We start from the raw sequence: 72,089 nt of genomic DNA on the forward strand, positions 1-72,089 counted from the left end.
GCAGTGGACACCCCAGGAGGAAAGGAGATGGGGTGCCTCTGTGCCAACACCTATGGATGTCCCTTGATAAAGGAACAGCTTCATTAATACAGTTTTTTCCTATAATACCACCTTAGAAGAATTAATGTTGATTTTTGCTATCAACAACTGGCTCTTTGTATTGATGCAGAAGAAACCACTCTGATCTCCAATGTGCACTGAACAGTCCACCTGGGAGGCACAGAGTTTTGCTCTCAGCATCACCCCCAGCAGGTGCTTCCTGGTCCTTACTGTTCCACGAAATCACATGGGGACCTTAGTACAACATGGAATCCAAGCCAGCAGCCTGGGTGCAGCCTGGGACTGTGTGTTTCTCACAAGCTGGCAGGCGATGCTGACACTGTGGTCCTCGGACCCCACGTTGAGTAGCCCGTAGGGCACTTCCTTCTCACTCTGGGTTTGAAGAGTCCTGCCCTAAGGAAGCATTTCAGGTAGTCTAGCCCAAATCTATAGCACTCTAGCACAATTAATCCCCCAAGCCAAGCCCTCTCTAAATCATCACCATGCTGGAGAGCCACTCCTAGGCGGTGTCCCACTTAGGTGCCAGGCAAAGTCATCAGAGGAGAGTCCAGCATCAATTCTTTCCTTCCCCCTTTCTTTCACAGGGACGTAGATTCACCTTTCTCTTTCCCCCGTCACTCCCCAGACATTCCTGGCAAATAGCAAGTGTGTGGATCAAGTCACCGCTTTGAGAGAAGGGTGTGTGAGAAGGCAAGGCCAGGCCACAGCAGAATTCCGCAGGCGGTCCTTGCCCTTGTGGGGGCCAGTGAGAGGGGATCCCAAACAGCAAGACTTCACTGGACCTCCACCGTCAGAAGACTCAAGTCAACTGTTCAAGAGGCGAGGAAGAGAGAGACGAGGAATCCAGTAATGTTCCTCCGAATAATTTTGAGTTGCATAAACTTTTATTTTCACCAAACCAAGTAACTATAAATGCTTTTCATAAATAATTGCTGTTTTAATAAGATATGCACTCCAGTGTTTTCTTTAGTCACACTATGCGTTCCCTTTACATACTTAAATAAATCTATGTGAAAAATGAGTGTGACTTTCGGAGGGCTTAACACAAAAGATTTCCCACTGAACTAAATGGGAGCAGTTTCTTCACGTGATACTTTTTCTCTCATAACTGGAGCAAATTAAGTTGGAGATGGGTATATGTGCATACATAGTGTTTTGCCCAGTAATGAAGTTGCTTGAAGCCAGGGCAGTGAGCTACAGCTGATCCTCATTATTCATGCATTCTCTATTGGTGAATTTGCCTACTCATTACATTTAATTTGTAACCCCCCAAATCAACACTCACAGCATCTCGACAGTCATCTGCACACACGTGCAGGGCAGTGAAAAAATGTGAGTCATCAGAGGGCATGTTCATAGCTGAGATGCAGCAAAAGGAGACCCTCAGAGAGCCGACCAGAGGATGGAGATCGGAGCGGGCGGTGCGGACAAGTTCAGGAGGCTCCAGCTCTGGGACCAGCTGGTCGGGATTCAAATCCTGATTCTGGCACTTATTAGTGGGGCAGCCTCAGGCAAGTCACTTAAGACTTCTGAACTTTGTTCCTCTTTTACAAGTAAAGAAAACAGAATGTAGCAGGATGAATTGTTTTTAAGATTTAAGATGATAAATATAACATAGAGAGGTAGAATATTCTATCTATATATAATCCCCTAGTAGCAATAGTTCGGTATTCACTACTTCAGTGTTTGCAGGGAATTTATAGAAACCTACTACTATTTTATTATTATTATTTTTTTTTTTTTTTTTTTTGCGGTATGCGGGCCTCTCACTGTTGTGGCCTCCCCCGTTGCGGAGCACAGGCTCCGGACGCGCAGGCTCCGGACGCGCAGGCTCAGCGGCCATGGCTCACGGGCCCAGCCGCTCCGCGGCATATGGGATCCTCCCAGACCGGGGCACGAACCCGTATCCCCTGCATCGGCAGGCGGACTCTCAACCACTTGCGCCACCAGGGAGGCCCAGAAACCTACTACTATTAATAATTAAAACCAACTACTAGGTATATTGTTTTTCTGCAGCAGCAATTTTTCAAAGCGTAACCTCCTCTAGCTCTATAAGTTGCCTCAGAAACAAACAGTCCAAGTGAAACACTCTTGGCAAATTCTGAACATATATCTCCTTCTTGAAGATTCACACCCACATTGGCATGTTAAAGGCTCTGAGAAGTCCTACATGGGATATTCATCTAACTTTGTTTAATTTGGTGTTGTTCAAATACATTTGACTCCTTAATAGATGTTTTTATAGGAACCTGTATTAATATCCCAAAGAATCTGTAGCGGTCCAAGAAACACAATGTGAGAGTGATGAAAACTTTACTCATGAAGTGATGAGAGCTTCAGGAAATGATGAATTTCCCACCATTACAATTGTTTCAGTAGAGGCATGATGACCCTTTGACAGGAATATTGTAAGGAGTATTTGAGCATCAGGCCTGAGGTTATCCTGGGGAAACTTATGGGACACTGTTTTGTATCGTGATAAAAAGGATGGGATGTAAGTCAGATCGTCCTGGGCTTTGATCCCAGCTCCCTCTCTTACTAACCGAGAGTGACGAGGTGTATGATTTAACCCCCTCAAGGTTCAGTTCTCTGATCTTCGGGTTGAGTGTAATAACAAACCCACCTCATCAGGTTATAATGAAGCCTGTAAGAGGAAACGAAGGTACGGGGCCGTTACTGGCACCTGTACAGGAAGTGGAAGCCATGATTGTTTTTATTTAGAAGGCGCCTTTGCTCCCCAGGAACTTATAATTCTGGACAACGTTCTCCTTAGTCACAGAGGTTCAAGGAGAAGAAGTCTGAGTTGTCGACAGGGAAGATCACTTCACCAACCGTGAATGAAATCGGTCTGAAATTATAGGAAAAGTTGTGGTCCCTGGACGTTGAGAAATCCAAGTTAGTCCTTGATGGTGGTTGTTATTTACGTGGGTGAAGGAGGACTGGCTGCTCTGTGCAGCTGAGGCATCAAGGCTGGTTTGTGCAGTTCAGTGATTAACATCAAGGTGCAGCAAAAAGATCAACAGTTGAAGATGGAGAGGAAATGACTTGGAGATGCCTACATTGTTGTACATCTGGGAGTGGGCGACTCCACCGCAGAGGAAATGGCTTTAGACAGCCCTCCTGGGCAGCAGAATAAAATGGCACGGTCCTTATTAAGCAATAAGCAATAGCGTAGGGACATGTAATTCGAGCATGAACACAGCCCTCGGTGAAAGTGGATAAAGGGATTAACATATATGTCATCCCCAAGTGGAGGTGGCAGCCATGCTACCCAAATTAGACTGGCTGGAGACAGGAGATGAGGGTTTATTTTACGACCATTCTCCAGGGAGCAAATAAGCCTTCCAGCTGCAATGTTTGGGACAAACTCCCACCTTGCTTGGCCACAGAGTATAAAAGAAGAGGGTAACATGCCAATATGGCACCAGTAAAACAAGAGGAATCTAAGCTGGTCTACATTGGTGATGTTCTGTGGGCAAAGCCCAAACTGGCCTTCAATGAACGGTCACAAGCTGAGCTGTGTGTTCTTGCCGCATGAGATGAGATGCACCCCAGCGCAGACCAAGCATCAGGAACGAGCAGGTGAGGGCTCTGCCTGGGGCCCATTTTCTGTGTCACTCCCATGGCCCTGATAAATGCACCTCATATTGATGTCTGACATGCACTTCTCCAACCAGACAGGACACTTTTGAGGACAAGAACTTGGATTCAAGTCTCCATATCCCTTAAACTGGCAGGGATTGTATTCCAGAAATCAGCATCAGGAAATACGCCCTTGTATGTATAAGTTTACTTACATGGTCAATGAGACAGAATGTCTGAAATGAAAACTGTTTCAGAAAATCCCAAGAGCAACACAGGTCCATACGTAATAAATATTTCTTCAGTGGCCCTCAAAACTTTATGAATTCATCCCTCACATCACAGCTGTTTGAGAATGTTTTTACTCTTCTGGTTAATACGCCTTTTCAAATCCTGTTTACAATTTAGGACAGAAAGAGAAAGAGGCACGTTTTCAGAGCTGCTTAAGGACCAATTCCAACCCAGGAGAAAGCTCGTGATCCCACAGATCTAATTTAGAAGAGGTAAGAGTGGCTTCTAGGGTTCCCAGACATACACCTTTATCCTGAGGAGCACTCTTTATTCGACAGAGCTGTTTGTCAGCCTGCCTTCCAAGTAGGGTCCAAAAGCAGGTTAAGGTTTTGCTGCTCCTCCAGTGGTGGGAGAAGGCCTTGTAAAGACTGGCTGGGTTGGGGATCAAAATCCCCAGGGGCCTATGTATAGCACAGAAATTGACTTCTCAGTAGCTCCAGTCAGTGGAAAGCCATTTTCTCCGCCCAACTCTTGCTGTCCTTCTGAGCAGCATTGATGGGATAATATTGCTTTTGGAGGCACAAAAGTGAACCACGAGCTCTTGCCCCTCCATCCACCCTGAGCCAGACTGTCTCCTCCCGCAAGGCTCCTTTCCCAACCAGCATCTGGTCAGCAAACCAAACCTTTCACGAGCTAGAGGCTTTCCTCCAGTTCCTCTTCCAATTTCTAGACAAGGCAACTCTGATCGTTGCTAATTACTCGGACTCCTGCCTCACCACGTGGATGGTTCCTTGTTTACAAACCTAATGTCTTCAAACATGATGCATCCCACCAGGGCCAGGGAAGTGCCACAGTGGACTTGGAAAGCAAACATGTTGTTTGTACAGGTGGGACCGCTTGTCCCAGCTGTCTCTTGGGACACTCCGTGCTTCGTACAAAACAATAAGGAACACTGTGTAGATGTGAATAAAACTCCGGAGGTCATGGGAGGGACCCAGGTACCAGGGGCGGGAACGTCTGGGCTGCTCTGCATCGGGCAGGTGGCTTTCCACCAGCTGTCCTCCTCAGCTGGCGTTTCTGAGCAGGGGCTGTTTCTCTGCATGAAATCCCAGTCCTAACAGAATACTACAGCCTTGTATCAGGAAGGCAACTTAAAGGAGCCTAGACCTGCTCTCCGCACATCACTAGAGTGTTGTCTAGAATGTCCTGGATGGGCAGTGGGATGGTTCATTTTATGTATCAACTTGACTGGGCGGAGGGATGTCCAGGGAGCTGGTAAAACACTAATTCTGGGTATGTTTGTGAGGGTGTCTCCAGAGGAGATGAGCATCTGAATCACTAGACCAGTCAAAGAAGATGGCACTCACCAGTGCAGGTGGGCACCATCCAATCCTTTGAGGGCCTGAATAGAACAAAAAGGCAAAGGACAAATTTGCTCCCTTGGCTTGAGCTGAGATACCCACTTCTCCTGCCCTTGAGCATCAGAACCCCTGGTTCTCGGACCTTTGGATTTGGACCAATACTTACATCATTGCCTGCCTCTCCCCCCCACCCCCCAACCTAACTCATGGGCCTTTGGACTTGGACTGAATTACACCATCAGCCTTCCTGGTTCTCCAGCTTGCGGATGGCAAACTGTGGGACTTCTCAACCTCCACAATTATGTGAGCCATTCTTATAAAAATACATATCCTCATATCTACCTCTCCTGTCTGTCTGTCTGTCTATCTATCTATCTATCTATCTATCTATCATCTATCTATCTATCTATCTATCTCCTATTGGTTCTGTTCCTCTAGAGAACCCTGACTAATACAAGGAGTCAACCTGAATTTCCTAGAATATTGGCAATTGTTAACTTCACCACGCAACCAGCTAATGCTCAATTTGCTCTATTAACTCAAAATGAATGATGATGAAAGGTGACTATGGTAACTTCTCACTTGCACCAGCAATTACATGGAACAAATGCACTCATCTCCACATGACACCATTCAGAAATTTGATGACAGTTTTCGAATTAGCTTGTGCATCTCCTTTCAGAGACAAATAAGGCTATTTTTCTAATTTCTTATCTACATGATACAATCACCTCTAGCACTGGCAACTGGATCAATAGGAGATCTAGTAACTATCTGGCTTAAGTCCAAAGCTGCTTGGGCAGGTGTGTTCCTTCATTATCTTCTTTATAAATATAAGAGCCTGTCCTTGGATGGACTCCTCAGGCCAAGGTCCTCACAGAGTGCTGTGCTTTCCTTCCCAGGAGTGGACTCTGCTGAGTGGTCCCTAGTCTGATGGAGCAGCAGGGGTGGAAAATCACTGGCCCCAGGGTTGGCAGGTCCAGAAGTGGATCAGTTTTGAATGACAGAGCACTGTGTCATTTATGTCAACACATAAACGTCCACCTCCATTGGATTTGGGAAAGACTCATTTAGCATGAGCTGAGGACCAAGCAAGCTGTGGGGGACAGAAATGTAAGGGAACCACTGTGCCATCCATAGCCCACTCCCTGTAAGCACCATGACTAACCACAGTAACCTAGAGACCAGTTTTCACTGCCAAATATGATGAATGATGCTCACATGCAAGGTTCCCAGGAGATCAAGTGAGAGAATGCACACAAACTGGGCCACTCAGGACCTGGCACGTAGTCAGAACTCAACAAACCACATTTTATAGTGAAATTAGGTTTATGTCTGTCTGAACTCATTTTCACTAAATTTCAGATGGCTATTTGGAACATCTGGGCTAAAATAGAAGCCACAAGATACATAAAGACAAATATGGGGTCTCTGAGATAGCACCTAAAGGAGGTGGGCAGTAATCCTACAGAGCAGGGACCTGAAAACTGCAGCCTGTGGACCACATCTGGCCTAACGTTTTTGTGAATAAAGTTTTATTGGAACACAGCCATACCCATTTGTTTGCACATTGTCTACAAAGTCATAACTCTTCTTAAACCCCTCAGAGAACTGAGATTGCAGGGCACCGACTGGCCTGAATTCCAGGGGATGAAAAGGCAAATCCAGGGGAGGTGGAACACGAACACTGGCTTAACAGGAGTCAGAGGGATTGCCACACAAGCAGGCACGTAGAATTGAGTCCAAAATGTTTAGTGAATTGCTAAAGACTGAGTGTGGAAGAGTCTAAGGGTTCAGAGCCCCCAGTGGCTGCAGACACAGGGGCATACTCCCACTAGCAGACTCTTTTCCACTGACCTCCACCAGGAACTCAGGAGAAAGTTGAGGGTGGGATCCTTCCTCAGTGGTGCAGGTCTGTAGAGGTGAAGTCGACACCATGGGATGGCACAAAGTCCTGTCTGAGCTCTCCTCCCCTAAAGAATAAAGATCTTAAGATATTGGGGGAAGGGTAGCAGACCCTGGTGCCTCTTGAGTACAGATGGAGACTTGTGGCTAGAAGGAAGAAAAAGAAGACTTTGTCCCTGGGGAAGCCTCAGGAATCCATCCCAGGCGCAGGCCATACATAACAGGTCTCCTGATCCTAAGAGAGGGGCAGGCTCTCTGAGGAAGTCCCAACCTCCAAACCCAGGTTTCTGCCTTTCTAAGACTGTTGCTGAATCAGAACAGCAGAGCAATACCCTCCACCCCCAGGCTAGCAAGCACAGAGGAATAAGCAACAGCAATTCAAGACAGGGCAGGGGGAAATGAATGGAGGGGACACTTTCCAAGGCACAGGCACCCAGGGGAGGTCCTAAAGCTGCAGGTAGAGCAGGAGCACTAAGAAAAGCCCTCTGGCAAACCAGTCCCCACTTGAAGCACAAGGTAATGCTCAAAGAATGTGAAGCCAGTAAGCATAGTAATAACAAAGCCCCAGACAAGCTCAACTCCTGGCTGGACTGGTTCAGTACCCCAACATGAACAGCCCAGCAGGAGAAGGGTCTTGCTGTGTCCAAACATGAGTATAAACCAAAAGTTATGAGATAAAAAGACTGCCAAGAGACAAAACAATCAACTGAAATAGGCTCAGGAATGACTCAGATGTTGTAAATATCATAAAGGTGACTTAAAATAACCATGACTGGTAAGTCAAAGGCTTTGATGGAAAAAGAGGACAGTGTGCCGGGACAGATGGGTAATTTCAGCAGGGAGGTTATAGATGTAAATAAAAATCATGTTAAAAGAGATGAAGAGTTTCTTGGATGAATTTATCAGTAGACTCAAAACACATGAAGGGGAAAGTGAGTAAATTTGAAGACAGATCAAGAGAAACTGCCTAAACTGAAACACAAAGAGAAAAAAGGGTAGGAAAAGAAAAGTACAGAACACCTCAGAGCTGAGGGGCAAGATCAAAGAAGTACTTGAAGAGATAATGCCTGTGATTTTCAAAAACATAATGAAATACATAAAACTACAGATTCAAGAAGCTCAGAGAATGCCAACCATAAAAAAAAATAATCACAAAAAAGGAAGCCCTGGACACATCATACTCAAACTGTTGGAAAACCAAAGAAACAAAGAAAATCTTGAAGGAATCCAAAGAAAAAGAGCACATTATATAGAGAGGAAAAAAAAAAAAAGGAATTCAGATGACTTCTCTTAAGAAACTATGCAAGCTGGAAAATAATAGAATGAAATCTTTAAATTAGAGCTGGAAAAAAACTGTCAACCCAGAATTCTATACCAATTATAGATAGCTTTTTGTAATGAAAGAAAAAACCCTTTTTCTTCCAAATGAACAAACAAACAAAACTTAGAAAATTTATTATCAGCTATCTTGCAGTAAAATATTACAGGAAGTTCTTCAGATGAAAGGAATATGGCACAGATACTTGGCTTTACAGAAAGGAATGAAGAACTCCAGAAATCGTTAAAATGAAAGTAAATATGAAAGGCTATTTTTAATCACTTTAAAAGATAATAGACTACCAAAAATAAAAAGAGTATCAATTTATCATGGGTTTATAGCATATGTACAAGTAAAATGTACAACAAATATTATGTAGTTGTAAGTTTCTTACATAATGTGTGAAGCAATTCAATATTATTAGAAGGTAGACTAATTAATCAAAGGTGTATATTGTAGCCCTTAGGGCAGCCAGTAGGACTTTTATAAAAAGAGTTATAACATAAAGACTATGTGATACAGCCCTGGTGTCTTTGGTATTCATACCCCAGGTGAATTGGTCTTCTAGAAAGAATTCCTGTAAACACCACCATTAAGTAACTCGTAACTCAGGTGTTTTCAAATTCTCTTCCTTTCCCTGGAGCAAACTTTATTGCTTCTTCACATGCCTGGTTACTTCTCATAACTCAGGCATGCTATCACATGTCATCTCATTAGAAAGGACGTCCCAAGCAACACCATCTAAATAGACCCCATCTAGTCATTTCTATCCCACTACTTTGTTTTACTTTCTTCCAAACAACAACTTTCTGAAATGATCTTGTGTATTTATTTCAGCTCTGCTTCCCACCAATAGGACGTAAGCTCCAAAGGGATCAGACTCAACTGATCTTTTAGCTTGTGCCCCTAGTGCCTGGAACAGTGCCTGCCATAGCAAACACAATCAATCAATACTCAATGAAAGGATGAATGAGCTCTGTGCAGGGAGAATGATAAATGAGGGTGACTAAATAGACTAGGTTCTACTCAGGACTGTAACAGGAAAACATATGATTAATTTTGCAAGAATGGATGGAAACCACGGATCAAATTTGTGTTGGATCTTAGAGAACAGACAAAAGTTTGCTATAACTGAAATGAAAAAGGGGTATATTTCAGGCAAATGGGGACACCATAAATAAAGACAGGGAGACATGAAATTAAACAGTATGAAAGGGGGTTATAAGGACCCCTGGTTACAGAAATTTGCAACAAACAAGGGAGCAGCTGGTGTTTAGTCTGGACTGAGGCAGGTAAGAAGATGGCTTGGCTGTCTTGCTTAGGGAATTTAACATTGTCCTGGAGGCACTGGGGGATCATAAAGGTCTTTGATCTTGGATATGACATGTGTCTAAAAGAATAATGTATGGCCATTGTAGAGGAAAGACTAAATGAACAGGAGACCATTTAGGAGCCTCTGACAATAGCCAGGGTGGAAGAGGCTGAGTCAATGGGTAAAGAAGTAGGGAGGTGACATGGAATCAACATCCTTCAGGGTCATAAACTACAAGGCTTGATGATTCATAACATGTGGGCTGAGAAAAGGGATTGTCAAAGTTTTCTCAGAGGACTCAAGCTAAAAAGACTGGTGATGTTGCAATCCCAGGTAGGAAATTTGAAGAGAAACGTTTTTGGAGGGGGAGGGTGGATGATGAGTTTGGGTTTTCACAGAGGCTTCTGAAGTTCCTGTGGGAGACCCAGACAAATGTGACCAGTGGCTGGTTAGAAAGAAGTGTTAGTAGTTTTAAAAAACCCTGCTATCTCGCAAGATATAAATGTGGGAACCAACAAAATTGAGGTTTCTATCATTGTTGTAAGATTACAGGAGATGACCCAGAGAGAGGTGGGTAGGTAAAGAATAGAGAATAGTATTTGCTCCTTTGAATTTTTCCCTAAACTGGAAACAACTAGATTTCTTACTTTCCCTCCAGCCTGTGATGCTTTAATATATCTCTCCTTGCTTTTCAATAAGTATGTCACAAAGAAAACATGCAAATATGTCCACGTGTAATTAAATATTTCCCAAGGAAAGTTGAGTTACTTTTTTATATCAATAATTCCTTTTCTGCAGGCTGCGGTGGTTGCCTCTTTCTTTTAAATATTGTTCATACTGTATCTGGTGCAACGTCTGTTCCTCAGTGGGTGCTCAGTAATGTTAGATGATGATAATTGTGTGCCTCACCAAAACAACACTGCTGTAATAGCAGCAGCTATTCAATTCCATAATGTCAAAGTTTTAGAATACAAAAAAGAACTTGTTCTTCCTTTATATTATAGCACTATGTCAGAATCACATGTTCCAAACTGAATAATAAAAGTAATTTCCTATGATGAAGGTAAGGAGGAAAATAGCATGTACTGAACACCTCTTATATGCCTTGCATTATGTTGACATAGATAAAATATCCTGACATAATACAGAGATATAAATATATACCGTGTCGTTAGGTGCCTATCTAAATGGTGGGATTATAAGTGTTTATCCCTTTCATTTGATAAACATTTGATAAACTGTATTTCCTTTTTAATTTTTTTAAACGGAAATATATTGCTTTTCAAATAAATTTAAAATCTCTCTGTCTCTCTGTCTCTCCCTCTCTCATTACAAGAGGATCTAATAGGATTCCACATCAGCATCTTCCAGCACATTCCACAACCTGAATTTGTCCTGGAAACATGATGGAAACTGACCTAAGATACTTGTGCTCTGCTCTGCCTTCTTGTGATGCACACTTGACTTGCTTGGTCTTATCTAAGACCTGTTCTTGACGGAGCTATTTGCCTAAAAGGATATTTAAGTCAAATACTAGGTTGTTTTTCCATCTCTTTCATTTTTAAAACATTTTTGCTATTATGAATATGACACATACAGAAAAGAGTAAAATTTTAAGATATACATCTTAATGGTTGGTCACAAAATGCACACCCAGGACACCACCATCCAGACCAAAGAATGGAATATTGCTTCACTGCAGAAGCCCCTTCCTGCCCCACCAAATCGCTTTCTCCCCACTCGCAGGAAGTAATTGGATTTCCCATCTTTTATGATAATCCCTTTCTTCCTTTTCTTTATAGTTTAAGCACACAAATATACAACTGTATCTATTACAGTTTCATTTTTAAAATATTAGATACAACCAGTAGCATAGTTCATATTCTTTTGAGTGTGGCTTCTACTTGATGAACAACTTCAGAACTTCCCTTAGTGCTGGCTTGGTGACAATGGGATTGCACAGTTTACGTTTGCTTGAAGATGCCTTTATTGCATCAGTATCACTACAGGTTATTATTTTGCTGGGTATAGAATTCTAGCTTGGCAGTTATTTTCTGTTAGTTCTTTAACACTTTTTATCTCACTGTCTTCTAACTTCTGTTTCTACTGTTGAGAAGAGAGTTGTCAGTTTCAGTTAACTTGGGTTTTTTTGAAGGAAACTTGCCTCTTTTTTTCTGACTTTAAGAATTTAAAAAATTCCCTTCACATTTAGTTTTCGGAAGCTATACTATAACTATACTATAAGGTACTATAGAGTACCTTAGTGTGTAATTTTGAAAAATTTACTATATTGGGGTTAGTAAAGCTTCTTAGATCTGTCAGTTTTGTGTTTTATTAGCTTTGAAAAGTTCCCACCAATGTAATGTTACTTCGGTCCAGTTTTCTCTCTCCACTCTTCTGGGGTTCCAGTTACACATGTGCTAGTCCTCCTCTCAGCATCCTCAGTGTCTCTTCCACCCTATTCTGTTTGTCCCATAATTTGTCAGTTGATGATTAACTATTGACATTGACATCTGATCTCTTACTTCACTATTCTTTCTTCATCCAACCTATGTTAAATTCATTGACTTGTTCTAAAATTCTTATGCATTTTTCTATAATTTCCAAATGATTCTTCTTTTAATAGTTTGCAGATTCTCTGTAGAAATTCTCAATGGCTTCTACCTCCTTGAACATGATAATCATAGTTTTTTGCAAGTCCAACAACTCTCATTTCTGGATCCCCTGTGAATCTGTTTCTATTACCTGTATTTTCTACTGCTTTTTGTACATGTTGCCTTGCCATCTCAACGTGCCTGGTTATTTTATACAGTGTGCCAGTCATTGTACATTTACAATTGTTTGTAAATGACTCAGGTCTTATTTGATTCAATTTATGTTTGGCATCACCTCAATCTAATTTCAAATGATTGAGACAATTATATCTGGAGAGGCTGTAATGGCCTGTTGGTTTCTAGTTTAATTCAGTGATCTTAGATGAAAAGCATCTCTTAATTTTAGCTGAATTTCCTTTATCTTATCCCACTAATTCTTCACTACCTTGTTAGCTTTCTGCTGTCCTCTTGGAGAATTTTTAATATGTTGTATGCTTTTTCTAGCTGTCCTCATTTTGAGGGTTGGCCTTTATTTAATCTTCCATTTCAAAACTATTCCTTTATTCATCAAATAAATATCTGTTGAGTCCTACTATGTGCCAGGCACTACATCAGATTCTGGCTACCCAGTGGTGAGCCAGAGAGAGAAAGAGAAGTCTTGCCATGTGAAATTAGTTGTCCAGTGTCCAAGGTTAATTACTGACCTTTGTCCCCATAGCACCTCATAAGAGGAGATTTGAAATGAATCCAGAAAATATCATTGTGCCCCGCTGATCTGTCACCACGAGCAGAGTCTTAGAAGGGTGCTGGGGTATCTTGCTGCAAGTGCACAGATGAGAGTCCTGTTCATCTGATCTCAGGTGTTCGGCAGGGAAAGTGGAATACATCTTCTTATCCCCTCCTCTGGCAACACTGCACCCCAACCACAATAACCACAGTTTGTCCAATCCCGACTAGCCCTACTTATGGTCTAATTGTGGGGAGAGGAGAGAAAGGGAGAAGTTGAAAGAACTTATTGAAGAACTATTTAAAATTTAAACACTGCTGATAGTCATAAAAGCCCCATAGCGTTCTACAGCAACACTGCTCCCTTAGAACTTTATTCCCACGTGTTTACACTATCTCTTCAAAGGCCCATTAGATCTAAACTCTTTGATGTAGACCTGCTACTTCAGTGGTAACTTTTTGTTAACTCAAATCTATATCCAGTGGGGAAAAGGACAAATGGGCTCTTTTATCACTTTCCGTATCAACTCACAATGACTGGGGACATTTCCCTCCGCTTAAAAGCTACATGATGAGTTTACGAGCAGGACAAAGTGCATAAATTCAGCCCAGGAGCTTGATTAGAAAACAAAGTCAGTGCTGCAGGAGCCAGAGCTGTCCACACAAGTCTCTTCAAGCTGAGTTTTTCTGACGTGCTCCCTCCCTGGGATCTGCACGCATGGCCTGGTGAGAAGCCACTAAGCATCCACTGCTCCTCGGCCAGTGGGGAGGGGGTCTGGTGCAGGGCCCATGGTGCAGACATGCTGCCGGACAGAGTTCGAAAAAGTGTTCTTCCTCCAGGTCTAGGAAGTGATCGTTACTGCACATATTTTTATGATGTGCCACTGAATGACCAGATCTCCAACCCACTTTATATTCTCTTGGGCTAAACTACATGCTCATGTAGATGCTGCCCATGCCTTTTGTCAGGGGTCAGTGCTCTCTGAGCAGGTGGCACCGATAGGCCAACAGATGTGCACTCAGGGAAATTCAGTTACCCAGCGAGCGCTGGCACCTCCTCTCCTGGCCCTTCTTTGAAAAAAAAAAGTAGCATCCCTCTGAGACCGACTTTATCCACTGAAGATTTGGAAGGGAAGAAAAACAGTTTAAAAATTAGCAATAAAATAACCTACATGTCTGGAAGATACATGGGGCAGTTTGCTTTTTAAAAAAATCCTATTGTGAGAAATCCTTTTGTATTAGTCAGGTCCTAAAGCAGGACCACAGATTGGGTGGCTTACACAGCATGCATTTCTTTCCTTTCATTCTGGAAGCTGGAAGTCCAAGATCAAGGTGTCAGCAGGGTTGGTTTCTTCTGAGGACCATGAGGGTAGGTTCTGCCCCAGGCCTCTCTCCTTGGCTTGCAGATGGCTGTCTTCTCTCTGTGTCTCTACATGGTCTTCCCTTTGGGTCTTTCTGGGTCCTAATCTTCTCCCCTTATGAGGACACCAGTCATACTGAATAAAAACCCATCACCCCATTTTACCTTAATCACCTCTTTGAAGACCCTATCTCCAAATACAGTCACATTCTGAGGTCCTGGGGGTGAGAGCTTCATCATATGAAGTTGAAGAGGATACAATTCATCCCATAATACCTTTCTAAAATGGCACAAAACCCTAAAATAGACTGATAAATTTGATTACTTGAAAATAAATTTTAAAAAATTCTACATGATAAAAATCACCATTACAAAAAGTAAAAAGACAAATGAGAAAATGTGGAACACACTTGCTATTTATGCCACAAAGGGCCATTTTAAAAAAGTGATAGAGGGAGAGAGATGATAGACAGACTGATAGTTTTGGCCAGTGTAAAAAAAAAAAGTCCAGTGGATAAATGGACACAAAATACAGGGACTTCACAGAAAATGAAAGACAAGTGGCTCTTAAATGTATAAAATTTTGCTCAACATGAAATACAACTTCAAACAACCTTGAAATGACATTTTTTTAGTGATCACGTTGGCAGCTTGACCAGAATTTGTGGATTAGATTCTTTCATACATTACCAGTGGAAGCACAAATTGATATGACCTCTATGTTGAACATTTGGCAAATCTATCAAAATTACAATTATACAAAACCTTTGACTTAGATTTCTCACTCCTAGAAATGTGTGCTAAAATGGAGCCCCACCTGTGTGAAACGACCTACGCACAAGGTCACCCGTGGTAGTCTCCTGCACCACAGCAAAATATTGAACACGATCTAAACATAAATCAATAGGTCTGCTTCCATGGAAACTTTCACAGCTTTTAAGGGGAATGAGGTAGCCTTATATCTTCTGATATGAACAATCTCCAATGTATATTCTGTGGGAATAGGCAAAGATAAGTCAATGTTTGTGATCCAATGCATTCCCAGTGTCTGCATTTGAATGTTTCTGAGCACATACACTGAAAACTGTTAGTCCTGGTTGCCTCTAGGGAAAAGGACACGGTGCCTGGAAGACGGGATAGGGATAGATAGGACGCCATATACTCTTTCCTCTCTTGCATTTTAAATCACGCAGATGCTTCAGTAAAGACATTTGCAGCAAATATGACAAAATGTTAATATCTGTTCAGAGGTGGGTGCTTGGATGATCTGTTCTATTATCTTCTGTACTTTCATGCTTATTTGAAACGTTTCATAATTAAAATTTAAAAATAAAATATCACATCTTTTGCCTACTAAGTTCTTTTAAAAAGATTCCCACACACATACACCTAAATTTGTTCATATTTTTAACTGTCACATCTGTTTTATTCAGCACTTTCAGGGATGCAGGAGTAATACACACAACCCAATGGGCTTTAGCCAAACAGGGAGTTTACTGGCTCCCATTTCTGGAAAGCCCTGGGTGTCGCCTTCAAGCATGGTTGGATCTAGTGACCCAAAGGATGTCCCTCTCACTTCTTCCTCCTCCTCTGGCTCTGCTGCATTGTTCTCTTGCAGGACCCCCTCTTGGTGTGGTATAGACGGGCACAGTATCTCCAGGCTGATAGCCTGCTCATTTACTAAACTCTTTCCCAGTAGTTCAAAAAAGAAAGAAACGTACTGGGCTTGACCACCCCTTTCCAGTCACTGCGAGTCTGGCATGGCCAGATATGAGGTGACATCATCCTTGGTATTGGGCTTGTCTCTCCTTCTTCCCAAAGCTAAGGATGGTGAGTGGGTGATGTTTGGTTCAGCAAAGGAACACAGAGGTCCCCTTACCCTCAAAAGGGATGCGGGGGACAGGCCACAGTGGCAAATGTCCATTAAAAAATCTCTAGTCCCAGCCACTTCCCTGAGCACGAGGGCATAAGGATGAAAAACATACCATCGTCAGGTATCTGCATGTTAAACTCTGGTGTATTACGCCTACAGCTTAAGAGGGGTTTGGTGTTCCAGGCTTTCTGCTTTCCAGGAACCAGTCGACATTTACACATTGCTTTGGAGGCTGTTGTATTTAATTTGTCTCCTTTATTCTAAACCCCCTTCCCCAACTCTTCGCTGCATGTTTAAATAATGATATTTCTGATACTATGTCAGATAGCTTACAGAATGTCCTCCGTTGTGGAATATTTGATTGCATTCTTGTTGGGACATTTAATCCTTTATCCCTGGATTCCCTACATTATGGGTAGGTGTAAAGTATTGATTAACTTTAGATTCAATGTTTTTTCAACAAGAACACTTCATGGGTGATGCTGTTTACTTCTTTGTTTTTTTTAAGATTTTTTGATGTGGACCATTCTTGAAGTCTTTATTGAATTTGTTACAATATTGCTTCTGTTTTACGTTTTGGTTTTTTGGCTGTGAGGCATGTGGGATCTTAGCTCCCTGACCAGGGATCAAACCCGCACCCCCTGCATTGGAAGGTGAAGCCTTAACTACTGGACCACCATGGAAGTCCCTACTTCTTACTGATTTTCTTTAGAAAGCATAGAATAGAGGCCTATCTTACCAATAGTCATGATAAATTTTACCACTTGGTTAAGCTTGTGACCTCAAGATTTATCCATGTGAATGTATATTTCTTTTTCACAAATAACAAGGAAAGTTTTGACATGTACTTTGGAATCGAGCAATCCTTTCTCTGATAAGCTTCTTCCTAATGATCACAGCCGTCCTGACACTCCTGGGTGAATGACGTGACCGGGGACTGCAAAGGCGCCATTTCCGAATTCCACCATTCCTTCCGCATCTAACTCCTGCCAGTTTTCTGTAAAGAGTAGTTTTTCTTATTAACGGAGGATAAACTGGTGCTGGGTAAATGCTTAATGCTTTCCCATTAGGTACCAATTTTCAAGGTAAGAAGTGGTTGTAGTTGTCACTTTCAGCAGTGGCATGTTTTTTTCTTTTGTCATGTCACGATTTGGGTTCCCCACAATCTAATGCTGAGATGGATTTTGGGGTGCAGGATGCTCATTAGAGATCAGCCCCTGTGAAGGGAAGGGGGGCAGGATTGGGTAGAGGAAAAGGTTAAACCACAGCACAGCCTGATGAAGCCTTGGCCAACGTCGAGGGGACGCTGGGACCAGCCCAGCCCTTCAGAATAGGGAACTGCCCAATCCACCCCAGCTGGATTGAAATGGCTGGACCTATACAGCCCCGCCTCACTCAGCCCCCCGCCACCCACAGAGCATAACCTTGAGCCAGGCGGCTCCCTGAACTTGAGGCAGTCCTGGAGGAGCTGACAGCTGAGTGCCCTCTGCTGACTGCAGTCCCTGCAATGGGCTCTCAAACCCTTTTTCTAAGAAGGAAGCTGGCGAGAGCCTCTCCTTCCTCATGTGCCACCCTCCCTGTTTGGGTTTTTTATTTTGAGTTTGTTCTGCTTTGTTTTGTATTTTAATAACATGAGGGAATTCACGTATTTTATATTCTATATTTTACAATAAAAATGTGTTTGGGGGGATGCTCAAATAATCCCACATTTAACCACTGGAATTGCCTTTGACACATGCTAATATGTCTTTAAACCCTACTTCCTTCTCATGGAAGTGATTAGATCTGAGCTTGTGTGCTATTGCTCCAAGATATTATTGCTTCTAAACCCTCTCACTGGAGAGAGCTAGGATATGTGCGTGTGTTAAATCATGAGTTTTTATGACCATTTTCTATTCCAATTTAGCATGACAGAATTTATTTTCTTGTTGTTTTTTATTTTATATTTTTATATATTTGTATACATTTGCACTAATAATATTAACAGTTATTTATTCTAAAAGGTTCATTAAATGGTGTCAAAATTATGATATAAAAATTATTATTAAAAAAACACTGAGTGAATTTTAAGATTTCTCTGTAGTTCTTTTTATCCTTAGAATTATAATCACCAAGGATTTAGATTCAGGTTGCTGTTTTCAGAGATTGCAAGGAATAATTTTTCTCTGTGTTATTATGTTACCACTTTGATATAAAATTAGGTTCATTTGTTTCAGCTTGTTTTCAGCTTGTAGGTTGACTTTTTTCCCCTTTGCAATTTACTTTTTTTGACTCTGTAAAGCATCTGCAGGCTTCAAATCACTCAGAATTCTTACTTTGACATTTTCCCCATTGAGATTCCTTTCTTCTTCCATAGTTTTTGGGCATCTAAAACTGGCATATTTACAAATGTCTTATCTGGGTACTTGGCACTCTGATATAGATAGGGAATAGAAAAGCATTTCCCCAAATGTGAATTATGAAACACCACATTCATGAGACGCTTTCTGAGAAACAAGTTTTGGAAACTCTGTGACTGCCCTGCCAGCCACACACACACAGATTCACTGGACACAATAGCAAATGAAAGGAGGTAAGAGTGCCTTCAGTAAGGAAGGATGTTAAATTTCCCTAAATACGAAGTACTATGGAATGTTTGATCTTGGAATGGGTTTTGCATTACATATATTAACAGTCTATGGGATTAGTGCTCCGAGGTGTGTGTGTGTGTGTGTGTGTGTGTGTGTGTGTGTGTGTGTGTGTGTGTGTGTGTGTATAGTTTTTTTTCCAAACTTAAATGCAACTTGTTCTAAGCAAAAATTAGAATTGTCAAGCCTTCTCATGACACCTTTATTATTATGACTCATAGGCCTTAAATTAAGGAAAAAGCCAAAGTCATTATCTGTGTGTCTCTAAGAAAAGAGCTAATGCTTCACAGGAATATACTTGGAATATAAGCTTCCTCAGAGAAAGGATTTTTTGCTGCCTCTGCTGGAACAGAGAACTCGAATCTATATGGCACAACTTAGGCACCAGCTGATGTCTGGTGTATGAAAGAATGAAGGGGCATTTGATGCGCATTTGTTTTCTTTGGGAACTAGAGCCTTCACATATGCTAACTAGGTAAAGATATCCTACACTTTTATTTTGTCACCTAAGTTTTTAAAAATACATAACTAAAAATATACAAATAAGAGTCTTAATGAACATCTAAGATCTGGAAAATTACATAGGGAATTTCATAATGAATATCAAGCAAACTATTTTAACTTCTGATGTTCAAAAAATACATATATAGTCTAATGAAATCTAGAAAAGAATAATGTAAAAAAGTAGAGAAGCACATTTTAGATTATGGTATTATTTACCAAAACATATCCCAGGGAAAGCAAGATTTAGGTAGTGTTAACAAGTATCCACAAATGGCTTTATCTTTAAATAAGTTTAGGAATCTTTTTGTTGGACAGATTTGAACTAGTTTCTTTCCTGTAGAACTCTAAAATTAATTCAATATTGAATAAGTGCTCAACAGACTAATATCTAGTGTGAGTCTCTAATAGGGAATGGATAGTCTGTGTCATTACCAATTGTTTTATTTTTCCAGGTCAGTCATTTTACAGGACTCATGCTCCATGTGGCTCACTTTAGGAAATGTTGACAGAGCTAAACCACAGGGTCCAAAACGCTGATAAAGTGGCAGACAGCTGACCGGATTTAGGTTATGACACAGATGTTGCAATTATCTGACTGGGAATTTAGAATAACTATAACTAGTAAGTCAAGGGAATCTGTGGATAAAATAGACAGCATGCAAGAATAGATGGATAATGTAAGCAGATAGATGGAAACTCTGAGAAAACCTCTAAAGAACATGATAGAACTCAAAAATACCAAAACAGAAATAAAGAATGCCTTTGATGGGCTCAGAAGCAGACTGGAAAAGTGGAGGAGAGAGTCAGTGAGCTTGAAGACATGTCAGGAGAAAACTTCCCAGACTGAAATGGAATGAGAGAAAAAGAACGGAAACCATAGGAACACCACCAAGAATGGAACGTGTAAGATTGCTGGGATAATTTCAAAAGCTGTAAAATGTGAATATTTGGAAAACCAGAAAGAGAAGAAAGAGAGAACTGATCAAAAGTAATTTTGAAGTACTAATTATTGAGAAATTTCCAAAATTAAAGACAGAAACCAAAACACAGATCCATAAAGCTCAGATAAAGCCAAGCATAATAATAATCAACAAATCTACACCTATGCATAACATATTCAAATGGTAGAAAACCAAAGGCAAAGAAACAAATCAAAAGAAGCTAAGAAAAATGGTGGATTTCTCAACAGAAAGCATGCAAGAAATAAGAATGTCGTGAAATATTTTAAAGGTTGACAGAAAATACCTACCCACCTAGAATTCTATATCCAGCAAAATTATCCTTCAAAAGTAAAGTAGAAATAAAGACTTTCTCAGAAAAACAAAAACTGTAGGAATTCATTGCCAACAGACCTTCCCTACTTGAAATGGTAAAAGCAACTCTCCAAGAAAAAGAAAATGAAAAAGATCCAAACCTCAGATTACATACAGAATGGGAGCGCTTCAGAGAAAGTATAAATGAAAATAAAATATTATGTTTCTTATTCTAAATTGATCTAACCGATAACTGTGTTTAAATTAAATGTTAAATTAATACTAGTAACAAAAATATTGGGTGATTACAGCATATGGACAGTGAAATAAATAACAATAGTGAGGGAGAAACTGGGAATCCCGTGATATAAGATACCTGTAGTACAGTGTTATTTGAAGGCAGGTGTGGATTAGTTAAACATGCATATTGTAAATCCTTTAAATATCTTTGAAAAAAAATTTTAAAGAAGTATAACCGATAATTTAAGAGATCAGATAAAATATAATTGTATAAAATTCTCAATTCAGCCAGGGAAGAAAGAAAAATGGAGGGGATGTAAAGAAGTAAAGAACAATGTCAACAAAAGGGAAACACATTCAAATACGGCGGATATGAATCCAACTCTGTCAGTCATTTTAAATGTGAATGGTCTAAATACACTAATTAAAAGGAAAAGGTTATTAGGGGGTATTAAAAAAATAAAAACCAAGACCAGACTACATATTGTCTAAAAGATACCTACCTTAGAGAGAAACACTAGGGTATGTTCAAAGTAAAGAGATGGAGAAAGATATGCCTGCTAACACAAATAAAAGACATTTGGAGCAGCTATATTAATGCCAGACAAAGCAGAGTTCAGAGTAGGGAGGTTATTAGGGATAAATAGAACCATTATATAATGATAAAGCAATCAATTCTCCAAGAAGAAACATAGCTAAACCTTGAAAACGTTATGCTAAGTGAAAGAAGACAGTTACAATAACCATATGTTGTATGACCCCATTTATATAAAATGTCCAGAGTAGGCAAATCTATAGTGACAGAAGGTACATCAGTGGTTGCCTAGGGCTGGGAGATGTGAGATCAAAAGAGAACGACTGATATTAGGAACAGGGTTTCTTTCTGAGGTAATGAAAATGTCTGCTATTGACTGTGGTGATGGTTGCACAATTCCGAATACACTACAAAACATTGAACTGTATGTTATGAATGGGCGAATTGTATGGTATGTGAATTACATCTCAGTAAAATGTTTAAAAATGATAGGGGAAACTGGGTGTGGGACACGGGGAAACTCTGTGTACCATCTTCACGTTTTTTCCGTAATTCTAAAACTCTTAGCATAAAAGAAAAACATTTATTTAAAGAAACAAGTCACCCCAGCTCTGATTCCTGGCTCTGTGGTTCTCTTCTGCCTTCCAACTAAATGGCAGTGACAACAGAAGTTTCCAGAGCTATGCACTGGTGGAAACTGTCTCCGCCTGATTGGACTTCTTTTCCCAGAGAAGAAGCTTCTTCCTCAGCATTAACTGCTCTGCATTCCTATGGTGGAAACGTCACTGGGTGTCACACTGCATTGGGTCTCTGAGATGTAATAGACACCCGCAGGCAGCCTCCAGAAGTCGGTAGCTGAGTGAACGCAAAACTCTATCAATTATGCATCTGCACGAGAATGAAAGAGAGCAAACTGCAAAAATACATCATTTGCAAAAAATATTTTTATTTGCACCTAATTTTCCTATTACGCATGTGCTTGGAATCACACGGCATTTGCTACTTACAAATTGCTTCCTCTTGATCACAGCCCTACAGTACATCAATGAAAGTGTACCAAAACATAATTCTATTGTATTTTAGCTAAAAAAAATCAAAAGGAAGAGCTAATGTATATATATTTTTTTCAGCTGGAAATTTTAATTTAATCGATTTCTCCTAGCCGAGCAAACGATGCATGAACATGTGTCTAGATTCAATGTTCAAATTCTTCAGTAAAAAGGGAGGGGATGTGGGGAGGCTGTTCCAGATGAGTCCTACCAGAAGTGAAGAATTACGGATTCTGCCTAATATTACCAGGGATTTTCTCCCACTTTCTATCAAATTGCCAGACCTTTTCAAATGGCAGGATAATTAAGCCAGCCCAAGGGAATCACATGTGAATTGCTGGAAATGCCCTTCGTAAAGTCCAGACACAACTGTCAGCAGTTTTGGGGCCCAGACCGTTCTACTCGCTTTCCTTGGCAAATGCTAATCAATGACCCAGTCACAGTGGATCGAAGGCAGCCGTGATGAAATGCCACCTTATGAAGTAATTGGCTTCATGGATCTGCCCAAATGAGTCATAAAGCTATTCATCAATATCCTCCATTGTGCAGTCCTGGGCTGACATGGTTAACTCGAGTGATACTCCGATCAGAAAAGCTTACTGTATGATTGCTTTGGCAACCCATTCAGCACCTTCACCTTCCAGGAGAAGAAGGTGGGAAAGAAACAAATACCATTGTCATCCCTAAACCGGAGCTCAAGGCGCTAGTTTCTATGCCAACAGAGGTGCAGAATCTAAATACGCTTACAACAAGAAGAGAGGTGTCATTGTTTTCTGTTTTGAAATTCGTAGTTCTCCCAGCCTCTATTCAGTGTTGGCCATGAATACCCACGTGCATTTAGAAAAAGCAGTCCTATATGTGCCCTTCTTGTGCTGATGCCAGTTTTCTAGAAGGTAATGTTGTCTGTGAGAGAAATTTCACTTGCCCAAGGTCCTGAGCTATGAAATCTTCCTTAAGTACATTCTGAATGAAGCAGGGGCATAACTGTGAGAGCAAAGGTGCAGGTGTCACCCCGAATCCTGGTGGTTGATGATTAGCCCTCGGAGATGCAAAAGCAGTTGCCCAAACTCCACAGATAGCAGCCTTCTTTCCACTTGCTACTACAGACAAGCAGGCATTGTTTTTGAGGATTTTAAAGTGAGATCTAGTTGTCAATATATTTTGCTTCAGAGGAAGATTACTTGAATTGGCACATCTTCGATATTTTAAAACACACGTAAATTCCACAGTCTACGACGCATATAGACAACTTAAATTTAACTCTGGAGTTGAAACGCAGTCAGGTAGAATCTGACTCTACACAGGTAGATCACTCCATTCATTTATTCTTCACTAATTCATTCCTTTAGTCAATGCCATGAGGCCAAAGAGAGTGGAAAACTAATACTCCTTGGTGAGGCTGGAGGGTGACATCTGGGGAAAGTTTATGGAAAATTGGTATTTGGTTTGGGCCCTGAGGATGTTTGGAAATTCAGTGACTGGTGATGGCGAGAGGGAAGTGCAGGGAGTGAGGGAAGCCTGGGCACAAACCTACTTTTGTATGTATGACAGAAACCTACTTTTGTATGTAGGACAGAAACCTACTTTTGTATGTAGGACAGACATATTGGGAGAGATCAGAAGCGGAGACAGTACCTTCTCAAGGGCCGTGGATGAGACCAAGGATGGACCCATGTGAAGAAGTCTTGCCCCCCTTGTAGAGAGTGGACCTTAACGTGACTGCAGAGGGGACTTTGCGTGGACCGGAGCTCCCATGAGGCCGAGGGAAACTCTCCAGTATCAGCGGCAGCAGCTGTGAGCTGTCAGCGTCCCACACTCACAGCAGCTGCCGAACAGGTACATCGCTGGGGAAGGGGCTCTGGGCAGGGCCCCCACTGCATCTTCTATGACAGCTGTTTCCAAACTTCAGTGAGCATCAGAATCTCCTGGAGGGCTTCTGAGAACAGTGTGCTGGGCCCACGTCCAGAATTTCCCCCTCAGTAGCTGTGGGGTGGAGCCCAGGACCTCGCCTTTCTAACAAGCCTCCAGGAGGTGCAGGTGCTTCAGGGATCACGTGGAAGCCCAAGGATCTGCAACAGGAACCCACTGAGGACACGCCTGGATCTTGTACAAAACCTAGATTAATGTTTGTGCATGTGGCTCCAGTCAGCCTGAAACACCCCCCGACCACCCTCTTAACCAAGTTTACAGTTATCCCTTGTGTATCAGCTTAAGGGTCACGTTCTTCTTGGAAGCCTGTGCAGACTTGACTGTAGAAAATTCCTCTATGCACCTCAGAGCACTTTGAACCTCACTCTCTAGGGCTAATTGCAACTGTGATTGAATATTTACTTCTGTATTTTTGGTAAAGTCTCACTCCCCCTGGGGTTGTTAGTGACACAAGGATGGGCTTGGTGACACTGTAGTTCACCATCACATACCCAGGAGTGTGGAGACCTGGTTAGGAGCCCAGGATCTGGCTGGAGCCAGACTGCTTGGACTGGTCCACACCCGGCACCACAACCGCCACATACTTTGAGGAAATTATTCCAACTTGCTGTGTTTCATTTTATTTCAAATTATTTCATTATTTCAAATAAATTCTAATTATGCTCAATTATTTCATTATTTCAAGGTTTCAGTTTTCTCACCTGCAAAATGGAAACAAGGATCTACCTCCCAGGCTTGTTACGGGGATTAAGTGAGTTAACAGCTAGAAATCGCTTAGATAACCACCCCCCGACCCCCACCCCGGCACACAGTGAATGGAGTTTGCCACGTTGTGCCTGGTACGCAGTGAGCACTTATTACGCATCTGTTGATCCATGAATGAATAGTATCCATTCAAAAGCTATATTCCAAGTAAAATACTGGTCAAACGAGTTCTAAAACTCCTTCTCTGAATCATGCCAATTACACAAAATTTCCCAATTGAAGCTTTGACATTTCTACTCCCTGGGTGCTAAAAATATCAGTTTCTTATTGGCATCCTTACAGGATAATCGGGTCGGAAAACTAACATTAAACTACTAAAAGAATTCAGTTTAACAAACATGAAGTATCCAAGTGCTTCCTTGTTGATGAGAGTGAGGAAATGGGGTTCTGTTTTCAGGAGCCCCGGGGGGTCCGATGCTAAGGCCCCTTCACGTTCCGTGCCCCTCCCCCCCACCCTCTCCTTTCCTGTGGAAATTTACACTTTCCTCCCTTCGAGTCATTCAGATCCTGGGGTAGCACTCAGCCTCCGGCAGAGTGGTTTTCTATCCACTTCTGAAACACCAGCAGCGGGAAGAAGCCTCTGGCTCCATCAGGACGCCCAGCATTTAGACAGGTGGGCATCCGCACCTCGACCTGACACCCGGTTGGTGTGGGTCTCAGGTTTCAGAACCTCCCTCTGGCAGCCCCCAGGCGAGATGAATACGTTCTGTGGCTTGTGGATCTTGGAAGGAATTGCTCATATCTGCTAACATCCTGTTTTAGTGGGATTTAAGCCATTTTTCCATCCTGGTACCTTTTGTGCCCACATCCATGTGTCCACCTTGAAGAGTGGCTGTGAGGACTGGGCGGGGGGCACTGCACGTGGGGTCAGAGCTGGGCAGGTGTCCCTGGTTCTAGAAGCGGGACTCATATCAAAGTCCCTCAGGGTCATGTTGGCCTTCGTGTGGACCCTTTCACAAGTTTGCATCACCGTTGCTTCAAGGTTACCCTCAAAGGTTTTCACGGTTGCTTGTCCTGTGCATAGGTGGTTTTGTCATGCTGGCTTTTATAATTCTACACGCCCTTACTAAGTCTCCTTGTTAAAGCCGTCCCAACAATTCAGATCGTAGGCTTCAGGAGGTTTTTCTTTTTTTTTTTTTTTTTTTTTTTTTGCGGTATGCCGGCCTCTTGCTGTTGTGGCCTCTCCCGTTGCGGAGCACAGGCTCCAGACGCGCAGGCTCAGTGGCCACGGTTCACGGGCCCAGCTGCTCCGCAGCATGTGGGATCTTCCCGAACCAGGGCACGAACCCGTGTCCCCTGCATCGGCAGGCGGACTCTCAACCACTGCACCACCAGGGAAGCCCCGAGGTTTTTCTTTTGTTCACGATCTATCAGTGAAAGTCCTCCCTGCTCTTCCTGGCTTCGCACCACCCATGGGTAACAACATGGAACAAGGTGGGAGCTGGAATAGTGCCCTATGGCTGCGGTAACAAATAACCAAAACTTGGTGGCTTCAAACAACAGAAACAGGAATGTACTCTCTCACTGTTCTGGAGGGCAGAGGTCTGAAGCGCAGCTATCAGCAGGTCTGTGCTCCTTCTGAAGGATCTAGAGAAGAATCCCTCCTCACCACTCCCAGCTGCTAGGGGCTCCGGGTGTTCCTTGGTCTGTGGCCATATCACTCCAGTCTCTGCCTCTGTCTACACGTGGCCTCCTCCTCCTCTTCTTCTACCCTGTGTCCACATCTTCTCCTCTTTTGTCTTCTCTAAGGACATTTGTTGCTGGATTGCGGGCCCACTCGGATAATCCAGGATGATCTCACCTCGAGAGCATTAACTGAATTACTTCTGCAAAGACCCCTTTTCCAAATAAGGCAACAATCACAGGTCCCAGGGGTTACACTGTGGATATATCTTTTGGGGGCCATCCTTCAACCATGTGTAAGTCCCAAGACAAGATCAGCATTCTTATCTCATCAGAGTACACGCTGGTAGAGTTAGGTGCTAATGCTAAGATTTCAATGAGATTTCATTTTTCCTGGAAATGTCTTAATTCCCCTTTGATCACTTTCTCAGTTGGCTTGTAGTCATAGGTTGTGATTATACAGAAATGGAATAATATTTTTTAAAAAAAGATCCTGCCAAAATGCACATAAAAACGAATAATGCTGGCCTAAAAGATGTTAGCTTGGAATGTTTTCCAACTATTCCAAGTCATTTTTATCCTTAGAACCATTTTACAAATAACTTTAGACAAATCAGAGTTATATTTTATATAAATTTTAAATAACAAATCAGAGTTATTATTTTAGAGCACATCTTTTATTCAACTGTCCAGACTCTGAGCTTCTTTCTGCACACCTAACTTCACTATATCTTGTATGCATCTCCTGGAATTGGACTTTAAATAAAATTAACACACTGTTTGCAAAATATTGCCACATTAAGTCTCCTGCTACCAAATGATCAAGGCTAAGGAATCGCTAAGAACTTTTACGATCGCTGGAAGCCTATCCAGTATTGAGACAAGAGTTGCTGAGAGCGACCATCTTTTCTTTTAGATCTTTTGACTTGACTTTAGCTGTGCTTTCTAAAGATATTTTAATAGGCTTCGTTGGTGGTTTATTTTTTTCCTTTGTACGCATTTGAAAATCCTGCCTGAAAATCTGAGTCTGCAATGTATTCACCATCTGCTCGGCTTGGAGGGTGTAAATTTCATCTTGAGCTTCAGGAGGACACCTGCCTCCCTTTAAGCTGCTGGTCAGTTCTAGTGTTGGATGGACATTTGCAGAAACACACGCAAACACTCTTAGCAGAAGCAGCCCTGCGCAAGGGCCACAGACTCGATCCTGCATAAAGGTGAGCCTGCCCACTAGGGCTGCGGTGGGCACCACCTGGAGTGATGGACCCCAGTTCCCCCCCAAACTCGGTGCTGGTCGTGCCTGGTAAAGGAAAACCAACAGCCAAAATAAGAGTAGAAATAAGTCCCAGGAAACCTCACTGTATTCCTACCAAAACATCATAACCTCTTTGAAAAGACAGAAAGTTTCAGATTGGATCAACCATCCCCACCCCACAATCAACTTCCTAACACAAAAGAATCAAAAGGAAAGGATGGAATTATTTATAGCACTGACTAGAAATACGTTCTCTTACTTTTGAGCACAGATACAGAATCCTAGATCAAATGTCAGCAAACTGAATGCCTGTATGTATGTGCATGGACACACACACTTATGCACACACTTGTACACACTATTAAATCATAAGACAGGTGTTCATTTACCATTTGTTATTTTATTTTATTTTATTTTATTTTATTTATTTTGCGGTACGTGGGCCTCTCACTGTTGTGGCCTCTCCCGTTGCGGAGCACAGGCTCCGGACGCGCAGGCTCAGCGGCCATGGCTCACGGGCCCAGCCGCTCCGCGGCATGTGGGATCTTCCCGGAACGGGGCACGGACCTGTGTCCCCTGCATCGGCAGGCGGACTCCCAACTACTGCGCCACCAGGGAAGCCCCATTTGTTATTTTAATATAAAGAAACCTATGAATGCAATTCAACTTACTAACACGTTTTTAAAGAACAGTTATATCAATAGATACACAAAATTAGGTAATATAATTCAACATCCAAAGATGATTTTTTAAAAAACAAGCAAATTAGGAATAAAAGGGAATATCCTTAACATGATAAAACCACAAGCAAATATCAGACTGTTTTGAAATGATTACAGTCAATGTCAAGGAAAAATTCCCTGCTTATTATTTATTATGTAAAAATAAAAACCCATGAAGGATTAGTTCAGGGTCAAACAAACTGGCCATTGGAACAAAACAGGGAGCCCAGAAAGAACCCAGACATATGGGGCACTGGAATGAGACAGGGTGCCCTCTAAGTCAGAGATAAGGGATGGGCATTCTACAAATGGCGCCAGCATCTTCGCCTACCTGGTTGAAATGTGGACCATTATATCCTTACTTTCATCATACCCAAACGTAAATTCAAAGTTGACTGTAAACTTAAATATGAAAAAGTGAAACCATTTCTTTTTTTGTAATTTATTTATTTTATTTATTTATTTTGGGCTGTGTTGGGTCTTCATTGCTGTGTGCGGGCTTTCTCTAGTTGAGGCGAGAGGGGGCTACACTTTGTTGCGGTGCGCGGGCTTCTCATTGCAGTGGCTTCTCTTGTGGAGCATGGGCTCTAGGTGTGCGGGCTTCAATAGTTGTGGCTCGTGGGCTCTACAGCGCAGGCTCAGTAGTTGTGGCGCACGGGTTTAGTTGCTCTGTGGTATGTGGGATCTTCCTGGACCAGGGCTTGAACCCCTGTTCCCTGACTTGGCAGGCGGATTCTTAACCACTGCACCACCAGGGAAGTCCCTGAAACCATTTCAAACAAAGCAAAACAAACCCCTTCCCCTTAAGGTAAGTTACAACAGACTAGTTTATAATTTTGAATGGAGACAAATTTCTTGATTTGGACTAAAAAGGCACAGACCACACTCAAAACAAGTGATACCACATTTAATCACATTTAAATTTAAAGTATCTGTAAAATACAAGATACCTTAAACAAAACAAAGACAGCATGTAACTGATGGGAGAGGAATATCCGGGTATGCGGAGCAAGGTCCTACAGAATCATAAGAACAAAACAAACCACTGGTGGAAAATAGACAATTTACAGAGGAGGAAACTCAAATGAGCAGTAGACATGGGACACGATGCTCAGACTCACTAGTAACTAAGAAAGTGCAAATTAAAATCACAGAGATGCCCTTTCTCACTCATCCGTCAGAAGTAGAACCTCTGGCCATGGCTGGTTGGGGTGTGGCTGGAGGTGGAGAACAGTCTGGTGAAACCTGGTAAAAGATGCTCGTGCCTCAATGTATTTATTTCATAAATTCCACTCCTAGGCATAGAGCTAGAACAGTGCTTGTTCCTAAACTCAAGAAGACATATGTACCTTCAGGCATTGCTTGTAATGACGATAAAGTGGAAACAATTTAATAGTCCATGAGTAGGGAGATAAATAAATAATGATTTATTCACATAATAGAAGAGAGCATAGTAGCTAATATGAACTGGAGCTACATATGCCAACATGGATAAATCTCAGAAATTTAACACTGAGTGAAAAAAAGAGAAAGCTGCTGGATCAAATAAGCAGTATGATAGCATCTGTGTAATATTATAGAATCATATAAAATGTGATGCTATATATTGTTATGAACACTTACATTTATGGAAAATATATTTAAAAACCACGAATGGATGGGATAGTCTGATTCATGATAGCCAGGACCTCTGGGGAGACAGACCGGGAGGCAGTATGGAATAATGGTTCCAAATGGGGAACTGAAGTATAGATCCCATGTCCTGGGTGGCTGCACGCAGTTGTATGGGATCTTAACTCAGCACGTGGAGCTGCCCACATGGTCTGAGAGGGAAGGTGGGGTTGAGGCTGGACCCCACATCCCTCCTTCCTGTAGGCTTAGGTAGAGCAAATATTGGGATGTGAGCCTAGAGTCTGAAGGCCCCCTCATCCCTCAGCTCACAGTGTCGTATTTGGGCTCTTTAGTTGCTAACACAAAGCCACTCAAGGCAGAGGGGCCCACACTGTCACCGCTAAGCCAACAGCTGCTCTCAACCCCCTTCTTGTACACCTTCCGTTAGGGAGATAAAAAAAAAAAAAAAAAGCTTTCCCAGCCTTCTGTGCACCTAGAGATCGCCGGAGGATTCAGAACTGGCCACAGAGGAAAGCTGCTGGGCACGTCTAGGAGAGGCAGGAGGCAGGGAGAAAACATTTCTCCTGCCTTCCTGGCTAAACTCTAGATGTGATTTTGGAGCTTCAGCAGCCATTCTGTGACACTGAAGTGAAGGCCAAGAGAATTAGAGAGACTGCAGGAAGTTGTCAACTAACCCTGGGGCCCCCTCCTTCCATACATCTTCAGTAAGAGAATTAAAGCTCTCTGTTGATTGTTTTCATTATGATAAGCCATCTAACTTAATACGTTTTCTTTAGGTAGGGATCATTTGTCAGACAGTTACCAAGATACCTATGGAATCCAAGTAACACTGAACAACTAACTGGAGACCTCCACTGGGGAGTAAATATTGGGCACTGTACTAATAATATGTTTTTTTCCCAGCACAAATTCTAGGCACAAAGGAATGGATGGGTCTGGGTTATTTAGCACAATCCTGACCACTGGAGGCTTTGAATCATGGGTGTCAGTTCAAGAGAGGAGAGTTTGGATGGACACTCCAAGAAATGTCCACTACAGACCTGACTCAGATTTTAATTCTGAGTACTTTGCAAGGCCTCATACACTCCCCATTTCCTTTCTCTCCTTCCAGCCTCTCCAGGGACTGCTTTTATGGTATTCGACAGGAGAGTCAGAGCAGGGATCAACAGCCTGGAGCTGTGGAGATGACGACTATTAATTACGAATAAAACAATTATAAAAATATTCACAGGATACAAGGTAATATTTTACACCGACATACTAAAAGGCTACTCCTAAAATCCACTTTAAACATCAATATTTTTGCTTCCCTTTTATTGTTAAGTACTTTTCCCCCTTATCTTTAACCTCGACGTTATTAAAACTGCACCAGGAATCTATTTTAAAAATCTCACTGTGACATTTCTGCAAAAAAAATGACCTTACCATTTTATAGGTGCTGCAGTCATTTGGCAGGATACAACAATTTTTTTCCTCCCCCAGTAAATTAACATTCTAAAAAAATGCTTGTTTAAAACTCTTTATTCGATTGTCATTTGTAAGTGGGCCGGCACTTCCAGTCACACAGAATGAAGAATGGCTAAACTGCAGACAATTTCCAGGCTCAGGCGTCTTGCAAACTGACTTTCATCTTTATCATGCTTCACATTTCATTTCCAAGCTGAGCTGAAGCCTTCACCAGGTTCAGAACCGTGTCTTAAGAGCTAAGGGTTCAAGAGGTTCCACAAGCTAATGAACAGAGTTGAAAAGTGACCATATGTCACTGCAGGTATAAATCAAACTTTTTTCCAAATGATTTATGTTCTGCTTGTTCTTTCCTCATATTGCCTCTCAAAAAATACAAATAGAGCTTGTTGAGTCCCTTTGTCTGCAGCAGAAAACCACAAATGATGGCCCTACTCCTGTCCATCGTCATGACCCACCTGGTGGGAGTGACGATGGGGACGATGGTCATGCTGGTGTCACAATGGTGACGCTGATGGTGAAGTTCATGACGATGATGATGACGATGATGCTGGTGGTGATGGTGAAGTTCCTGAGGATGATGACAATGTTGCCGATGCCGACAGTGTTGATAAAACCTGTAGCACCTGCGTACTGAGGGCTGAATGTTTTTCTAGGTACCACGCTGGTCACTCTGTTCACATACTTCCTCTAATCCTCACAAGAGCCAAGTGAAGTATATCCTCCTATTATTACTATTATTATTATTAGTAGTAATACCTCCATTGAATAGATAAGAAAAGTAGGCTCAGTGAACGGACACACACACAATGTACTACAGCTCAGGATGTGGAAGTCACAAATGCTGTCCTTCACCTAGAATGTTTAGAAAGTTATTACTTTTTAGTCCTAAATGTAATATTCCTCCGTTTAGGAAGTGGAGGTTCCTGACTGGGGTTAGTTATCTTGCAGAAATCCGGAGGGGAAAGAAGGATCATGCCAGTGTGGAGGTAGTGGGGTGCAGAACGGGCCGTTGTTAAGGAAACAAAAGCATACTTTAAATTTCTCAGAAAAGCGCATGGTTATGGAAGACATGCTAATCGTTGCCTTTCTCCCAAATTCAACATTAAATCAACACTTAACAAATGTAGACGGAGCCATTATTCTACCCTAGATCCTTTGAGAGGCACGGTGGGTACCTCTGCTTTAAGCATCAGCCCCTACCAGCATGGAGTTTACCCGCAGAAGAAGCACGTGAAAAAATCACCCGACATGAACAAGGGCAAATCTGGGGCTGCAGACTCTATCCCAAGCCTGCAGTTGAGTGGGCCAGGGCAGACCCCAGGCCCTGCGCCAGCCAAAGTCTGCCTCCCGGATGGAAAACTGGGAAGATGAGACCAAAGAGGCTTGAAGAGGCTGGTCACAGAGCTTCCCGGTTCGGGCCACTGCCCTGGCCAGGCAACACCACACATATGCAGGACGTTATGGCAGAGGGAGAATTCATGAAGGAAGCAGGGAGGAGCGACCTGGGGCTGTGGGGAGAGGGCAGAGGTGGAGGCAAACTTCCCAACATTCCTCTAAGACCGTTGCTGGGGCCTGGCTGGAGGCTCTTTCCGATCTTTAGATCACCTTCCTTCCTTCCTTTTTCCTGAACTAGTTAGGGCGGATTTCTGTCTTACCTAGATCAACAATCTTAGAAAAAACTCTGTTACTGCTGATGTGCTGCATAAAAATTCAGTATATGCATTTTTAAAGTCAAACTCATTTAGTTTTCCTTTTTCCTCAGTGATTCTCCTGACTCTGGCTGGAAAAGGCTCTGCTCTGAAATAAATGCTACGTTAGACACCGGAGGAAAAAGATGGGTAAGTCCCCCGCCCCTGCAGCCTGCAGCCCGCTTGGCGGAGACAGACGGGAAGACAAGGAACTGTGGTAGCATGGAGCTCGCGTGTGAGCCACCGTGGGCACAGGGGTCCGAGACGCCCGGGCATGGGAGTGATCCCTGGGGAGAAGCCAGGCCCAAATGTCCTGGAGAGACAGTCTGATGCCCACTAAACAAACAAAGAGACCACGTAGCACTCCTGAAATATAACAGAAACTCTTTCCAGATCAGTCTTGGGTACCACTGCATCAAAGGGAATAATCAAGAACTCACACCAGGAAGTAATTCAGTAAAGTGTGCTTGGCCATCACATCACGGTCACGACTATTCCCCTCGAAACCTCTCTGTTTCCAGGCCTCTGTTTAAACACCACCTTGTCACAGAGGTGTTTCCTGACCAACTTTGAGCATGGCATCCTCTCCACCCACACATTCACGCTCTATCCCTTGGTCCCACTTTATTTTTCTTCTTAGCATCTATCGTGCCTGGGCTGCGTGACTCATTGTTTACAGTTTCTTCCCCTCTCCCAGAATGTAAGCTCCGTGAGAACCTGGCCTCCTTGCACCTGGGCGCTGTGTCCACAGCTCCGAGAACCCTGCCTGGTGCCCAGAGGGCTTTCAACAAACACCTGTTGAGCCAATAAATTAATCCTAAAGAAAATGTGATTGTAAGTCCACCAACAACATACAAATCCCAGCAACAAGAGGAATGCAGCCAGCACATCAACACCACCAATGCAGCAACAAATGTCATTAAGACATGCTTCAATCGACATGGTTCACATTTTTAACTTTACCTGGTCCGCAGATGGCCCCATGAGCAGGCATGAGTGTCGTCGTTTCCAGGTGAGCAAATGAAAGCTCGTCAGGTGATGTGACTCATGACCTCCCAAGACCCCGCAGTGCAGTCTGTAGCAGAAACGAGATTTCCTTCCAGGTGTATGTAATTCCAAAATACGAGCTTGTAGCTTTCCCTTCTCCACCTAGGGAGAGAAGATTTTAACAGATTCTCATGGTTTTTGGAATGGTTTCCACAGGTTTAATTGCTTTTGTGTCTCCAACTCTTCCCATAAAACGGCCACAGGGTTCCAGGTGTCCTACAGGTTCTGGGGACACATGCCCCAGGGATCTCTAGAGGACTCCACCCAACTCCCTCTACCAGCATCCGAAACAGCAGCCCCTGATGAACACCAGACTCTGCTGGAGGTGCTGTTTCCATGGGAAATGGATTTAACAGAGGCATCATTTCATATCTGTGATTTTTTAACAGTGGACTGAATTCTGTGTTAAGATTTGATTGGCTTGACATTTCTGCGATACGGCTCCCAGATCCATCACACAAGACCCAGGTGTTCACTGCTTCTGATCTCTTTGTATATTGGGTTTCTGGAATGTTTCCCGGCAACACACTCCAAAGACCCTAAAGATACAGGAAATGTTATTAAATTCTTTCCCCCTTGGTGCTAGCTAGTTAGGTTACTATTTTATCTTATATATATATTAAAAAACCACCTCATGATTTCAAACAGTTTTTGAAAAATCTGATTTCTGAGAAAGGTTTTTGTTTTGCTTCAGTTTTTACCTTGAGGGACACGGGGGTGCTAATGTTCAACCCTGGCTGTCCTCGCATCCATCATGCAGAGGGTAAGGGTCCCTCCACTGCCTCCCATACTCCTGCCTTGGTGCCCTCCCACCCACTCCCGTTGCCCTTCCCCTGACAGACACACAGCCTCTTGGTGACCCGTAACTTCAGTCTACCAGTCTAAGGAATTTTCCAGGCCTTAATAGTTTCCTACTTCTCACCAGTCAATTAACCTTTTATGGTTAAGGTTTTCTCACCCGATATTCCACATTTACTTTTCTCCCTAGAGAGCATGTAGGCACAGTGGTACTAATGATACGACCATATGTTCAAAACAAATAGCTTATTAGAAGCATTGTTGCCTGAGAAACACAGGCCAATGTGTTTTTCCACTCAATTATACTTTTCCATAAATATAATTTTAACTTGGTTTTCTCCTAGGCTTAAATACAAAATAACCATCTAACTTGCCTGATGCATTTCCAGAGTCAAAACAGTAGCCTATATCAATTTTTTTTTGGTTTTCCATATTATGAGCTGTCACCTGAGGATAGATTCCCTAGGCTAATGAGCATGAAGCTTTACAATCCTTTAAAATACATTGACACACAAATATTATTTGTGGGAATGTAAAATGGTACAGCTACTCTGGAAAATATTTGGTAATTTCTTAGAAAACTGACCATGCAACTACCACACACCCCATCAATTGCACTCTTGGACATTTTCCTCAGAAAAATGAAAATGTATATTCATACAAAATCCTGTGCATGAATGTTCATAACAGTTTTATGTGTAATAGTGGAAAAGTGGAAACAATTGAGATGTCTTTCAGTGGATGAATGAGTGGTCCGTCCATATTATGGAATACTGATGTGTGCAGGAATTAAGAGGAAGCTTGAGGGAATTATGTACAGTGAAAAGAAGCCAATGCCAAAGATAACAGACTCCATAGTTCCATTTATATAATGTTCTTGAAATGACAGCATTTAGAAATGGAGAAGGGATTAGTAGTTTCCGGGGATGGGAGTGAGGGAGAAGGTTTGAAAGGACAAAGGAGAGAATTCTGTGCTGATGGAAATGTTTTGTATATTGACTGTATCAATGCCTACATTCTGATGGTGAGATTTTACTATAGTTTTGCAATATGTTACTGAAGGGTAACAGAATACAGCACCCCAAAATATGACACTTTGGCATAAGGATTATTTTGAACCGAAGGCAACTGAGAAGAAGCAGATACAATAAAAGCTGTCTGTCCTCTTTCTATTTGCCTAAAAGCAAGATATAAATTTGTAAAGATGCTCAGCCCCACCAAGAAGACCAGAAAGCAATGACCAGGGACAACTCTAAACCCTTAGCCCAGAGATGGCAGCAGAGGGATGTACATGACCAACATTACTATATAGACCTTTTCTTCCACTAGTTCCTCTATATATTTACCTTCCTACAATTTTCTGCTCCTAGAAACTGAAATTCCTTTTTCCTTTGTCTCGCCACTTCTTTACCAAGTGTATTGTTCTTTTGTTAAGATTCTGTAGAAGCCCGATTTCTAACCACCCTTTCGAGTTACTCACCACCAATTAGTCCCCTGTGTACATGCCACGCACAGGTTAATAAGCTTCTATTTTCTTTTGTTATGTCTTTTATTATTCTGATTTGCAGGATCCCAGCCAATGAACCCAAGATGGGTAGAAAAAGAGATGTTTTTCTCCTCGTTACCATTAGGGAAAACTAGACAAAGGGTATGCAGGATCTCTCTGTGTTATTTCTTAAAATTGTATGTGGATCCACAATTATCTCCAAATAAAAGTCAATTACAAATACATTGGCAAAATTGTTTTCTAAAAGGAAATGGCAAATTTTCCTACCAGACAACAATTGAAAAGCCAAACTGTAAGACTAAGTCCAACAGCTTAGTTTCCAGGAATCAAATATGCATTTATCCACAGGAGAGCCTTCCAAAACCCGTCCTTAAAAGTGATGACATGGGCAATCCTCCTCTTCTCTCGGGGGGCTGAGATGTGCACAGAGGACTGCTTCTCGCCAGCGGCTGGGCAGCCTGGAGCCGGCTGGCTGACTCCCTCTGTGCCTCCTGGGTCCGGCAGTAGCACACCTCCTGGGCAGTCGGGGGACGGGTAGGAGGCGCTGGGCCTCCGCTCGTGGGCTCCGCCTCCTTGCCTTGATGGGAGAGGTGAGAGATCCTCCTCTTCTGCCCAGGAAACAGAGTGGTCAGCCCCGAGTGGCCCTGTTCCTTGGTCTTCTCCTCCTTGGGGGGCTGCAGGGCCAGGCGGCCCTTGTCCTCCGTCTTGACAGCAGTGGACTCGTTGAAAATGCACAGGCACTCCTCCATGGGGTCGGAGTCAAAGTCGACCTCTCCGGATCCGCTGGCCATCAGGTCGCCAAGCAACATGTGCAGGACAGCCGGAAGGAAAACCTCGAAGGGTTTGTGAAGACTTTTGAGAAAGAACTTTCAGGAGATGCACACCCAGGAGTCTACGCCCTTGACTGTGAAATGTCTTACACACGTATGGCCTGGAGCTGATGCGCATCCCGGTGGTGGACACAGAGCTCCAGGTTGGGTACGACACCTTCGTCAGACTGGACAATGAGATCGTCGACTATAACACTAGGTTTTCAGGGGTGACCAAGGCTGACCGCACGGACACGAGCATCTTGCTGCAGGATGTCCAGGCCGTCTTCCTGAGCATGTTCAGTTCAGACACCATCCTCATCGGCCACAGCCTGGAGAGCGACCTGCTGGCCTTGAAGGTCATCCATAGCACCGTGGTGGACACGTCTGTTATTCCCGCATCGCCTGGGCCTCCCCTACAAGCGCTCCCTGCGGAATCTCATGGCCGACTACCTCAGACAGATCATCCAGGACAATGTGGACGGGCACAGCTCCAGTGAGGACGCCAGCGCCTGCAGGCACCTGGTGATCTGGAAGATCCACGAAGACACCAAGACCAAGCGGTGACCGCCGCCTGCCCGCCCGCCTCTCCTGCCGCCCTGGCCCATTCTCTACCCCAGGCCTCTTCCAAAACAGTGCAATATCTCGAGAGCTAACCCTGTCCACGTTGCCAAGACACAGAAAACCGAGAACGGGACGAGCCGGAGGCCACGAGAGCTCAACGCCGAGACTGACCCCGGAGCCCCGAGCCCCCGCCGCACCCCGTCGCCCGTCCCTGCCTCTCCGCCCCAGACCTCTGTCCTCTGGAGACTGCTGCTGACTCGACAGGCGAGGCCGGGGCCCTCCTGCCCGGCACCCCAGCGGGCCCTGCTCCTTCTCGTGGGTGGGGGGCGGCCGGGCAGGCTTGTCGAGGGTTTGTTTGTGACAGGAGTTGTCTTCTTATTTTGTATTGTTATTTTTATTATTTGTAATTTAAACCTGATGACTTGCACAGTTGTCTTCCCCCACCCGGAGGAGCAAGACCCTGGTGCTGCCTTCCCTCCCGGGGAACGGGGCTAGGGCTGGGAGGGGAGCGCCGGCACCCCAGCAGCCGTCAGGACCTGGGAGTTCTGGGAACCAAGCCAGCCCCTCCATCAGCCCCCAGGGCCTTGCCTTCTGGACGCCCCAGGGCCCGTCGGCCTCTGGACACTGTCTTCCCGCCAGAGCCCCGCCCTCCTCCGGGGGCTGTCTGTAAAGGCCCACAGAGCCCCAGTTCCTGCATCCCCTCTCCCCCACCCCCAGGCGGGGGCAGAATAAACGTTTGTATGGATTTTAGAAAAAAAAAAAGTGATGACAAGTTCTAACCAGAGATACAAAATTCTTTCTTGACAGTCCCACTTATTCTCAACTCTGCTCTGGGCCAAGTAACTGCTAACGTTACTTCAAATGAGGTGTTAATGTTTGATCTGAAGTCAAGTATTACCTCTCCCAGCTACTCTTTGCATTTCGTTGGAAAGTTTAAAGTTAACCCAAAGGAGAGTTTTAGTGGAAGCACAAGCAGGTGGAAATGTTTCTTTGATGCCCCTCAAGCCTCACAGAGGTGACTGTCCTGGCTACCGACCCACCCCCATCAGACGCTGTCCTGTATGAACCCAAGATTGCTGAGGATCACTCAAAGTTGGACCAGCCAGTTGCCTAGCCAACGGTACTGCTGAGATACAGTGGGATTTGTTTCCTCTGTGACTTATATTTTGGTCTGCGATGTAGTTTTTCTCCTGGCAAGGCTGCTGTCTTCATTCCCACGTCGTCTGCTGGGCGTTCGTTCGATCTTGAAGATCAGGTTGGAAGTTGATGCTTTGATTGTCTTTGATGTTTTCCAAGGGAGGAAAGGCTGTCAACTTTTCAAGTGGCACTCAGCTCTAGGTAAAGAATGTTTCTGATTTTTAGAGTGTCTATCAGATGCAATTATACACTGACTGACCTGTTTGCCATTCAAATGTCTCCTAACACTTGCTCCCATATTGGGAAATGAAGACCTTATTTCTATTCTTCTACTCAAGTCTGCCTGTTTTGAGAGTTCACCTGACTTCTAAACTTTGGGGATGAAAAGCACCAGATGGTTGGCATATTTTTTTTTCTGCACAGTTGACATTTTTCAAAATCAATATCTTAAGCACAACACAGAGAACACAGAATCTTGCCTTTATTTCAAAACAGGTATGATAAATAGCCAATCTGCATATACAGTGACAGGTGCTGGAGACACAAAGATAGAAAAAAGATGTGGATCTTGCCCACAAAGAGTTTATAGTCTGAATGTGTGGTAGTGGGGGAATGGGGGTCCCAAAGATAAACGTTTGTTACAACATACAACGCAGCACACGGAATACTGTGGCCGTCATTTTCCCATGTCCTTGACACTTAGAGGTATTATCTTGAAGAGTCATTCGTGCAGGAAAATGATGCTCCTCTTAAAAATTAATTTGTCATTGATTATTATTCAGGATATAATTTTCTCCCACATTTGTATGATTCTACTGTCATCCTTAGCCTGTTTTCCCATTGGGGCACTTCCTCTTTAATTACTGCTTTATTTTGTAATTTTTAAATTCTAAATTGTGGAGTAGCTCAAATGTACCAAGACCTAGAGTTTTAACCTCGGCTCACATTTAGATTTGGGAGGACAAGAAATGTTGATAAGTATGTTACTAACACTCCCGCCTTCACCCACTCATTTCTTTTCCTTCTCTCTCCACAGGTAACCAGAGTTCTGACATTTATAGATACTTTCCTCCTTACGCTTCTTTTTCTATTTTTTTATATGTGGATGTGCCATGACATATAGTATTAGAATTATTTTTTATGTTTCATATGTAACTAAAATAAAGTGTATCAGATTTTATGTATCCTTTTGAACCTTGCTTTTTCTCCCTTGCCACATTATAATTTTGATATTTTTTAGTTGTATTTACACCGATTGACTTTAGTGCTCTAAAGCAGAGGTTGGCGAGCTTTCTGTTAAAGGGATAGGAGGTAGGTATTTTAGGCTTTTTGGGCCACAGGGAGTTTGCTGACAGCTGCTCTGTAGTATTCCATTGTAGGCCATAATTTGTATATATTCCCTTAATGATTTTTTAAAATCGCTCTCATTATTTTACATTACAGAAAAATGCAGCACTAAGCCCATGTATGCACTGCCTCCTTGTGCAAGTGTAAAAAGGCGGAGGGTATATATATGGAAATTACTCCTTCAAGTTTCCCTTCTGTGAATTGTGAGCGCAGCCCCAGCTGCAGTAGGTGTCATGCAAGCAGAAAAATGAATATTATTGGCTTTATACTCACCAGTGCAACCAGAGCAAGGAAAAGAAACATTTTTTAATGCGTTGAGATGTCAGAGGTAATTTGTAACCATAGCAATACGGAGGTTATGCTGAAGGATCTAATCCCTCAATCATTCCTTCAGTGGGAATCTGCAAACGTAAAACTTGTAGTTTCTGTATGTCTGAGAAGTTCTTTATCTACCTTCATTCTCAAATAATAGTGTATCTGGGTATAGATTGCTAGAAACTTATCCTTTAGCAATCAGAAGCTTTCATTGTCTTTCCTTCTAGCTTATCTTGTACTTGATGAAAAAAAATCTAGTAACTAATTGTTATTTCTTTTTAAATATTTCTTCCCTACGATTGCTTTTGAGATTTCCTCGTTTTCTTTGTGTCCTGCTGTCGCAGGACAATGAGATTAACTGGGATTTATATTGTTTATGCTGTTCAGAGCTCACTGAGCCTGTTGAGTGTGTAGATTCTTGTTCTTCAACGCTGGAAATTCCTGAAGCATTCTCTCTCTGATTATTACTTCTCCTGCATTCTCTTTATTGTCATAGCTGAGAATCCTACTAGATATATTTTTGAACCTATTCATTTTACCTTCTTGGTCTCATAATGTCTGCCTCTTATTTTTCATCTCTATAAGTCCCTGTAGTGCATTCTGGAAAATGGTCTAATTTGGGTGGCTTATAATAAGGTAGAAATTAAATGCCAATAACAAGAACATGGGAGATTTTAGGAGGGGATTATCAAAGCTGTGTTCTTTGAAAGGATAATATACACATTGATTAATTTTAGACTTTGAAACTTCAATACCTAATGTTACATTTTTAAGAGTTACCAATAAAGGGAAAGAAATAGAAGGCAAAACTTCCAAATCTGATGAAAGGCTAAAAAAAAGGAGAATGAAGGCTAGTCCATCAAACACACCACAGGAAGGAGAAAAGTCATAAAGATACTATGATCGTATAAACTCATCCAAATATTTTAAAAACCACAATAAGTAAAAACAGATTATACTATGTAGTTAAAAGTAAGAAATTTTCAGACCACATTTAAAAAACCCAACCATATGCTATTCACAAAAGATAAATTTAAAATGTAAGGTCCCAAAAGATTCAAAGTAAAAGGAATTTAAAAACATACATCATACAAACACTAACCAAAAAGGAAAACTAAGGTAGCTATATGAATCTGACACGAGGGACTTCGGGGTAAAAGAGATTATTAGGGATAAAGAGGTTATTACATCATGAGAGATGAGATGATTCACCAGAATTGCCACACACACACACAACTCTGAACTTGTGTGCACCAGACAGCATAGCTTCAAAAGGAATTAAAAAAAAATATTGACAGAAAACCAAGAGGATGCCAAATCGGCAGTGATAATAAGAAAAGCAATGCAGGTTTCAACAAATAATAGATAATACAATTAAAGGATATGGAAAGGATATGGACACATGCCAGTCACAATTAGTGGAAAGTAGATCCATGAACCCAACAAGTGAATACATTCTTTTCAAGTGCCCTGGGTGTATTCTAAGACACCAAGTAAGTCTTCACAGATACCAAAAAACCAACAAAGTACAGCCCCAGAGAGTTTAAATAAATTCGTGTTAAGTTTTCACAGCTAGCACAAGGTAGAATTCAACTAAAAGAGATAGGTAAAACATTTAGCACAGAGTCTGGTATGTAAGGTCTGGCTGTTGTTGCACTGTACATATCATTTGTAAATAGCCCCAACTTACTTATCTTTCTTATTTCTCTATGTTTTTCTTGGCTTTTCAGAGTAGGCAAATCAATCTATCAATCAGTCAGTCAACTATTGCATGAACTGGAATTTCCATAACAGTGTTAAGAGAAGAGTGTTAGACACAGGGCATTCATTTTATGTATTAAGATGTTGTAAGTAAGGGGTTTCTCTGCATATCTGGGATATTTTCCCCTAAACAGTGTTGATAGCTGAATTCCTCCACGTTTGCACTCTCATCCTGGATTCTGTTGGGGTTCTGCTTCCTGATCTCATGCTAAAATATTCAGAAGGCTGAGAGGCAGCTCAATGAGAAAACTGGGCGCCACTGCTTTTCTGGTTTTACTGACGATGTTCTTCTTTTTCTTTTTTTTGGTTGAGTTGGGTCTTTTGTTGCTGCACATGGGCTTTCTCTAGGTGTGGTGAGCGGGGGCTACTCTTCGTTGCGGTGCGTGGGCTTCTCATTGCGGTGGCATCACTTGTTGCGGAGCACGGGCTCTAAGTGGGCGGGCTTCAGTAGTTGTGGCTCGCGGGCTCTAGAGCGCAGGCTCAGTAGTTGTGGCGCATGGGCTTAGTTGCTCCACAGCATGTGGGATCTTCCAGGACCAGGGCTCAAACCCGTGTCCCCCGCATTGGCAGGCAGATTCTTAACCACTGTGCCTCCAGGGAAGCCCTGATGACGTTCTTTGAGACAGCTTTTCATGTCCCATTTTCTGTCTGTTAGGTCTTCACTCCTGGTCCATGAGCATGTATTCAGGCTCCTTGGAGACCGCTATGGAGTCAGGTAAGGACCCAGCTCTCCCCTCTTCCAAATTTGGAAGCCGACCTCCAACCATCCCGGCAGCTCATCCTGAATATCTGCAGCCCGCAGAGAACCACCCCTTGGCATGGCCTGTCTTTCTCGGGCAACACTGTGCTTCAGCTCAGGCCCCAAGAAACTGTTGGCTCTCACATAATTTCATCAGGCACATCTCTTCCCATTGCCCACGGCTCTGCGCCACCGTGTCTAGATACCAGGCCGTGGTCCAGCCCTCGGTCTTGTACTTACATTGTTCCACGTGCACTGTATCCAGCAGAAAGTCCTCAGCTGCGTGGCCTGTAGAGAGACTTTTCCTTTTCAAGGCTGTTGTAGGTTTTCCTTTGTTCCTCTCAGTAGGAATTTGGTTAGTGGCTCAAGATATCTACAGTCAATTCTCCATTTTATAAAGATGCCTCTCTTTTATTTTATGATTAGATGTGAAACTGGATTTTAAAAGCAGACAAGGAATCAAATCCAAGATAATCCTTCTACCCACCATTTTGGTGTTTTTGGTTTGAATAATGTAAACATCATGTAGCTAAAAAGTAATCAGCAAAGGTCTCTGAATACCATGGAGATTGTTTCTGGCAGCAGAAAAAATACATTCGTTTTCCATTTCTATAAACTGAATGCTCATTTAGAAGAAAAATGAAGTGTTTACTCTGAAACTACATATCATTAGACAGATATTTTTGGACATTTGAATCTGAAATATGTTTGTAAAAATTCTGTACCCATATGGCATCATGGTTATTTGCTTTTGGCATGCCAATTTTGCAAAAGTTTTGTGTTTTCCTTTTCCCTTGAACTTGGAGTGAAGACTCAAGAGATTGCAAGGAAGTTCCCAATTTTTCATAAAATTAAAGACCCAAATAATTAAATAGTAAAAGGAATAATGTGTAATCATAAGCTGTATTCTGAATAGAGATAAGACAAAGTTTTCTAACTAGGGGCTGTTTCTCCCCAGAGGGGACAGGTGGTAAGGTCTGGAGACATTTTTGTCTGGGTCCTTACCCGACGTCCCGTGGGCTGTCGCACGGAGGACCACTGGGCTGTGCAGGGTAGGGGTACTACCGTCATCTCGTGTATAGAGACTGGGGATGCTGTTAAACATTCTACAATGCATAACAAAGAGTCATCCAGCCCCAAATCAGCCAATTATGAATAGTGTCAAGGTTGAGGAACCGAGAATAAGGAATAGCTGATCTGACTAGGTTTTCAGAGATGCCAAAAAATATGTAATTCTAGAGACGCTATGTTCTCCTTCCTCCAAAGTAAGGTATATGCCTTTTCATCTTATGTGTCCCTCCAAGACAGGCCCCCGACCTAAGGCATGTCTTTAAGTCTTGCAGAGTGAGAATGATTGGTCTGGCATTTGGAGAGCAGCCGTGGGTCTTAAAAAGGACACTGGATTTAGGCGAAAATGTCTAGTTTCCAGCCAGCACTGCTACCCAGCTGTGGAGAAAATTATTTCATGTCTTTAAGTTTCAGATTTGTTATCCATGAAAGAGTTAATGACACTGACCAGAGAGAATCATTTAGAGGAAAAATAAGATCACAGTTGCGAGAGCATTGTGCACACCGGACAGGGCAAACACATTCAAGGGATGATTTTTTTGTTCATAGTATTTCATATACTTTCTGTTTAGCCATAAATGTTCGAGCCTTCAAATCCATTTTTTCAAGTGCAGCTTTTTTTTCTTATGGCATACTAAAATAAAAAAGGCACCATATAAATAACCTATATTCTCTCCTGGGTACTTTTATCCTGCCTTTATTTGCCCTTGTTTGTTTTTCCTTATCTGTTCCCCCAATTCACCTGCTGCTACTGCAAAGCAACTGAAATCAGAGCAAAGAAGAATCACTCACCAACATACCCACGGCTGTAATCAAACCCTGTGAATGGTTCCATCATTCATATCAAAGCCAGGAAAGTACATGGTGCAATCAGAAAAGCAAGCAAAGTTAGACAAGGGAGCCCACTTAAATCACTGAAACTGCAATAGCATAGTCTTTCTTATTGGGAAGTAAGAGCTAGAATTAGTATTTTCAGTGGTAAAGAGAGGAAAAAGGATTGAGTAAAAATGAGAATGGGCATTTACCTCTGAAGGGGAAAATTCTTCCTTAGAGCCTTACCCAGAAGCGGAAATCAGTAAGCGAGGCGCACCAGCCACTGTGCTAAAATATAAGGATTTCTTTATCTGGCGCTTCTGCATTCCTTTCCTCCCCCCAGTACAGCAAAGGGACATTTCCTCGTAACGAACAGGGGAAGAGGCACGTGTTTAGCAGGCGAGTGCGGGGACGGTTTGGAGTCATTCACTTGAGTAATTCTCACAAGGACACTGAAGAGTGGATTCCATTGTCCCCACTTCAAGATGGGAAACCAAGGTTTAGACAGATGAAGTGCCCTGCTCAAGTCCCACACCCCTGAGTGGCTGATGAGGCCAGAAGCCACATGAATCTGACTCTCTGACCCAGGACACTTCAACCACACAGTGGCCTTCGTACCGGGAACCAGAGGGTTTATATATCCATAACACGTATCATTATGGAAATGATGTGCCACATTGTTTTTCAGCTCAAAAAGCCTTTTATTTATTCCATGTTTTATCCATTAAATGATCAGGAATGATAATACAACAGACCTTGGTTTTATTATTCTGAGACCGTTTTGAAGTCCCCGATTCCCCCCAAACACTGCATTTTTCGACTATCTCATTTTGGCTTCATTTTTATCCATAGTTTTAGCATCTGACTATCTCTTTGACGATAGCTTTCCCAAAGAAAGTCGTGAAGGCAGTTTTGATTATAACGACGCATGCTCACCACGTGCCAAGCCCTGGGCAAGCATCACCACGTTCCACGCTCAGGACAAATGCATGGAGGTCTGGGTCTCTCCTTTTTGCCCGAGCAAGGGCTGGGGCCACTGGATTTAGAGCAGTTGTCAGACCCTGGTGGCGGGACCCTGGATCTATAAGCTCCTTGCATCTATACAGCCTCGAGATTCTAGAGACGTCCCGCGGGCTGTCGCACAGAGGACCACTGGGCTGTGCAGAGGAAGCCCAGCGGTGGCCTCGGAAGCCACCTGCTCTCATCTCTCAGCGTCCTGGGTCAGTGTCTGCCCAGCAGAATCGTGGACACCCCACTGCCAAGGCCAGCATGAGACCCAACTGCAGAGTGTTCCCGGTCCAGTAAGCATCCCCGGTCATCAGCGCCTCAACCCCAACAAGGAGATGATCAGAATCGGAACTTGGTTTCCTTCTTTCCTTTACCTTGTTTCAAGAAAATTACAATATGACAAAAATTATATAAAAAATGTTTAAAAAGAAAAGAAAATCACTGTATGCTTCTTAAATTGGAGGAGAAAAGTAGAATTAGGGAGATTGGGATTGGAAAATTGGAAATGGGGTCCCCCACAGGATCCTTTTATGCAGATGTGACCAGAAGGCCACACGAGTCCAAGCGGAGGCCGTGCCTGGCACATGTAGGAAGTGGCTTTGAGGTTGTCCTTCACCGGCAGAGTTAACAGAGGTTTGGGGCTTCCTTCCTCAGCCATCAAGATGCAGAATGACTGCTTGGCCTTAATTGTAACTATTCTCTTTGTGAACTCGTGCTGGGAGGGGGGTGGTGAAATCATTGGCGATCCTTGTACTGAACCTGAAGCCTTCATCTAATCATAAATCTCAGGGTGAAAAATTGACAATAACACGCAGAGCCAAGCAGCCTTGATTTGCTTTCCACTGTCTTCTTCCCTTATTTGGCCAGAGTCTATTTTAAGAAAGGAGAAATAACAAAAGCACTTGCAGCTTTCCAATCAGCTTTCTGAGACCTCGGTGTTGTTAAATGCCTACCGTATCTGTCATTACTGCATTTTTTTCTGGCGTATTTAGATAAAACCCTATACTCTAGTTAATTAAAATGATTAAAGAGATTAGGCTGCTTCAGGTCACCCTGCTATTACATACCATGCACGGAAAAGGGATGTTTTGGCTCTTTCTATTGGCGGCCAGATAGCATGCCCCAATTTTCACAACTGCGGTCGAGCTAAAAGGCTGAAGAATCGTACTTCAGGTGTGAAATAGAGGTTGTGTTGTTTAACACCATCCAGGGGAAAACTACATAAATGTCTTAGGGCAGGCAATATGGGGCACGTTTGTACCATCTCCTGGAAGTGGGGTGACATTTACAGAGGAAACAGTCTGAAAAGGTTCCCTAGAGAGTCCTGGCCGTCTCCCCTGTGCTGTCAACCTTTGCTTGGTTCTGGGCATTCCCAGGCAGAGCTGGTTTTACCACCGGACTGGCCTTTTGTCCTCTGCACATCGAGGCTCTGTACAGCCAACGTCGCTGGATGCCTGGACCAGTAATCATGGTGATGGCGGCCATCCTTCCTGCGCCCTTGCTGTGTGCAGGGCTCTGGGCTGATGTGATGCGATGCCCCATGTGATCCTCACAGACTACTGTCATCAGCAAACTGCAGGCTTGAAAGCGGAGGCTCAGAGGCACAGGCCGCCCTGCTAATGTCACAAGTCTAGGAAGTGGTTGAGGTCTGCTTGAATCCAGCGTCCTTGCTTCCAAGCAGCACTGACCGGTGACCCAGGATTCGGGATCTGCTGTCAGACAGTCTGGGACAAATCCTGGTTTCTCCACTAATGAGTTCAAGGACCCTGGACACCTACTTAACCTCTCTGCAACTCAGCTTTCCTGCCCGCAGCAGGGAGAACCACCCTGACCTCACAGGGGTGCCGTCCAGACCACGAGGCGGTGTGACTTCTCTAACTCCGTGCCTTCCTTCCCTTTCCCTGCATCCTCTCCTCCCTGAGCCTCTCCTCCCCTTCAGGAGATCAGGAAGAAGCAGGGACTTCTTGCCGGGGGTCTGACTGCTCAAAGGGGCAGGATTCGGAGACTCAGGGGAGCCTGGAGCACAGCCTCACGGCCAGTGAACGAGGTTGGCTGTGGGGTGACCCTGGCTCTGCCTTTGCACCCTGGTCCTGTCTCCTTGCACCAACGAGTCTGGGCCAAGAAAAAACACAAAGTCGTCGAGATCTTCCATGAAGATCCAGGAAGTGAAGTAGGACCGAGTCTCTCAGAATGGTAGAACCTCCACTTTCTCCACGGCCTTTGGGGCCTTATAGCTGGAAAGGAGCTTGCCTTTGGGTGAGCGTGATCCGTGGCCCCCATGAATGAGCAACCACACAGCTCGGAAACAACTATCACCCCAGACAGGCTGACTGCACGGGCACCACCGCAGGGCCTGCTTCCACCTTCACTCTGGATTCCTTGGGGGGCAGTGCTGACTGCTGAGCTGACTGTGTCTGTGTGTGTGTGTGTATGTGTGTGTATGTGTGTGTGTTAGAGATGAGGAGGGTGGAAGCGCAGCCTGAGTGTGTGTGTGTGTGTGTCAGAGATGAGGAGGGTGGAAGCGCGGCCCGAGCCTCAGATTTGGAACCATCCAGTCGGATGAACTCACGGGTCCTGGGGAGATGAGCAGTTCTGACCGCAATACAAGCGCCTAGTACCACCACCCGGCGTTTATCGGGCACTTGCTGTTTGCCTGCACCATCGTTGCCTGGACGGTTCCCGTACCAAGCACTTCACACACATTCCATCCTTAGTCCCCATGACGAGTTGGACATCCCCATTTTATGGAAAGTAACAACTGCTCAATAAATATTTACTTTTATGTTTATAATAATGATAATTACTCTTATGACACAAAATGAGGATTTAGGCAGCTTGCTGAATGATTTTTAGTCAGAGAGGTGATAAGTGCTCACCAGAAGATTGTCACTTTGTTAAATGTTCCTCCTCAAATTATCTCTACATCACAAGTTAGCCTAGCAAGTGATGCTTTTATGTTGTATAAAAATAAACTTGTTGTATCCTAGCATCAATCCTGGTAACAGGGTTTCTAGACCTCAGTACCACTGACAGCCAGGCAATTCTCTGTTGTGAGGGGCTCACTTGAGCACTGTAGGGTGTTTGACAGCAGCCCTGGCCTCCATCCACTAAATGCCAGTAGCAACACCCCAAACTGTCTCCAAACATTGTCAGACATCCCCCAGCGGGGTAAACTTACCCCTGATTGAGAACCACTGCCGTGCATCAATTATCGCAAACCGAGAAGGAGTGAGGTCTAAATGCTATGATAGATTTTTGGTTTCTCTTAGTTTTTAATTAAAAATTTTTTCCCAACAAAGAGATGTTATCAAAATGTCTAAAAATGACTTCTTAAAAACTTCTGCCTTCCTCTCATTCAATCTGTTTCCTCTGGATGTGATTCCTCTGACGTTTATGAGCGTTTATGGGTCAGGATGGATAGGGTAATTAATTGAGGTCCTTAAATCCTTGGTGAGCTGCTGAGGACACCTTGGCTTCGAGGGTGGTGCCAGGCAAGTTTGTCTCATCTCGGGTAGACAGATGTTACCCCTGATAATCAAACACGTAATTTGATGATCTGCATGGAGAGGCTGTAGCATAGATAATCTCATCCTCTCAAATGGAAGAATTGTTGCCATGAGTAAGAAAAAGACGAAGCAGTGTCCAGCTGAAGGCAGTGCCGTGTGATAGAAATTAACGATGCCACCTGAGAAGATGGCTGGTTGCGACTTTTTCCTGCTTTAATGTTGTCTTAGGCTTGTGCCTGTGCTAACCTGCGTGACCCCGGCAGCCGTCTGTCTTCACCTCTGCCCCACAGAACAGATTTAGCACAACTGATGAGATGCAGGTGCAGGCGCTCGCTTTCTATGCTGGCTGTTGGCCGCTGAAAACTCACCTGTGCTCAGAAAGTGCTGAAATAAGGTTTCACAAGGAAACAACACAAGCCTGAGTCTGTTGCTCATCTATTTCACAAAACCCAGGAATTGCCAGGATTCTGAAGAACCAAGAAAGCTGGCGGATGGGAAGACGCGAGTCCTTCAAGAGAACGCCTACACCAGTGTATCCGGCTTATTTTCTCCCACTGACCTCATTTGTGTGACATTTTCTCTGCAAATGCATCCAGAGCCTGTGAAAGACAATTATAGTCTCTGGTCACCGGCAGGGAACAAGCTGGAGAAGGCTCAGTGTTGATAGAAATAAGTCAGCTCAACGTGGAGGAGTGAGTCTAAGCTTTTCCCCACTGATGAGAAAACTGATGCAGAAAATGAATACCTAAATCACAACAGTGCCCAGCACCATCCTGGGAGCACAGAAGTAATGCCTGCAGCATGAATGAATGAGTGAATGAATGGGTGAATGAGTAAATCAGTAAATCGCCTGTGGTATTCAAAGAAATCCATCTTATAAGAATAAAGAAAATGACAACAATAATAATACATGTAACATTTATCACCGTCCTAAGTGCTTTAACTACATTGACTCGGTTAATCCTCACAGTAACCCTATGAGTCAAGTATTATTATGATCCCATTTTGAAGATGGGAAAACTGAGGCACAGAGAGGTTGAGTCACTTGTCCAAGGTCACAGAGCTAGTCTATGGCAGTGCTGGGCATCTGTCTCTGGAATCTGTGCTCTTAGGCACTTTACTGTATTTTCCCTATATTGTCTGATAATTTGCATCACTTAAAGGAGTTTGCGTTCTACACAGACATTGATTGATTAGAATTTCTGAATAGTGAGGGTTCCTCTTGTTGGTTTATCACAATGAGGATGGGAAGCAGAATGAGGAGAAGTCAAACAATCATTCAACCTCCCCTAGAAACACGTTTGGGAACACAAAATGTAAACGAATGGGAAAACTGGAGTTACTTGCGAAAAGTCCATCAGTGAGCATTTGCAAATCCCTGAGTAAAATGATGAGGGTGTTTCCCATGGGGGCACCACCAGGATTCAGAAGGCTTGTCGGGGTCACATGACATGCTGGCTCAGGAATAAAGTTGGGCTTCTCGGCGAGCTCCTCCTTGGCCTCTCTCTCGGCTGTGATGGTTGCTATAGAAATGCCCAGGTGAGATATTCTTGTGAGCACAAGGGGAGGTATATTAGGCCTGAGCTTTATTACAAGTTGAGGCCTTCACTCAGAATCCAGTTTCCATAAAAAGGAAATCAACCATCTCCATAAAAGTTAAACCACGATTAAGGGGAAAAAAAAGAAAAGCAGTATATTTATAATTATCTGAGAATTAGGAATGAAAAATAGCAGTCTTCTTTATTTAGCTCTTTCTCCTTAAATAATGCAGCAAGGGGAGAGATTTTGTGGGAATGTATAATTTAAGATAATTGAGTAAGGGAATTAGAACGTTGCATCCACTCTATTTAATGACTCTGTTCTGGAGAGAGTCGAGGCCGCGTGGTAGAGCCGGGCTGAGGGTCCCCGAGAGCCTAGTGGGAAACAGGCAGGAGCACGTGCTGGGGACAAAGGGCACGAACGGGAAATGTTTCATAAGTTCAAGCCGGAGACGGGCTGAGCAGCACGTGTGTGAAGGGCCCACTGGTGCTCAGAGTAGGAATTAGATCAGCAAACATAGACAGTGGCCCAAGCGCTTTGCCGGGAGAGGTCTACCCTGGGGCGAGCGGTTCTCTGCACTTCTCCCAGCCCATAGCCTCGGGTTTGAATTGCAAGGCAAGACTGTTTACTCTAGGATCCTGGAGGATAGGGCCCTCCTGCCCCAACCAGATCCTTTCTGCTCCATATTAGTTACCTACTGTCACCTAATAAATTACCATAAACACAGCACTTTGAAACAAAACACATTTATTATGGCACAGTTTCTGGTGGCAGTGTCCAAGCAGGGCCTCTCTGTGTCCTTTGCTCAGGGTTTTCCAAGGCTGCAACCAACGTGCTCCTGTGGAGTTGGCATCCTCTTCCCAGGGTGTTCAGTCCCTTATGGCTGTGTAACTGAGGGCCCAGCTCCTGGACATCCACCTCCCCCAGCCATTCTCAGCGTGGCTTTTTGCTTCTGAATGTCCAACAAGGGAGTGTCTCTCTATGGGGAGACTCTGATGTCGGGGAAGGACGAGACCCTCCTTGAAAAGTCTCCCCCCACCACTGCCTGATTAGGCCAGGCACACCTGGGATTATCTGTTTGATTCATTCATAGTCAACCAAATAGAGACTTTCATTGCATCCTTAGATCCCTTTACCTTTGTCATATGATGTAATATGGTCATGGCAGTGACCTCTTGTCCCCTTTGCCATATTCCACTGGTCAGAAGCAAGTCACAGGGTCTGCCTGCCCTGGAGGGAAGGGGATTTGTACAAGGTGTGATGCATTGTGGGTCACCTTTGGGTGTGTCTGCCACGCCCTCCCTAGGCAGTGGGATTGGAGGAGACCCAGAAAGGCGGAACTGTACGTGTGCCTTTTGCTCAGAGCTGGGGGTTGTCAGCACCCAGGCCCTGGGGCCCCAGATGGGCCTTTTAAGGTTCCCTCTGCTCTGCCTAAGTAGCTATTCCACGGGAGCAGAGGCTACATCGCAAGTAGGCTGTCCAGGGCAGAGTGAGCCCTCCTATGGGAGGGAGCCCTGGAGGCCTCTCCACCACACGTTCATTTACTCTTTCATTTCCCATGGTTGACTATGTGCCTGTAAGGCATCAGTCTCTGCACCGACCCGGGGGGCAGGGGTGGAGGCATCAAGGCACTGGCCTCCGAGTTGCTTAGAATTTAGTGCGTGTGGGGAGGGGATCACAATCCTGCCCGCCTCAGAAGTCCTTTAGTTTCAGTGGGCGTTTCCCACTGTGGACTGGCTCATGGAAAAGAGCAGCGTACTGGTTCTCACAACTCAGAAATTGAGGATGAGCCATCATCAGGCACAGCTGGATCCAGCACTTTCCTGTCTCGAAAGATAATAAAAACCAAGCTCTTCCCTGTTCCTGTTCTGCTCTCAGACAGGCAGGCTAGGTCTCCTCTGTTCTAGAACCTTCCTGAACACCGTACAAAGTCTATTATGCTCTTCAGCACCCTGACTCCCAAAACAGAACTGGTAGCATCCTCATCTACAGCTTCACTACGCTGCAGGACAAAACTCACCAACTGCCCAGCATGGGACTCATGATTTTCACTGGCCTCCTCACCACCTCACCTCAGCCAAGTCTGTGTTTTATACTCTATCACTTGCAACACTCCACTTCAAGGTACCAGTTTATGCTGTACCTTGGCACTTTTAGGGACAGAAAGCCACTTCAATGTATTAGCTTGGTGACTAGAAAGACACGCTTCAGGCATGACTGGATCTAGGCGCTCCCATGAAGTCACCGAGGCTCTGTTTCTCTCTGTGTCTCTCTTGTTTCCCTCTGTATATAATCCTTCTCTCCTCTTCCAAGTAGGTTTTCTCCCATAGCAAGGAAAGATGGCCTTGGGGCACCGGATCAAGGCCAGGACTAGGGTGAGGTGGGTGAGGTGGTTCGGACTCAAACTTAAGGAGGTGCTCACTCTCACGCTTGTGCAAGCTTAACCACCCCCCACTTCGTGCCCCAGCTGCCCTACAGGCCTCACTGTAGACCCAGCCCTGCCCAGGATCCATCAGCTTAGCAGTCCTGGCAGAGAGAGCTCTTCACTCTCAGTCTTCACAGATTATAAATCGGTTCTGGCAGCAAGCTTCCTCGGCCCTGCTTTTGGGCACATGCTCCTGCCTGAACCAGTCCCTGCGGTACTGGGGATGGAGTACCACCGACCGGAGTGGATCCCCAGGGCCTGGGGGAGCTAGAGGCTCTGATTCATGGTCCCCTGAGAACCAAATGGAATCGGGGAGGAGCAGCACCCGGAAAACACAAGCTGGACAAGCAAACAAAACACCCAAACACAGGAGATCCTAATGCACGTGACCTCTGATTACTTTGTGCTGTGGTGAGGGGCACACGTGTCTGGCCCCTCAGTCACGCTCTGAGCTCCCTGAGCCTGAGACGATGCTTTATGCCCCCTGCCACCCAACACAGAGCCTTGCACGAAGCAGGGGCCCCAGAAACCTTTCTATGATCACTTGATTCTGCACTGGCACTGCTAACAAAGCTGCTTCTTTCTCTGCCCAGTGGGAAACCCTAATGATTTGTATCCTCCATTTGGTTGGGTTAATCCCATTGAAGATGGGGTGGTATGGAGTGAGGTGTCCGGGGATTGCAGAAGGTTGTGTTTCTCAAGGATGACGTTCCAGGGGTCATACGTGTACACAGAACCAGGCCCCCCTGCGGTGCTGAGAGTGGTCGAATCCTTTTCTGGGAGGCACATCCTCTAGTTGCAGCATCCCTACCTCAGAAAGCCCAGTGCCTAATGGGAAAATCCTAGTGGGATTCAACCTTCGTCCATGGGAGCAACAAAGTTGGCCTTGTACACCCTGAGACATCCGCCTTTCTAGCCAGTGAGAGGAGAGCGCTCTCCATCCCAGACACCAAAAGCCATGAGCCCCGGATGGGCAGGGCTCCCGGCAGGACCTGGCAGGCCTTCCAAGGCTCTGCTATTAAAGTGCCAAAGGCTGAGGAGCAGAGACCTCTGACAGCCTCTCAGAACAAACAGGGTGACAGTTTGCATTTGAGGTGCATACGCTCAGTGGACGTGGCCCCCAGTTTGGCAGAAGTGGGGTTAAAGGGGCGCCATCTAACATGGAGGAGCTTGTTACAGGCAGCAACGACCAGAGCATGCAAAGCCAGGGAGACTCTGAGGGGCAGAGAGACGGCTCCAAGGCTGATGGAATATTCCATGACCTGCACTCCTGAGGGAAGGGTGGGAAGGAAGGATGGAACGGTGCCGTCTGGCTGCCAACGTCTTAGACATTTTTCTGTCCCAGAAATTCAACTCAAATGCTCCTTCTTTCTTTTCAATTGTTTTAAAGTTGGACAAAGTTTTCATGTGCTCTTTCTCATTTATGACGGTTTCTGCACACAGTGGAGCGTCTCTTGTTTTGTAGGATGAGGCTTTCTCAAACTGTGTTGCCGGTATAACAAGAGGGTGTTGTAAGGTTTCTTTACCAAAGAAGTGCCTTAGTCTAAAAAGTCCAGGAAAAATGGATTAAATGGAGCGAAACAAGTGTCTCTCTTGCAGGACTTGTCAGGGCCTTTACTAAGTCACCATGCCCTGTGAACCTCTAAGAAGGGAGGGGCATTCAGGTGTCTGCTTTCCACGGACACTTTTAACTACAGAAACTTCTTTCACAGAACATCCCATGAGACTTGGCAAAATGCTGTTGTAGACATTTCAATCTGGACGGCTAAGAAGTCACATCTGAGGGGCACCCGTGGGGACCTCAGAACGCAAAGACAGATGGACCTGAATGTAGAAATCCCTTCATCAATAAGCTTATCACCATTTAGTCAAATATAAGCATCTAGCATTTTCCAAGTATTTCTGGCCTATTTTAAGGTCACACTGCTTCCTGCTTATAAGTAAAAATACTCAGATCCCCTTTCAAATGGTTATTTCAGAAAAGATTTTCCCCCTTTTCTTCCTCTTGGTGGGGTGGGGAGGACTGAAAATCTCTGACAATTGCTTGTTTTGCTAATTTTTTTTTTTTAAGTTCTGAATGTTTTTTCCATAATCAGGGTCTACTCCTTGAATTAGACCAAGTCTTAATTTTGAAGAAAGGGAATGTTGGTGCTCCTCTTCTTATTTTTGAGACTGAAACACAAATGGGATGGCCTGGCTCTGACTGGTTGAGCAGGAGTGAAAAGACATGCGAGAAAACGGGACCTGACTGCACCCACTGTGTCCACAGCCGACGCCGGCCAGCTCACCCAGTGCTCACAGCGCTGCTTCCCGGGCCGGGCTCACCTGTGGCTCTCCTCCGGGTGACACTAACATCCTCGTGAGCGGCCGATACTCGCTAAGCACAGACTGTCCAGCAGACCTTAGGTGCCATTGAAACTTTGTTCCGATTTTATAGAGGAGCTGCCATCAAATGCCCAGGGCTGGGGGCTGGCCGGGGGGGCTGCCCGTGTCTGGCAGAGTCTGAGGCGCCTTCATTCAACTAGCAGTCCTGAGCATCTGCCCTGCACCAGGCCCTGGGCTCAGCCCTGGGATGGGAGTTGACAGAGTGTCCTTGGTCTCATGGGCCTCGTAGGCAGCAGGGACGGGGGCCGGGCAACGACTCACACTAATGCTCTTGTGCGTTGAGTGTCTTGCTGGGGAGGTGAGGGCTGCCCTCTAGAGGCAAAGGGCAGGGGCGCCCACAGGCCAGGCCCGCGGATGGTCCTCAAGGGGAGGTCCTGCGGGTGCCCACATTCTGCACGGGGGTAGGATGGGCAGGCCCCTGACAGCTCAGTGAAGGCACTGCCCTTAGCCCCGGAGCAGTGGGGCCTCCTCACTGGCAGCCATTGGGGTTGGGGGCTGCGCTGTCCACCCTGAGGGTCATGCCAGCACCAAGCGGTCACCAGCTGCCTCAGCCCCATTCTTCAGACACTCGTCCAGGAACGAGGTTGCCCCTCACTCTCCCAGACGCTCAGCTGAGGAAAAACGTCCCACGGGCTCACTGCCACTCAATCCCCTGCCTCTCCTGTTCATCCAAGCATCTCAGAGCCGCCGGTCAGAAAATTGAAACAGTGCATGCTAACCGGTGGCCCCCTCTGTTTTCTCCCTGTTCTGCCTGCATTTTCGCATCCTGTCCCTGTACCAGCTTCAGGGTGGTTCTATCACATCCCTGTTTCACAGATGGGGAAACTGAGGGGTCCGAGCCTGGCTTCCCGAGCACATGGAGCAGAGGCAGCCCGGCTCCGGGCCCACGGGCTCCGGCGTCACCCGTGCTGCTTCTCACTTTTGAGTGGTGTTTTTGCAGATAGAACCTTGAACCTGCTCTAATGCCTTTTTTTTTTTAAGTAAATCTTTTCCACGTTGTGCTTCTCCTCAGCAGAGCACGTGGGACCGGCTCAGAGCAGACCCGCCCTGCGGACGGCTCTGTGCCTCCTCTCCGAGCCAAGCCCACCCTGGCCTCCTCCACTGGAGGCTCACACGGTGAACCCCTTCGGGGACCGGCAGGACATCCGTCGGGGAACAGAGCAGACACCCCTTAAGATGACACATAGTGATGGACAGTGGGGAACATGGGCGACGTGGGGAGGGTGGTCAGCTGGACAAAGCCACTCACCTGCCCGGCTCAGCCCCTTGCTTCCCCGTGCGAGGGGGCCCAAGGAAGCTGCATCTTTCTGTTTTTCTAGATAAACTAGAAATCCAGATTTTCACATGAAATATCTTACTTTAAAAAAATACTACAAATAAATTAAAACTGCGACTGGCCGGGCATCACGTGGGCTTGGAAACTCGCATCTGTGGACCTTTTTGGCTCAGCCGCTCCCGTAGGACCCTTGGCTTCAAACCTGGTATCAAGCCCAGCAAGAGGCCAGTCTCGCTCCACCTGGGGCCAAAGGTGGCTGGAGTATGACACAAGAAACAAGCTTCTGACTTTGACTCGGGCCCCAAGGCCAGCGCGAAAGCCCGTTTTCAGACTGCTGCCCTGTTTCTCTACTGAAAGAGGGCGAGGCGCACGTGAAGGAGAGAGGACGCGCGTCGCCCTGTGGGACATCGACTCTGCCAGCCGCGCGCCCGCGGGGTCAGAGTCGGCGGGGGCCGCGGGGACTCGTGTTTTACCCAGGCTGCTCCCCTATCCTTAAGGAAAATCTAGTGTTCTCCCCACCCTGCAGAACTGAGCGGATCTCACGGCAGGTTGGCCAGCACCCTTTCCCCAGCAGAACAGGGCTCGGCGCTGCCCACATAGACCCTCCCATTTCACTCACCATCTTTTATTTTTCCCCTTCCTCCAGAACACACTTTTTCCTTAGTGGTCCCTTCTCTCTGGACTGTAATGAAAAAGCAGTAGTAGCAGTAGGTTCAAACCTGTGATATAAGCTGGTTTTGTTTTCAGCCTTTTTATTATTTAACCTGCACCCGCAGTGGGGTAAACCGATACCCCATCACGGAAGAGACAGATGAATCCACCGAAAGGCCGGGGATTGTGCGGAGATGCCCGGGCAGGATTCGCTTGGGCTGCAAGATTTAATTTGCCAGACTGCTGGGCCCATCAAAAGTTTCTGCAGTAACCACTTGGGTCCTCATAAAGCCGAAACAGCAGAGGGGGAAAATGAAATCCTGGATCAATGTCTCTGTTTGGAGACCTTACCTTATGTTCAGTTGAAAAAAGGAAGGAGAGAAATCCAACCAGCCAACTGTACTTGTCACTGCAGATTAGCCAAGGAAACCGACACACCGGCTTGTGACATTTACCAGGAAAGCGGGGGCACTGTCTGTTTTGGGCTTTGGGAAGAACTCCAGGAAGGCTCTCTTCGTATCTTCTGACGGCCTCACCTGCAAACTTGCGCCTCTTACCCACGGGGTGACGTGGCGCTGAGCAGCTTCAGGGATGTAGGGACACCTTGGGTGGGGGGCTGCCAGGCCAAGGGTCTGCGGACTGTGTGCGCCTGGTGTGGGCGTGAGACGGGCTTAAAGACTGGAAATGCCCAGACACCACTCTGCATCTGCCCCAGTTGTTCCAGGATCTGTTTCCCTGAAGCTGGAAGGATCCTTCCTCGCTGAAGGATTCGTGCCACGTGCCCACCTGGGCCACGGCCACTGCTGCCCATGGTGCAGGCTCCCGAGAATGCTCTTCGGAATTGAAAGGAAAGGGTTGGCATGGAGGAGGATGGAGCGGAGGCTGGACATGTAAACCAGAAAACGTCGGAAGGGAGGGCCTGGGAGGAGATGGAGGGAGACGGACTGACATGGGACAGACGTCCAGTTTCCTTGGCTTAAACCATGGTCACTTGAGTTTATAGATTGGAGCAAAAGGGTTATTCGCTTATTTTCATATACTGTGTGTGCCATTCAGAGTTTAAGCAGAAATAGGATATTTGCATGGCTGCCCTCCCAAATATTTAACAATTGCAAAAGGAAAAGCAGTACGTTTTCAGGGAGAACCTGGCACAGGCATATCAGGCTCGGGTCAAGGGCAGCATCACCAGGAAGACACATCGATGCCGGGCACCCTGATAGGATGCACTGGGGAGGACGCTGCTTCTGGGCATTTCTCCCAATAACACACAGCCTCAGTCTCACCATGAGCAACATCAGCAAACCCAAGATGCGGTATTTTCAATAAAATAACTGACCAATATCTTCCAAAGTGTCAAGGTCCCAAAAGATAAGGAAAGATAGAGGAATTGCCCGGAATTAGAAGAGACTAAGGAGCCAACACTGCCAAACACGGGATCCCGCAGTGGACGCTGGACCAGAAGAAGGGTTAACGAGAGACTACGAAATTCAACAGTTAGAGTGTTATTACGTTAGAACGTCCATACTCTAGTTAGCAGGATTACAGCAAGAATAATTTCTTAATGTTGATAAAAATGACATTACGACGTTAACATAAGGGGAAGCTGAGTGAGGGGGTAGGAGTACGCTTTGAATTATTTTTGCAACTTTTCTTAGGTCTAAAATTTTCTCAAAATGAAAAGAGTAACTCTTGAAAAAAGAAAAAAAAAAAAAAAAGAAAGAAAGAAACGCTGCCCAGAGGTGTCCTCACATCACTTCCAAGAAAGTATGATAATTTACACCCACGAAGACTCCTGACCTTTCTCTTTGATTCCTCATATGTCCTTGGGGCATGATGAAATCATCAGTGCTCCAAGGACATATGACACCGGGCACAGCTGAAATCTCATAAATAAATTACCAAACAGATGCGGGGGGAGGGCTGCTACACTTTCCTGTGACCTGGGATCTCTGCGTCCCGTTCACTATAAGTGCTGACCTGTGTCCTTGGCGAAGGTGAAGATCTGAATGGCGGAAGGAGATGGCGGTCCATGCCAGTCACCGTGGTGGTCCCCACAGATAGACCCTGGGGATGGACCCAGGCCATTCCAAGGACAACGGGTCTGCTCTGCTGCTCAGGTGAGCTTGGAGGCCTGTTGCACAGACGCAAAGGGGACTTAGAGACATCAGCTCCATGTCTTTGGCAGAGCCCCTGTGAGGCCAGGTCTTCCAAGTTGAGAGATGGGTCCATGAATAGAGCAGGAGGTCACTGCTCTGCCAGGTAGTTCAACGTGTGAAGGATTTCACCCTATTTTCATTGTAGTGGGGCTCCTTGGTTGGGAGAAAACACTGATTCCTGGCTCTGCAAACAAAGGGGGCATACGGTCAGCTACTGCCACAATGATGCTGTGATGAACTACCCCATCCCCAGACAGTTTACAGCAACCAGCCTTTATGTCTCACTCATGTGTCTGTGGGTCAACCTCAGTTTAGCTGACCCAGACTGGGGGGCAGGTCCAGGCTGTGAGTTCAGCCCAAGCCTGATGCCTGTGTGGACCGTTCTTCTGGGACCAGCAGACAATGTGGGCAGGGAGCTCTGGGGTAGGTGACCTCAGACAGCTCTGCTTTCTCACTGTTGGTCTGCTCTGCGGTCTGTCTGTCTGTCTTATGGCAACTGTGCCCTCCTTGCCTTCCATTTGGGGAAACACCCCCTGCTCAGCCTACTCAGCCCTGGTGGGCTTCGTTGCCCAGGGCACTCTGTCTCAGCCTGGCCATGGCATGGGGGAGGTCTTCTGACCAGGTGCAAGCAATTAATGGGCCCCCTTCCCCGGCCACAGTGGTGGGCCCTGAGGAGGGCACACTGACGGGGCTGGATGGCTGCCAAGCGGGAAGCACTGTCCGAGACGGCGGTCCACTTCCCCGGCCCCCAGCCACAGGATGAGGCCAGTGTAGATGGAAGCTGAGGGGCACAGTGGGGAGACAGTGAACCTAATAACATCTCTGAGCCCCGGATCCACCTGGGCCTGAAGTTTCCCAAGTCTGATGCTCCCAGTTCTAAGCTAATCCAATCCCTTCTTGTAAGAATATGTTTTGCTCTGTATTTTTTTGTTTTTTTGACACACTCAACCTGAGTTTAACCAACACGCAACCATTATAGAAGATAGAAGTGGCCTCCTCAGCAATGCACCTTTTTAAAGCATATTTATTAAGATATCGTTTATACACTATGAAATTCACCCACTTGAAGTATATACTTAAATGGTATCTAGTAAATTCACAGAGATGTGCAAACATCACCACAACCTGAATTGAGACCGTTTTAGGAACGTACCTTTGCCCTGTCTTATCCCTCAGGAGGACATGTGAGTCCCTTGCCATATTTCCCACACTGTCCTCTACTGGAAGCACTGCTTTTCCTCAAGCCAAGACTCTGGGCCTGGGCCTGGCCTGCCATGTCTGGATTAGATTTAGCCAATGAGTCCCAGGACAGGATCTGTCCCTGCTCTGGACGGGATTATGTTGTCAGGAAGACCCTTATTATTATACCAATCTAGAAAAGAAAAAAGATTAAAACATTGGCATTTTTATTTGAGAGGGAAAAGAAATTCCAGTTCTGATCTAAAATTTCTCCATGGGAATTGGATCATAGGGAATTATTTGGGCTTACTGAAGAACCTCTGGAGAGCGATGCTGGGAAGCTTGGCTAAACATGATTTTAAATGAATTTCTAATCTGTGGTGGAATTCTGGACCAGGTTACAGTACATCCTTAGAGTCCATTTGATAATTAGAAAATAAATGCAGACTTTGTGTTCCATTTGCAAAGGCCCTTACATGGGTAGCCACTGGCAGTTCACATGCATGAAATCCCAGTGCCCACCACCAGGTAAGGCCATCCCCACGTCTGAGTGCTCATCACTGAGATGAGCTGGTCAGTACTGGTTAGGACCCCTGTGATCCAATGTCAGGTGCGGCCACTGGGGCTGGTCCCTCAGCAGGACTGGGCTGGTGCTTCCTCCTTGGGGGACCTACTCCAGACACAGTGGGCTAGTGACACCTGCTCCTTCAGCAGGCCCAGGTCAGGGCCCGTTCTGAGAAGGGGCCTGTAGATGAGCCAGGTCCTCCAAAATGGACCCTGCCCCGACCTCACGGAGCCAAACAGACAGATGCTGCAGTGTAGCCACAGCTCAAATCAGAGGTGATAGAAAGAGAAGCAAAGATAGAAGGACCCTGCTAAGAAGGTGATTTGGGTCAGACATTTCCTACCTTTGGAAAGTTGCAGAGCTTCCTTGTGATAGGCCTAATTCTAGACATTCCTTCCTACGGACTCCTTCAAGATTTAAAATTAGACTTAGCTTCCTTTCAGGAGTTTCGGAAGATTTCGCAAAATGCATAGGGTTTCTGATGACATCCAGAGGGGCACCTCCCTCTCACCCTAAACCCTGGGTGTGGGAATACAGAAATGGGTGTTGTTCCCAACTATGCTAAAGACACCTCCCAGCCTTGGCTGGACCCAGTGCTGGTGTCTGAGGTCCAGTAATAAGGGTGAGTGAAGCCCACTCGCCCTGCCTGGCAAGAGCTGGTTGTTAAATATTTAGGAATTCAGCAAGCCAGCTATTAAACCATCCGTGGCTTTAAATGATGGGATTATTTACACTATAGAAATTGGCAAGTGCTAAAACCCACCCCTCCCATTTTTATTCCCCCAGAGAGCTGGTTTACAGGCATGCCACACACACTCAAGCCCTGTCTCAGCCATCTACTGGTTGCACCGAATACTTGTCTGCCTTTGGGTTAGTTGTTTGGCCCCTATGCCTTAGTTTCTGTATCTGTACAATGGGAGCAACAATGGTATCTATCTCGCAAGGTTATTGTGAGACCTCCACAAGGTGAGGCATGTATAAAGCTCTTGGTACTTGCTCCACTGATGCTGTTTGGATGGAACTGCCAGCCACCACCCATTCCAAGGGGCAGCCCAGGAAAGTGCCTTCTGCAGAGACACACCTGTAGCAATTAAGAGAGTCATTCGATCAGGAAGGGGCAATTAGAGTGGCATTTGGGCCACAAGAAACAACAGCCTCATTTAAAAGGCAGAGCTTTCATGAAAATAGATTTTCTGCCTCTATGCTTCCAGAAAGCTCTCCACAAAGCCACAGAAGCATTTATAACTGTGGTAACAAGAAATGAGCAGGGGCAGAGATTAGAGTCTGTTTCATTAAAGAATCACGGGCACGATGCTGTGTCCATGGATGGCAAAGTGTCTCTTTTTAAGTCATATAGTCTTTACAAAGATGCTTCTGAGCTCATGGCCAGGAAAGGCAGGGTCCACATGTGGAGCCCCTTGGGTCACCAGGGAAGGTGAGGTGGGCCCTGGGCAGGAGGGGGTCAGGAACCCCAGCAAAACCAGCCCTCATTCTCTGCCGCCTTTGGGGAGCACAGTGTCTAGGTGTCCAGGCTTGGGGGACGCTGGTGGCACCAGGTGCAAGATGGGAGGAAGGTGAAGCTGGACGTTTCCTTCCAGGAACCCAGGTGCCTGTTCCCGACTCTCACACTGCACACCTGTCCGCTGACTCTCCTCCCCGTAGGACTCAGGGCCTTCCTAGCGGTCCATCAGCTTGGGCAAAGCCGTGAGGTTGAATCCGGATTTGACCCATTACAGCAGCTTAGCAGCCTTGAGCGGGATTCCGTCTCTGAACTTCGGGGGATGACACCTGCCTCTCAGGCCACAGTGTTATTGAGAGGGGTGCCTGGCACGGAGCAGCTGCTCAGGGACCCTTACTCCTGTTCCTTCATCATTTTCTCTTCTTTTCTGAACTCTCTTCCGCTCGGGGCCACGACAGAAGCAATGAAAGATACACACAGCCGTTCTCCTCCCTCTCTGCCTTGTCTCCTGTCCACTCAGTGACAGGCATCTGTCTGTGGTACCAGGTGTGCTGCTCAGGGCTTGGGATCCAGTGGTGAACTCACCGGATTTGTCTTCCTGGTGCCGACCTATAGTTTGTCTTGACACCTGATGGTAATGGGCCTCTTCTCCACCATATGAATAAAAGATACGTCATTCACAGGTCCTTCAGTATGTCACAGGGTACACCCCATACACGTGGAAGTCTCAGCAAAAGGATCCTTCTCAGGGTTGGTCTTGCCTTCTACTGATGCCTGGAGATTCTGCCTTTCCCTTGTCACCCTACAAGGTGTCTTTCTCCCTGCCCTCCATTAAAGGATATTGGCTAATTCTCTGACTCTGGCCTAGTGAGAAATTAAAATCTGACCCATGTGACTTTTGGTTCTGGGCATAAATGAGAGGGAAGACATTTTACTGATCGTGAGGGTGAGCTATGAAACGCTTGATACAGTTTGTCATTGACCCCGGGACAGAAAGCAATTGATGTGAATCACACATGTGAAAGCCCTTTGTAAATTGTTCAGCTCAAATTGTGATGTCTGCTCTCAACTTGGTAGAAACTGCCATTGCCAGGGAGAGCATATACCTTCAAAGGTGAGGGTGCACTTAAACTGATGAGCTGGATGCGTTTGCTGAATGCCAGCAATAACCACCGCCCCTCCATCTGCTTGGGGGTCCTGGAGGACGTATTATTTAGAGTTGGCTCAAGATGAATGGGCCCCAAGACCCATGGGGTAAGACCACATGGGGTCCCGGGTTGAGGACGTCAGTGCCGGATCAGGAGATCAGGAAGAAAGATAAGCTCTCCACAGGTCTGATGGACGCCTCGTTTGATGCTGAGGTTCTGAGTGGACACACACACACACACACAAGGAGAGGAAGGCACCTGTGTATTCACTGTGTGTGTCGAGCATAGCCATGTGGTAAACAAACAGGGGAATATACCATTTCAGATACTACTCATTACGCAACTGCTCCCTGGGTAGCATATTTGACATCTCATCTACTCTCCACAAGGGTTCTTGAAGCTGGGGATTACCTTTTCTCTCTTGAGATAAGGAATCCAAGACTCAGCACACACTGTTACTTGATACATGGCCAAGCAGAGATTCAAACACAGAAGAGGATTCAAACCCTCTTCTCTGTTTCAGAGAACCCAAAAGTCTTAAATGATGGAAAGCTACACATAAAATCTAAGTATTCTGGTTACAGCTGTGGACTTTTGGGTATCCTATCTTGATTCTCTTGAATATTTACTTTTTTTTCCTGAGCTTGGATATATTCTCACTTGACTTGGTTACGTTCAGGGTATCTTAAATTGCCTCCTTTGCATCTGTGATTGTATGAGCACCAGCTTACCCCCCAACCTCAAGTCACCCTAGAAGAGGCTGACAATCCTAGACTCTGTGGAATGGCCAAGTATGGAGTATTTTATCAGTGTGTCCCAAAACGTTCCACAGAAGATGAAATGGTAAACAGTGGTCTGCTTAGGAATTCTTCCTTACTAGGGAAATACATTTTAATGCCTGCTCCGAATTCAGCATCCCTTGTGCCACTAGGGGATGAAGCTAGTTAGATAAATTTGTAGAGACATATGCACCCCCAGACACTAGGCTTATGGGGCAAGGATGTCTCTCCCGGTGGCTGTGAAAGGCTGCAGCCCATGGTTGCCTAATGACTTGATATTTTGTTTCCTGCACTCCTTTCAGAGCGTGGAAAGAGCGCTTGGGGAGATGAGCTGTGCTCTGCTTTGCTTGAAGGTCCTCCACCTCCTGCAGCTGCTTGATAGTTTTGGTCTCTGTGGCAGGTTTATATTGGAACCCCCCCCATCTGTCTGCAGAGCTCATTAGAAGGGAGAAAGTGCTTCTAAAGCAGCAAATGACACATTTTCTTCACCTACACGGGTGCCAAAGGAACAGGTCAATGTGGGTTGTTCCTGTTTAGATTAATCACAGGAAATGCCCGCTTCTGTGTCGACCTGTCACTTACCAACAACAGCTAAACCAGGGGTTATTTAATCATGTAACACTGAACACCAACCACCCTCTCTGCCCACAGAAACATGACGATCTGCTTCTTTAACAAATACCTGAAGGTTTCAGCTGCCAACAGATATTGATCAATTTCAAATCTCCTTTCCAAAATCAATACCAGCAAGCAGCCAGGACTTCAGGCTCTGGGACAGAGGGAGTTGATGGTCTGAACCACCCTCTAACGGTCGGGCCGCCACAGACCTGGGCATCTTGCCAGAAAGATGCTCCCAGCCCATCCGCCTTCCCAGCTTGTCTGGCAAAGCGCCGTTTGCTTGGGGAAGCCAGAGATGTTCCCAAGAGGAAGTACCTTTATGAACAAAAGGGGAACTTTTATCGGGCTGATCTTCATCTTCATCTTTCTTATCACCTAAGTGATTTAAGTTGATGATGTTTAATGAGATCCATGTCGTTCAGATAGACTTCAAGCTGTGATCCAGCAAGGCGACACCAATTTAGCTTTACTAACCATCCCTCCCGACTTTTCTTTAAGTACTTCATGTCACATAAATTAGACTGCCATCGAGATAATTGGATCCTTGTGGCTCTTAATTTTTCACAGATACACTATTTTGAAAATAAATCACGAACCATCACCTTTGAACGTTAAAGTTAATTTACACTGAATATGCTTTCCTACTTCAAAGTATGTGTATGTCTACACCTTTAACAGGTACTTGACAGCTATGGACCCTCCCTTCATTGCCATCTAAACCACGAGTTAAATCTAAAATACTCATGTCAGTCCAAAGGAGCCAGAATCCTTTTGACTTTTTGTTAATCGTCTTTTCAGAAATGATTATGTCCAAACATTCGGCAACTTTATAATCGGTTGAAACTGTTGTTCCGAAAAGCATTATATTTTCCTAGGTATCACAGGAGTCCATCCTGCATTTGCACTGAAGCTGTGTGAATTTTAAATAGACAGAACATCTCAATGACCATTCAATACAGATGAATAGACTCGTCTGATATATAAAGAACTCGATTACATGTTTCAATAAAGAATAAAAATGTGCCTTTCTTTTTCAGAAAGATCTCTCTTTTTTTTGTCTGTAGGTAGCATAAACATTAGCACAAAGAGAACAGCTGAGATGCACTCCTCTATAGATTTTGATTATAAAATGCAAAAGCATACCCATCACAAAGAAGGTGCTCCACACCCTGAATTATCTAACAGGAAGTATCGATATTAACTAGTAATTCTAAACGGCCCCTAACCAAGTGCATGTCAGGAGAGTAAAGTAAAACAGTGCATCCGATGTCAAGTGAAAACTCATTACCCCTGCTTCCTACATTGCATCACCCCCATTCCTTCTTCAGCAGGCCGAGAGCACAGAAGGAGAGACACTCAATAAATAAAGTGTAAATGCATTTTGCAATTACAAAATGTTAAATAAAACACGGCTCACTGCAAGGCGGCAGCAAGGAGGCATGGGGAGGAGATGGCAGGAGAGCAAAGCAGAACTAGCCCACGTCCTCCCCAGTTTTTCTGCCGTCCTCCTGTTGTAATGCAACGTTCTTCAAGGGGCTCTTTGGGAGGCATTTCAGTGCACAGAGTGGACAATGAGGAAATGGGCTCTAAGGTGAGCCCCAAAATGACAGATTGGAGGCAACGCTTTGCCATTCATGGAACCACTGGCCTCTGTGGACTTCTAACTCATTAGCTCACGGGGCATCGAGCTTGGGTGTCTTGTTGCTGAAGCAGAGGTCACTAGATCAGAAGTGACGTGATGTGGGCCAGAAGCCACACAGGGCTCATCCTGGCTTCTCTCGACCTGCACAACAGCAGAGCTGTTCACATTTTAAGGAGTACACAAACCACCCAGGGGTCTGAGGGTCAGCAGGTCCGGTGGGACCCTAGACTCCGCATTCCTAACAAGCTCCCCTGTGATGCTGAGGCTGCCGGCCCTGGGGCCTCATTCACAGGAGTGAAGCTCTGTAGTACAAAAGGTTTCTGAATCTATAGAGAAATGAGGTCTTGCTGAGAAATGTTTTATCTTAGATCACACATTTTCACCCAGAGGTTTGTCACATGTTTTGTGAGGCTTGTAGAGAAAAGTGGGCACCACCAATAAAGTAGCAAGATTGCACGTGACACTTTTAAGGATTTAAGTTACAGGTAAATCAATGTCATCACCTACATTTGATTCATTGTTTATCAAAGAAGAGGGTGAATTTATAGTCCATGTCTGAGATGTGTTTCAGGGACAGCTTATCATTCTTTTGTCCATTTAGACTTTCTTACGAAGCACCTACTATGAAGTAATTTCTGTAGCACTGTCTGGAAGTGGCTCTTACTGATGCTCCATGGATCACTGTGTTGATGGCAAACTGGGGAATATCTGTGTTCCTCCAGAAGGACCTGGGCCTTTGTCAAAATCCAGTCATACCCAAGACAGTCATCTATTTACACACCGGGGATTGTGGCAGTGACAGGACTGAGAACCCCCCGGCCCTGCCCTTACATTATCACTATAGCTATCTGCTTGCCCCTCCCTTTCATCAGTATTATTATCTTTTTGCAGCACATTTCTCTCTTCTTCACTTTACACTGACCTTGTAACACAAACCCTCAAAATACAAATAGTACCAAGAAAGGATAGCAAGGATTGAGTACTGTCAGGGAACGACGTGGAATCATATCAGTTCCATGTCATCCTTCCCGCTGATGGCCGTCACCTGTAGGGTGGGATGAAGTGAAACTCACCAGCTTCCACACCACTCCCCAGCAGGACGCCACTGATCTCCGCTGTCCTCTCTTGGTTCCAGCCACTTCCTCAGACCTCACTGAACCGTTGTGGAGGTCAGCATGGGTGTCTGAACGAGAGCCTCCACTGCTGACTGAGAGGAGGAATGAATCCACCATTCCAGCATGGCTGCTAACTGGTCCGCGAAGCACTGAATCAGTGTCAGAATTCAAATCATTATTCCTCTGCCTTTTTTCCCTGAGGATATCCTTTCTCCAAGATCTCCCCATGCCTGACCTTCGCTAGACCTTTAGTTAAAAGGGGCATCTGTTTTCAGTGGTGGGGACTTGCTGACCCTCTTCTGTTACATGGTCACACTTGCTTTTCAGACACCGTTGCTGATGGTCTGGATGTGTTTTCCTATTGCTTGTGTTACTCAGTGTTGTGTAGTTCAGCCTGGAAACATTTCCTTTGACTCTCTGTGATGTTTTCAAAGGTAGAAACAAACCCCATCCTTTTTTTTTATTTTGCCTTCCGCACAGTGGCAGGTGAGGCTGTGATGGCCAGTGGGAGAGAAGATGAGAAGCAGAGAAAGTCCCCTGACCTCCACGTACGCTCGTTTTCCCAGAACCTCGTGAGCTGCTCTGCAACTCTGAAGTGCAGCCTGAGCTCATCCTCATTTAGGACATGAGCGGGTAACAACGTGTTGGCCGAGTTGGTTACCATCTTCAAAGGGAAGGGACTCACTCCGCGCCCCCTGGCGGTCCACTGCATTTGTCTGCTTGGAGACCTGTTCCAGGGTCATCCTCCCCACACTCAGTGAGACCCCGCCAACCACACCGGGCACCCAGAGAAGCCTCTGATGGCAGCATATTGAACCCTCCTTGGAGTCTCAGGAGGGTGTCGGCAAAGTCAAGGGCTGAAGTAGATGGAGGTAAAGAGGGAAGTGGGAGGGGCCTCCTCCGAGCTCATCCCGAGGCTGAGTGGCAGGCTGTCATCCCGTGGCCGAGTGGCAGGCTGTCTGCCACGCTCTCCGGAGATGAGAACAACACAGGTGACAGGCTGCCGAGTGGTGCTGTAGCCAGAAACGGGTCTCGGAGAGGATGAGCTCACCGACTGCGAGTGCCAAGTTGAGGTGTCTTGGTGTGATGTCCACTCAGTGGGGTGGGACGGGGCTGCAGGTCTGGAGCTCCAGGTCAGACAGAGAGAAAACACCCTCCCCACGACAGAAAGCTCCCACCAGCCCACATGCCCCAACCCACTGTCACGGCCAAGTGGCCTGGTTCTTAATGAATGTGCATTCCTGGGAGCACAAGAAGCAGATCCAGCCCCCTTTGGTGGGGATTTTCTTAATATTCTGGAAGGCAATGAGTCTCTACATTGAAAGGACCGTGGCCTGAGGAGGTCGGTAAACAGAAGGCAGCATCATTTCTACACCCGCAGTGATTAAACATGGGACTGAGAGGTCCGGTTGCGCATTCAGCTCTGAGATCCATGTTGAATTCAGGACGTAGAGCAGGCTGCCTCTCATCTTTTCGCTGTTTTCTCTTCCCAAAGTTGCTCTGGAAATGCTCAGCTTTCACTGCTTTGTCCTCTTTACAGATTATCCCTTTATTGCACACTTCATATCAGGCATCATCCTAAGGGTTTTTCAAATAGGCATCAATGTTATTCCCATTTTGCAGATGGGGAGACTGAGGCACCAGAAGTGAGTTCTCAGAGCTAGGGATGTGTGGTGGAATCCTGTAGTCTCACCCAGACGCTGTGCTCTCAGCGGTTTGCTAAAGCTGCCTTGTTCTTCCTTTGAAAGACCGGCTTATACAGAAGGAGCTAAGCCAGCAGTTAGGAGGCTCTAGGGAAGGGGTCTCCACGGACGAAAACACAATTCTCACTGCCTCAGAGATGGAGAAAAATGAGAAGTCCCCAAGTAGTACTTAAATCCATATACAATGAGTTACTGACCATGTACTTGGAGTAAATGCTCAACACAGGAGTAGAAATTGTAATTAGGTCTCCAATCCCTCTGAATCCCAAGGAGAGATAATCATGTGAACGCTGAGAGCGAGACTGCAGGATCAGACTTGGTTTCTCTGACCATCTCCAAGTGGGGAGTCAGGGGCCTCCATCCTCATCTCTCCTGTGGGAAACCCACTTCATCGCTGCCCTTATGAACTAGGTTGAGCCCTCGGTGGATGTAATGAGAATGTTAGAAGCAGTAAATGTATATCCTGTCAAGTGGAGGCTGATGAATGCGTTCTCATCATTTGATGCAGGCAGACTGAACAGCCACAGACGGAAGTCAAGCGGGCACCAGGCAGCCACGCGATGGGAACGTAGGGTTGCATTAAAATCTATTAGCAAACATTCCACAAAATCAACATGACCCCACTTGTTCTTTCTCTTACTTGGAGTTGCTGTCCAGCCATTTTCGACATCGCCCCATAACTGCCACCAGCCCTGGCAGCCCAGGCAGGCGGCGAGCATACAATGGGTGCTCAATACATGTTTACCACATGAATTGTGCTTATTATTCTGTTCAAAGGGATGCTGTATTGATTGTTCCATCTTCAAGAAGCAAGGAGGGGGCGCAGCTTATTAAAGGCAGCGCAATACCTGAAGACACTTCTGTCTCCCTTTAGGCCCGCATTTCAAAGTTTTCACTGCAGATAATACAGTTATTTAAGCTGACAGCAAGTATGAACAGTAGCTGCTCCCAGCTCGGCGGAAGCCAAAATCATTCGTGTGCACTGTATGGATTCTCAGGTTGTTTACACACCCATGTCCTGGTATTTTCAAGGGGCCACATATGTATATGTGTGAGTCCTTCTTCCAGCTCGTCTGTGGGTCAGTGAGGACGTGTCACAGGCCAAACCCCACCTGCCTCTGGTTTCCTATGACCTACGAGCTAAGGATGTTTTAACATTTTAGGCTTTATTTTTTCATATAGTTTTAGATTTCCAGAATCACTGAGCAGACAGTGCATAGAGTTCTATATGCCCGCTCCCTTCCCCCCTCAGCCCAGGTACACACCTCTCCCTATTAACAGCTTACATTAGTGGTACATTTTCTACAACAGTGAGCCTTAACCCAAGTCCACCTTTTATGTTAAGGTTCGGTCTTTGAGTCATATAGTTCTATAAGTTTTGACAGATACATAATGGCCTGTATGCACCATTATAGTTTCATA

The 72,089-nt window shown here is 45.0% G+C and overlaps 1 pseudogene; it reads left to right on the forward strand.

The window, feature by feature from the left end:
* The first annotated feature begins 34,548 nt into the window (after positions 1 to 34,548).
* LOC132476155 (RNA exonuclease 1 homolog) lies at positions 34,549 to 38,336 on the forward strand (annotated as a pseudogene).
* Positions 38,337 to 72,089: the final 33,753 nt, after the last annotated feature.

Source organism: Mesoplodon densirostris, chromosome 16, assembly GCF_025265405.1.
Source record: "Mesoplodon densirostris isolate mMesDen1 chromosome 16, mMesDen1 primary haplotype, whole genome shotgun sequence".
In the NCBI taxonomy this organism is placed as follows: Eukaryota; Metazoa; Chordata; class Mammalia; order Artiodactyla; family Ziphiidae; genus Mesoplodon; species Mesoplodon densirostris.